This window comes from Myripristis murdjan, chromosome 22 (genome assembly GCF_902150065.1).
Source record: "Myripristis murdjan chromosome 22, fMyrMur1.1, whole genome shotgun sequence".
Taxonomy (NCBI): Eukaryota; Metazoa; Chordata; class Actinopteri; order Holocentriformes; family Holocentridae; genus Myripristis; species Myripristis murdjan.
In genome coordinates this window covers 31,092,456-31,153,403 of record NC_044001.1, presented here as the reverse complement: position 1 = coordinate 31,153,403, position 60,948 = coordinate 31,092,456, and the positions used below count along the sequence as shown (strand labels likewise).

The following is a 60,948-nucleotide window of genomic DNA, read 5'->3' as shown; positions in this document are numbered from 1 at the left end:
ATGGGGAGAACATGCAAACTCCACATAGAAAGGATCTTGAGTGGGAATCGAACCCAGGACCTTCTCACTGTCAGGCGACAGTGCTAACCACTGCACCACCGTGCCGCTTTCATTTCACATTAACGATCCTCATACCAAACTTTCTTTTGGCAAACAATTGTACATTGCAAATTAAAAAAAAAAAAAAAAAAAGTTTTCAGTAACGTTCATGGACTAATTGTTTTTTCCACTTTAAAATCTTGAAAACTTGAACCATTGAGCCAGAGGTAGCTGAAATCTTCGGAGCCCGTTTAGCTCACATAATAAACACTTTAACCATCAAACCTAGTCGTCTAGCCTAGGGGGCTGTGCATCCACAGCATAGACAGACAAAATGTTTGTTTGTTTGGTAGATTTTTTTTTTTTTTTTTTTTTTTTTTTTTAGCTCACTTTGACAGTAAAATAAATTAGTTGTAGTTTCACTATCTTACTGTTTTCAGTTACATCCCGGACCCGGAGCAATGCTGCTGCGTGCTGCTTGGTCAAGTCGTGTCATCCTTTGCTCAAAAAAGGCTGGCTGGCTGCAAGCATCTCCAACCCATTGCGTTGGGTCACCATTTTTAACCCAAAGTTGAGTCAAAGTCACCCAACCCATGATCCAGCTGCCTGAACCCAGCATTTGGGTTACTGTAACAACCCAGCAGTTTTTAGAGTGTACCACCAGACTACAGAGCAGCTTCTTCCCTCAGGCTGTGAGACTACTAAATGCACCATCTGAACTCCTCCAGGCTTAATAATTCTATTTTTTACACAATCAATCAATTAATCAATCAAGAGGGAACCACATTTTAATTTCACTATACAACCTGTTGTATAATTACAAATAAACTTCCTTGTATATGAAAGTGAATTGCATTCAGTTATATATATATTGTGTGTGTGTGTAAGAGTGTGTGGAGTGTGCATTATGTCAATAAATGTCCTCACAAGGATTATAGACAGGAATATGTGTGTCTGTGTGTGGGCATGTTAGTGTGCACATGTGATGTAATGCTACCTCCCATTAAAAACTGAAAAAAAAAAAAAAAAAAAAAAAAATTCACATTTAAAAAACTAGAACCAGAGATTTTGAACTTTTATCTTCTAAAAATAACTCAAACTGACTGATTAATCAGAATAGTTGCAGATCAATTTTCTGTCAATCAACTAATCAGTTAATCGAATAATAGTTGCAGCTCTAATTGTATGTGTTATCCCTATATATTATCATGTTTTAACGTGACACTTTTCACGTTATAACGTGATAACATGTATTGTTAAAACGTGAAACTTGAGTACATTAAGGAAGATTGTAAAATGCAAAAATGCATGGGGCTGGACAGAAGAGAGAATGAGCTTTCACCTTTTAACAATATATATTATCACATTATAATGTGATAAGTTATTGTTATAACGTGAAACTTTTCATGTTATAATGTAATAAATTGTATATTGTTATAACAAGAAAAGTTTCTTGTTTCTTGTTAGAACGTGATAAGGTTGTATCTTGTAATAATGTGAAAACATCATGTTAAAACGTGAGAATATTTTGGTATAATGTGAAAAACATTTTGTTATAACAATAAACTTTTCACGTAATAACGCGATACTGATAAATTTTTGTTTTTCTGGTGTGGCAGCAATATGCTTTCGTAGAAGACAGAAATCATATCAATAAATAATAAAAATAAAATGCTATAATTTACTGAACAGTGAATTTACATATACATATTAAATTTCTTCATTTCTTTAAGATTTCTTCATCAAATTCAAACAGAAAATCCCTTTCTTTCTTCTCTCTGAAAAGACATTGATTCAGACCCTTCTGGCAAAAGACAGCATGATACGAGAACTGGCAGGAGAATATGTAAGGCTTGTTTGAATGCAGGATACTCATTTTCACTCAGTCAGGATATTTATATTTGTTTTATTATTATTATTGTTAGTAGCATTATTTTCTCTCTCACAGAGTATTACCCCCTGTATTTTGTTATTATTACTTTTACACTGTATATAACTATATAATGAATGAACTACTATAACTATTCTTATTGTTGTTATTACTATTATTGTTTATTTTTCATGTACATGTGTTCATAGATACATTTTTTTAATTACTTTTATTGTTCTGATTCAAATTGTTCTATTGTTTATATGTATTTTTTTCTTGATAACATGTTTGAATCAAAACCTCATGCCAATAAAGCCAATTGAATTGAGACAGAGAGAGAGAGAGAGAGAGAGAGAGAGAGAGAGAGAGAGAGAGAGAGAGAACGTGACCCCGCCACTGCGCAGGCGCGCTTTAAAGGCTGTCAGTGTCATAGCAACCAGTGCACATCAACATGGTAAGTGTTCATGTCCGCCTTGTAATTGATTTTCGCCTTCTAATCAGCTAATTTATCCCGTCTGTACTTTAAACAGCTTTTGAAAAATGTATTGACTTCGTGCCACACAGCTAAGTTTGCGCTGAATGGCAGTTTAGCTCTGAGCTGCTGGGAGATAGCCACAGCAAATTAGCTAACCTTAACGTTAACCCAGTTAGCAGAAAACACCTACCATAGATAACGCCACCTGTAAGCTAAACTAACTTACAGTATGTAGCTGCTGTAAACATAGATAACAGTGAACTGTACTTTTCTCTGTCAGTTAGCGTTTCCGACGTGTGTGTCTGCGTGCGTGCGTGCGTGCGTGCGTGTGTGTGTGTGTGTGTGTGCGCGCGTGCGTGCGTGCGTCAGGGTTCTTTAGTGGTTACGGACACAATTTCAGGACCTTTCTGTTAAAGGTCACAACTTCAACTCCCAAAACAGAAGAGAGCATGTTCTTTAACATCCATGGCTCTTGTCTTTGAACAAGGCACTGATATTCCTCCTGCTCTTTCAATGTAAAGTCACTGTGGCTAAGACAGCACAAACAGTAATGATAATGTAGGTATTTTGCTAAGGCTCTTAAACCGGAGGAACCTCTTAGAATTGCAACAGTAATTAGAATAGTGGAAAACAGTATGTTCAAAGTGTCTTGATAGATCTCTTGATAGAAAGTGTGCGTGTGAGTGTGTGTGTACTGTTGCAGCTTGTCTGCTTATCTGCCATAACTGCTGTCTTCAGAGCAAAGGTCAGCTCTTCCTGTCTAACTAGCTCTTATGTTCCCAGGCTAAAGCTACAACAATCAAAGAAGCCCTGGCTAAGTGGGTAAGTGGCATGCAGGCACTGCTGGGAAAGTAAATAGGATGCAATACATTGCAGTGTAATACAGTAATTACATATGTGTTCACACTGGTTTATATTGGATTGGCCTTCCTCTGTAAAAAATAATATTTGGGACACTGCTACTCTGATTTTGACCAAATCTAGGGGAATGGTTCACAGGACCATATTTTCAAACCCCCAAACCAGGACCCTTAAGTGCTGCACATTTATGCATGCGCACATTTATGCGCTTCTCCATGTACCATGGGTGCTTTCGTAAGGATGGAGGACAGTTATTTCTGCACTTAACATACCTACCAAGAGCACCTTTCAGCACTATGGACAGTGCCTTATCAGCCATAACATGTCAGTGCTGTAATTTGCATAAAATAGTTTATGGCACGTGTCCACAGGATTCATAATTTCCACCCTTCCCATTCATTGTTGATGCATTGTGGTAGCGCATGTTGCTTTTCAAGAAACGGGGCGTCGTGTCGGCGTCTCCTCATTTGCATAAAGTCGAGGTCTAGGCTACTTTATGCAAATTGTCGTGCGGCATAACTCGCTGCCTCTGGATAACTCGCGAAATTTTTAAAAAGAAAGTTTCAAAAAGAGCTGCCATGTTGGTTCATTCTGAAATCCGGGTGAGTACAGCCCACTAGATAGATAGATAGATAGATAGATACTTTATTCATCCCGCAGGAAATTCACAGTTTTTCAGCAGTATCCACAGATTACAGATTAAATAAAATAAAAAAGATAGTGACGCGTTCGTCCAGTCACTTGCAGTTAGGAAGTGTTTGCACAGTTATAGGAGAGAGCAGCTGTCAATCAATAGGAGTGGCTCACCCATTTCGCATCCAAATCTGGGAAGCGGCGCGGCACTTAGGGCCCTATCTTGCGCCAGACTCCCTAAACCCGCTATTTGCGGATTTAGGATTTAGGAAGAGGCATTCCCCCGTAAAAGTTGCTATCTTGTGCACCTCCCGCTATCCGCAAAACACCTGCGCTACCCGCTATATTATGCATAGGCGTGTTTTGGGTGTTACGCCAGTTAAACCAATCAGTGTGCCAGGTGCCATTGCCGTTAAGGGCAGGATGCGCTATCCTAAATCCTAAATCCTAAACCCGCGATGGAGAGAGGGAGGTAGGGGCTTCCACTGAGGCTAAAGCAAGTTGGCTTTATATACATATTATATATTATATTATAGGCGAGTTAATTCGGGAGGTGGAGCCACATATGTCCAAGTGGATGTGTCACAAGGTTGTACTGATTGAGTAAAATCCCCGGGCCACCACAGACACACAAGAGGCAGAGGTGGAACTATGTGTAAACTAATTTATTGACAAGGTAGATTGGGCAAATAAAATATTAAAAATAAAAATATAGCACAGCTGGCTTATGATAAAACAATAAAACGTGCTGGCGTAAGTGTCCAATTAAAACAGTCTTTCCTCTAAAAAGTCTATATGAGTAATATACTCAGTCCATTCCGGTGGCGTCCCGGTATCAGTCCGACCGTGTGTGTAGTGAGGCTCCGTCGGGGCGCGCATTGAAGCCGCCTGGGCGCGCTCTCGTAACAGCCCAAACTTTAGGGAAAGCGGATAGCGGGTGGTCCTGACCACCCGCTTTCCCTAAAGTGTGTGCGCAAGATAGCAATTTTAGGGATAGCGCATGAAACACGCCCACGGACACACCTCCAGGCGCAAATGACGGAGTCGGCATAACGGATAGCGGGTAGCGGGTGGCGCAAGATACCGTTTAGGGATAGCGGAAGTTCCTAAATCCGCAATGTGCGGGTAGCAGATAGTGGCAGCGGGTAGCGGGTGGCACAAGATAGGGCCCTTAGTGTCAAACAGACGCCCCTGTGGACACGTACCATTAGGGCCAGAATATACTTGATGCTGACAACGCATGCACGTATGCATCATGCCTGCCATGCATATTTTGTGGTCGTTTGGCGTGTAGGCCGCTCACTTTGACGCGAGGTAACGTGACGCGTGCGAGAGATGCAGTATTGACATAACCGGTAGAGGCGCTCGTGTGAACATGTAAACGGAGAGTGTCAGCAAGCCTCTCTGCTGGTGTTATTGGCTTGGTGTGTGTGTTGGAGTGCTGAATAGAGCGACTAGGGTTAACAACTGGTCAAATGCACTGGCCAACATACTAAAATATTCCTTCCTATTCCTGCGTTTCTCCTTGTCAATCATGTGCATCAGCAGAACAAGGGAAACAAATTCCCCGTTTGCTCTACGGGTTTGATTGAGGGTAGGGATGTCCCGATCACGTTTTTTTGCCCCCGAGTCCGAGTCCGAGTCATTTGATTTTGAGTATCTGCCGATACCGAGTCCCGATCCAATACTTCTATAAAACCAGGAAATGATATGTTATTAATGATTGAACAAAAATGATAGGAGGATGTATCAGTAATTATTTCACCTGAGGGTTGACAGAGTACTTTTTGCTGTAACAATATGTTAAATTATTATTTGTTTTAACAATGTAAATTGCTTATCAAACAGACCTAACAATTCAGCTACCAATGAATGAGCAGTAGTATGCATGTGATAACATAGATCGAAAAATAAGCCAAAGTGATACCTCTTCTCTGAATAGACAAGCTAAGCCAGTGTGCTGCTGTTAGCCAGCGAAAAATACAGCGGAGTGGCACCTCTTCGCTTTGTTTCACAATCTATGTCAGTGCGCTGCTGTAGCTGGAAAGTTTATCTGCCTTTTGGAGTCGGTTTCCGTTTAATTTGGCTAATTCCGCGATTCCGTCCGTGATAGTAGCAGCATATCACCAGAGCCCGTCTACTGTATTAGAGTTTCTCTGATATCACACACCTCAGCTTCAAAACAAACTGCTGCGTGCTGCCGTGTTCCGCGCATGCGCTGGTCAGTGGTGTCTGTCACAGACAGACCCGGCCTGTAAACGTTGGTATTTTATTCTCATTCATTTTTTATCACTAATAGCCCATATATTGAAAATGTGATTAAAAATAATAACAATAAATATACATATGTATATATATTATTTATCCGATACCTGATCGGGACATAACGTCCGAGTCCCGATCGAGTCTTCAGTCATGTGATCGGCCCCGATTTCCGATCACATGATCGGATCGGGACAACCCTAATTGAGGGGCCGCACATACCACCTCCGATGGTAATATTGTTTTAGTTTCTGCCGCAATCTTAATAGAAGCAAAATTATGAGTTCTTCCTCCTCAAGCGTATCCATGTTTGTTTACAATACCAGCATGCGATATCTTGTCAATACCGGCTTTTTCGGGTCAGATTCTGGGTCCAATTGCTGCTGTCTGCCCCTAGTGGAGACCTCCAGTATCATGCATTTTGGACACGTTGTGCTGCAGCAAGTGTGTGCACTCACTACACACTACAGCACACTGTACACATACGTTTGGTCATGTAGAAGTATATTCCGGCCCTTAGACCTCAACTTTCTGCAAATGAGAAGACAGCTGCTTGCATAGACAATGAATGTTAAGCGTGGAAATGACGGATCCTGTGGAGACGTACCTTTACAGGTGATGGGCATGACATTTGCATTGTCTATACTTTTTCTGCATTTTTTTCAGGATTACAGCATTTTCTTGAAATGCTGCCAAAAATCTTCTCTTGATCTCCTCAAAAACAATATTTTATATTTTTATTTATGTTTGCTAAATTTTAAGGAGAAATGAGGCACCCCCTTCTTTTAAAAAACAACTTTTTTTTGCTAAATTTTGAAGAAAAGCAAGATTTAACAGTCAAAAAGCAAAAAAATCTTTCCAATTTAAATCTTTATTGCCCCCTTGCCAAGGCCACCAACAGGGGCGCCGCCAGGGATTTTGGGCCCCATGAAAAGAAATCTTATTGGGCCCTTGTATAGCCGGCCAATAGATAAACCTTTTTATTTCAGGCCTTTCGAGGGCCCCCTCCCCCATTGTGGCCCTGGCCACCAATACCATAATCCATTAAAAACAACAATAACAATCAAGAAGACCTAAGAAACAATAAACAGAGAAGAAAAGCAAGAGGGATCTCTACTACCTAAGACCAATACTAAACCAAGCAACCAAGCCCTATGGGGACATGAAGTTTACTTAAACTTGAAATAGAGCTTAATCAACTGGACTATCGGTAGTCAGACTGCCATTCTAGTCTAATGAACAGCATGAACTGATGAAGCCACTTGGATAAGGGGCAAAACGCCTTCTAGGCATATAACTAAGTACAGTTGACCTGATTCAGTTTAGATGCCTATGACCTGGATGAATGAGAATGCAGAGGCAAGGGGTTTTACAGACAAAAGCATGGCTGTAGAATGGGGTCACTGGTATCTCCCATTGTGGCCAACCTCTACATGGAAGAAGTACAGAACAGAGCTCTGAAGTCCTCCAGAGGAACATCACCAAGCCACTAGTTCAGATACATGAATGACACATGGGTTAAAATCGAAACCCCGGAAGTGCAAGCCATTACAGAACATATCAACTCAGTGGACAGTAACATCAAGTTCACATGGGAGATTGTCCGAAACAACAGCTTGGCCTTTTTGGACTGTGCTGTTCACTTCAACTCTCAACACCCACTGGAACACAAACTAGGAGTTAACAAGACTCTGCATTACTGAGCTTATAATATGCCAACCAGTGCTCAGGCCCAGGAGAAGGAACACAAACACCTGAGGGAAGCACTTAAAGCTTGTGGATACCCAAACTGGACATTTTTGAACAGCTACAAGATCCAGGAAAAACACCAATAGTCCGGGTGAAGGAGAAAAGAAGAACTTTTCAACAAACACCGCATCCTAGTGTTTTTCAAACCCAGCAATACATTAAAACAAACTGGTCCACCCCACAGGCCCCACATCAAAACACAAGAAGAGCAGTCTGGTGTATGCGGTCCAGTGCAGCAAGGATTGTACAGACCTGTACATCTGCAAAAGCAAACAACCACTTAACAAATGCATGGCTTAAAACAGGAAGCCCAACTGCTCAGGTCAGGAGTCAGCAGTTTACGTGGAAAATATCCCCTCACAGGTTAAATATCTGGGACTCCTCCTGCAACGTCTTCAAGAATCTGCAAATAGTCCAGTTGATCTCGATTCAACCCTACATGGAAAACCATGACCTGGATGACTGAGAACATACACAGATACCTCCTCCATTTGAGGTTCTCATTTTTCTTATGTCAGACCGGAGGCTATTAATTATAAACCACGGGCTCTGTCCTGCAGACTGGGCCACACTGGGCTTAAGATTGGCCCTGTGTCTTAGTGCTGGATGGATTGGTCTTTGATGATCTGGTCTTCTACAGGGAGAAATGAGTCTCAAGCACTGTTGACAGCTCAATCCCATCTTCCCACCTCAATCTTTTCTTCAAAAAATAGTTAAAAGCAAGATGTTGTTCATTCACCAGACTAAAAGCAAAACATCTTCAAAAAGCTAAAAACTAAAAAACAGCTAAATTAATGAAAAAAAAAACTTGAGGCTGGGACTGTTTGCCTTAGACTAAGCTCTGGTCTTTTCTTAGAGACAAAACTTAAAGAGAAATATAATCTTTACCTTATTTTTTCTTAGGGTGCTCTCACACATGTCATTCATTTGCTTTGTTCTGATTCAGGGGCTAAAATGATACAATTGTTGAATATGTTCATTTGTGTTCACAAGACAACATTCAGCGGTCCAAAGCTGTTGCCTCAAGGCTTTTTGTAACAACATCAACATACTTTATCACTGTTCTAACCTTTGGAGATCATCAGCTTTTTGGTTTGTGTGTGTGTGTTTGGTTGCAACACAGTCTGCTAAAAATTTATTCCTATACAGTTAAATTGTACTCTCTGTTATATTTCCAGGAAAATGTGCTTTGTTGCAGATTATATCAAATATGTTTTAAGTAGCATATCTTACAACTGCATCAGTTGTAAGATATGCTATCAACTGCATTCTCAGCTCTGTTTAGAGGGAAAAAGTGAATTGTTTCGTTTCTTGGAGTTGACTGCATTCTCACTGCAAACAAATCACTCCAGGGTTCGATTGGAGGCAAGCTGAGAGCACACTATCATGATCATCTGAGCCCAGATGAACCCATCTTTTGGGGAAAAAGCTCCTGGTTTCCAAACAACTTCTCCAAATGAGCCAGCTGTGAAAGCACCCTTAGAAGCAAAAATAAATGAGAAACAATATATTTACAATGCAAAATAAAACTAGGTTTTCTGTCTTTGGTACTGTTGAATAAACATGGGTTGTATAGGTGTGTGACCATGAAGTGTGAACCAGCATTTCCCCTACTTTTTATATGCTTCTCACTGACTGTCTGATTCATTCAACAAATCATCAGTTAAAAATGTAGAACTTCTTAGAATTTGAAAAAACAAGCTGTCATTTACCAAGAAGTATATGGGGAACAAGTACCAAAACCCTTTTCCTTTTCAGTTTGCAGAAAGTGCCCCAAGTTCATTTCACCAACACAAAATAAGACAAAATAAAATTTAAAGGAAGAGGTGACTCTTCTCTAGGTGACTCTAAGGTGATCTCTCATCTTAGCTCTACAGGTGCACATATTACCTTTGTTCTACATTTCATTGACATATTTTGTGAAAAAGTGAGAGCACGTGGAACTTGTCATTTGAGACTCAGCATATTCAAACAGTTGTAGTCATTGACTTGTGTTTGTACAGCAAAAAGATTTAAGGAAAAAATTTCTTCAGGTGTGCAACTCTCATTTGCATGCATTCACATCCTGATTTGTGGATGTGCAAATTTTGTCCTCGACTTGACATTTTTTGATATGATGTTAATGGGTATTGCACCATATTCACTGCAACAACTTGAGTAAAAATGTGAACGTATGGGTGTCTTAATTTTTGATTTGTAGAATAGGATTTGTACACCTGGAATGAAGAATTAGAAAAGATGTAACAGTTGTGTTTGTGGGAGAGAAAAAAAAAGTTTGCAACTTGAAGTATTTTTGGAGTGCTGAGTTGTTTTGCTCCAATAGCACCTTCATAGATTTAGGTTTTAGAAAGTACTTATTAAAGTAACGTGATTTAGTTTACAGAAAGTAATTGATAACTTGATTTGATTATTTGTTGAGTAACTTCACCAATAACTGTGTGTGCAGGAGGAGAAGACGGGGGAGAAGGCGTCCGAGGCCACAGCCATAAAGCTGTACAGTCAGATTCCTCCCATAGAAAAGATGGATGGCACTCTTGCCACACTCACCAACTGCGAGTGAGTCCTGCACAAATACCGTCACTCATTTTAATGACTTAGGATTTATTCATCAGCATAAACCAAAGACATAGACCCAATTCTATTTATCAGAACTGTTCATTTTGTATTATTATTATTATCATTATTATGATTTAACGTTATATCTTTGTACTTTCAGTAAAGAGAAGTGAAGACAAAGCTTTCTGTCAGAAACAGGAACCATGAAGGATACTGTTAACTAAAGGAACAGGATGTTCCCAAACTGCTGTTTGTTAACTCCATCCTTTCTAAAAATAACCGTGACCCTAACCCTGGCAGTGTTGGTGCCTTGCTTTACTCATTGAGCTACGCAATTACACATATACATACAGAGAAAGTAGCTGCAGCGGAGGTGCATTTAATTTAAATGTTGCATTTATCAGTTTTTAAATTAACACTTCCCTCTTTCTACATTCACAGAATTAGCAGCAACACAGAAAATAAATCCACACAATTATCAAAGTTGTATCCTATTCTGGACGGCGAGGCACAAAATGATACGCAATTCTGTGACATTTGGTCTTATTCATTTGATCTGTTGCTTTTTTCATCCAAAGTTGTCGTAGTTTTGCCAAGCTATATCTTATATTTTAAATGCAACCTAGCTTTTACCTCAAGTTGACAACCAAACACTCTATCCTAGTAAGCTTAGCTTACTAGACTGACAGGGCGCAGAAGCATGAGAAGCACACACCATGTGCGTAGCAACTGCGTGCACGTGGCGTCCGGTGTCCACAGAACCATAAATCAACCTTTAGACTAACTGGAGGTCAGTTGACAGACAGAGTAGTGAACTTCAACATAAAATAGCCATTGGCCAAAGTGGAATCTTTGTCAGGCAGCTTTTTCCCACCTGATGTAATAAACAATTTATATGCCCAAATAATATATCAATATATCTTAATAAAACTTTGTACATATCTTCTCAAATAGGGAACATTAGTAAATATGTAACTGCGACTGTTAGAAATGAAATTACAAAAATGTCATGCCATTCAGCTAATGAAAGGTCGAGTCAAACTCTCAAAAACACAAATAAGTACTGTTTAGAAGCTGGAAGAAATATAGTTATAGCAAATGTTTTATGTGCACTGATGTCGCAACCCTGTCATGAATGAAATGTTGATACAGACATGTTGTTGAGATTGACTTTTTTTTAGGGACCAGATCACTATGTTTTCCCAAAGGTCTGATGTGTGATTGAACCATCTCCTCTACAGGAGGCTGTCTCTGTCAACAAACTGCATTGAGAAAATAGCCAACCTCAATGGCTTGAGTGAGCACTTATTTCATATGCACACATACATACAAAAAAACAGTCATTATGGGTTGTAATGTCATGTTTTGTTGTGTTCTTACAGAAAAGCTGAGGATATTGTCACTAGGGAGAAACAATATTAAGAACCTCATAGGGCTGGTGAGTTCCACACTGTACTAACTATCTTGATGTTACTGTTTTAGACAGCCTTGACCTTTTCTCATTATCTGTAGAGAAAGAACCTTCTTAATCTTCTTTCTTTTTGTTTTCTCTCTTTTTCTTCAAGAAGTTTACTGTTTCAGTATCTTACCTTCTCAAAAGCCCTTCCAGGAACAGCTGTTGCAAATGAGCAGCTATAAATACTGATACTTGCATGGGGTAACTGTTTTCAGCTGATCTATGTATATCGTATTTGCACCTATCAAATAAAGCACAAATAAATAACAAATTAATAATGTTAATACAGCTCTTACAAATTCTCCTCCAGTTTCTTTTTAGCAACTCATCAAGTGTGCTGATTGTTGAGTTACAGAATATTTAGTTTCTTACTTTGTTTGTTTGTTTGTTTGTTTGTTTGTTTGTTTGTTTCTTTCTTTCTTTCTGTTGTTTTTTCCAGCTTAGAGAAAGTACAACAGTGGTTATACATACTAAACACCTATCTGTAATGTAAATTTTTTTTGCCTCAAATGCATGTATTTGTGTGTGTGTATGTGTGTGTTTGTGTGTGTGTGCGCGGGGCGTGTGTGTGTAGGAGGCAGTGGGAGACACATTAGAAGAGTTGTGGATCTCTTATAACCTGATAGAGAAACTGAGGGGAATCAACGACATGAAGAAACTCAAAGTGCTCTACATGTCCAACAACCTGGTTAAAGAATGGGGTGAGACTATGTGAATTGCAACTGAACTGTTTTTTTTTTTTTTAGTTTGGGACAGAGGTCAGTCTATTTAAACTCACTGAGCCCTAAAAGGAAAACAATGTCCAGGAACTTATTCAGATGAATCATTTAGTCCACTCAATACAGAACCCGGCATGTTGGTAAAAGCAGCCCAGAAACCCAAACAAAATAAACTCTCTTTTCGTTGTGGGAGCCAGGTTCATAAACACCGTCCATTTTTGTACATCTATACATAAATGAGCACAGGAACATCATTATGCATCTCCGTGTTCATATCATGGAATTTTGGTGAAGTTAGCTGATCTGACCTGCCTGGTAGACCAGATATTTGTTGATCAGATTTCTAGTTGCTCTGTAATTAAAGATGGTTAATGAAACACTAAGCCTATATTGTCAGATCACCCCCAGGCCTTTTGAAGATCTGCATGTTTGTTTGAAGTGTGCTGCATTATAGCCCTATTTGTTTTTATTGGCCAGTTAATTTTGAGCAGATATTTGAATATTCATTCATAAACAAATTTAAAAAAATGGTATTTGGCACACTCCCAGTGATATTGTTAGTGATATTGTTAGTGCTAGTATTTCTCAAATTTAAGACCACAAATACAGTATTTCTCATAAACCCTGTTGATTCCTGTCCCCTTTGCCCAGCCATGACATCTTAGTTGGAAGTGTTTCCTCGACCAGCCTTTCAGTGCTTCCACCATCTGTCAGGCTCTGAAAGGTTCAGTTCTGTTTGCTTTGGAAGAACAGTTAGGAGAAGTTATCCTTTACTGATCCCCGTGGGGAAATTCGTCCTCTGCATTGAACCCATCCTTATTGTTTGCAGCAGTGGGCAGCCACCGTGCACGCCCAGGGACCAACTCCAATTCTAAGCTGTTTCCTTGGTCAAGAGCACTAACGACGGCTTTACCCTAACATGTTTTTACAAATTAGGTTAGGTTAATACATCTTTTTGATGGTCAGCTCGGATGAACAGCACCCTCTTCCTGTTTCGTGCCATAAAGCAGTACAACTGATTTCCCTCCAGATCTTGCTTCCTCCTTTAACACTTGCACTGCAAACTGCAAGTTATACCAATGTTAGACAGAGGAGCTGTATGTGTGGACACAAAGTTCAGCATCAGTTGTTCCGCACTTTATCCTCCCAGATCCATAGCACTCGGAGTACAAAACCCTTTACTGCGGGAATTCACTGTTATTATCATCACTGCAGTGTACATTCCTTCCCTTGCAAACACCAAAGACGCTCTGAACGTTCTCTACCACTCCATCAGTGAACTGCAATCTACACATCAAGAGGGAGCTTTCATTGTGGCAGGAGATTTCAACCAGGCTAACATGAAAACTGTGCTCCCTCACTTCCATCAGTATGTGGATTTTGCAACAGAGGACCTGGCCTACAGCAATATTAAAAAGGCATTCAAGGCTGCACCCCGCCCCCACCTTGGCTCCTCAGACCATCTCTCTGTGATGCTAATCCCTGCATACAAGCCACTGCTGACCAGGAAAAAGAAGCATTACAAGACTGTTTTGAGAGCAAAGACTGGGACATGTTCAGGGCAGCCGCTACAGACAATCAACACACGAGGGTGGATGAGTGTGCTGAGTTTGGCTGTCTACATTCAGAAGTGCATGGAGGATATCAGTGTGGTTAAAAACATCTCCACACGGGCCAGTGAGAAACCCTGGATGACCAGTGAGGTACGTGCAAAGCTGAAAGCATGAAATGACGCTTTTAAATCAGGCGACTTGGCACCACTCAGAACATCTAGAGCCGACCTGAATCGTGCCATAAGGGTGGCAAAGTGCGCTCACGGTCAGAAAGTGCAGGACTTCTTCCAAGACCCCACGAACACTAGGCGAATGTGGCAGGGCATTCAAACCATAACAGACTACAAAGCCACCCCTCTTCCCTGCGAGGACAACATCAACTTTCTCAACCAACTTAATAACTACTTTGGCAGGTTTAAGGCACTTAACACCACTCTTGCGATGAAATCTACTCCTTGCCCTGATGAGAAGCCACTCAGTCTGGCCACAGCTGACGTCCTGAGAACCCTAAAGAGAGTGAACATTCGGAAAGCAGCGGGCCCTACAGAGAGGAAGTGAAACATCTGACGGATTGGTGCAGTACCAACAACCTGGCCCTGAACGTCGAAAAGACCAAGGAGATCATTGTTGACATCAGGAGGAACCAACCCAGCCACACACTACTCCTCATCAACAACTCAGCAGTAGAAATAGTTAACAGCACTAAGTTTCTGGGGGTGCTAATCACAAACACTTTGACCTGGTCACCGGAGCTCGTGTAAAGAGAGCTCAGCAGCGGATGCACTTTTTGTGCCGGATGAGAAGAGCACACCTCCCCCCTCCCATTCTCGCCACCTTCTACAGAGGCACCATCGAGAGCATACTGACCAGCTCATCGGGACTTCACTCCCTCCCATCCAGGACACCGCAAAGAAACGCTGTCTGACCAGAGCTCTTAACATCAGTTAAGAGCTCTGGTCAGACCCCTCTAACCCCTACCACGGACTGTTGTCGCTACTGGCCTCTAGAAAGAGGTTTTGCAGCCTTTGGAGCAGAACAACCAGATTCAACAGAAGCTTCTTCCCACTAGCCATAAGACTGCTGAACTCAAAATAAAAGGCCCGCTCCTCTGAAAATGCTTCACACAGGAGCATATTTATAATTAGGGGCTGAGCACTGTCCCTGAGCACGGGTTAGGGCCCGTCCAACGCTGCTTGCAGCTTTAATTATATTTATTTCATTATTTATGTGCAAAACAAAAAGTACATTGTGCAATATATTTCTGTATTTATACAGAAACACATTTGTGCAATATATTTTATTCATAATGTAGGTCTTACACATTTTATAGGATTGTCAACTGTTTATAATTTCTTTTTTTATATGTTCTATTCTGCACTACATTGCACTGTTCACTCTTCTTGCTCTGAGCATAATGCAACGAAATTTCGTTTTTTCAATGCGCACTATTACAGTGTAAATTGTAAAATGACAATAAAGTTTTGTCTAAGTGTTTAAGGGCCCTATCTTGCGCCAGACTCCCTAAACCCGCTATTTGTGGATTTAGGATTTAGGAAGAGGTGTTCCCCCGTAAAAGTTGCTATCTTGTGCACCTCCCGCTATCCGCAAAACACCTGCGCTACTCGCTATATTATGCATAGGCGTGTTTTGGGCGTTACGCCAGTTAAACCAATCAGTGTGCCAGGTGTCATTGCCTTTAAGGGCAGGATGCGCTATCCTAAATCCTAAATCCTAAATCCTAAATCCTAAACCCACGATGGAGAGAGGGAGGTAGATTTTCTCAGGGCTTCTACTGAGGCTAAAGCAAGTTGGCTTTATATACATATTATATATTATATTATAGGCGAGTTAATTCGGGAGGTGGAGCCACATGTGTCCAAGTGGACGTGTCACAAGGTTGTACTGATTGAGTAAAATCCCCGGGCCACACCACAGACACACAAGAGGCAGAGGTGGAACTATGTGTAAACTAATTTATTGACAAGGTAGATTGGGCAAATAAAATATTAAAAATAAAAATATAGCACAGCTGCTGGCTTATGATAAAACAATAAAACGTGCTGGCGTAAGTGTCCAATTAAAACAGTCTTTCCTCTAAACAGTCTATATGAGTAATATACTCAGTCCATTCCGGCGGCGTCCCGGTATCAGTCCGACCGTGTGCGTGGCGAAGCTCCGTCGGGGCGAGCATTGAAGCCGCCTGGGCGCACTCTCGTAACAGCCCTAAAGTGTGTGCGCAAGATAGCAACTTTAGGGATAGCGCATGAAACACTCCCACGGACACACCTCCAGGCGCAAATGACGGAGTCGGCATAACGGATAGCGGGTAGCAGGTGGCACAAGATACCGTTTAGGGATAGCGGAAGTTCTTAAATCCGCAATTTGCGGGTAGCGGGTAGTGGCAGCGGATAGCGGGTGGCACAAGATAGGGCCCCTAAGTGTCTAAAAAATGTGCAGTTGAGCTCATGTTTGAAAACAGCAAGCTCAGATCTAGAGCAGGAACAGTGAGCGAGTTGGCACTCTACCCTTGTTCATTGCGGTAAAATTGGAAAAATATTCACAGAATCAAACTTCTTGGATCTATAATTCATAAGTGAAACCCAAACAATGCCTCTTTTCTGCCGTAGTAAAGAAGACAATGAGTGGCAACCTAATTTTCACCAAAACGAGTTGTCCTGCCAGCTGGATTGTCAGCACTGGTATCTATGTACAGCTGGCTGTGAGTGTGCAGGGACTGTCTAAAATGTGCATCACCAGGGTGCCCAGGTAGCTCACCAGATACGAGTTCATGCCATGTGTTAAGGCTGAGTCCTGATCGCAGTGTCCTGGGTTTAGTTCCGACAGGCCATTTGCTGCATGTCTTTCCCTCTCTCCACCCTGCCTTTCCTGTCTCTCTCTACTGTGACTGTCAAATAAAGCAGAAATGCCAAAAATAAAATCTTATAAATAAATAAAAAGTGCATCACCAAAAAGAGATACTATAATAATATTCTATCATTTCAATCTTATACAATGCAGTGTCCCCAAAATCTCAGGCACCCCACCCCTTGCCTAAACCATACAGAGAGTTTCCTCTAGGTGTGAACACGTCTGACATAGAAATAGACATAGACATAATCTCCAGGGGCCTCATGTATAAAGACTTGCGTGGATTTCCTACTAGAAAATGGCGTACGCTCAAATCCAGAAAACGGCGTACGCCCAAAAAAATCCAGGGGCCTCATGTATAAAGCGTGCGTATGCACAAAAACGTGGCGTGGCTGGTTCAACGCACGATTCATACATTCTGAGGGAGCAGACTACAAACTGGCACTGTGCGCGATAGGTGGCTTCTTGGTGAGTAAATAATTTATTCGTTTAATTGTCCTAATATTAAGCCCCCTCATGCGCATTGAGCATGTGCGCCCCCAAATATGATCGTGTCTTCACAGCATCAGTACCAGTCTGTGGTTCAAGTTAGTGACTTGCTGTTTTTTTGCTTCAGAGCTTTCTGATTGTCTCTGTGTGTAAAGTACTCATGTCAGTAGATCCGTGCGTCGGGCGCCCCGGTGGGTCACCGGCTAAGAGCGCGTACCGTGCACCAATGCTCAGTCCCGATCGCAGCAACCAGGGTTCGAAGCCGGCCTCAGCTCCTTCGCTGCATGTCGTCCCTTGTTTATCTCTATTGTGACTATCAAATAAAGCAGAACTGCTAAAAAATAATATTAATAAACCCGTGCGTAAAGTGCGAATTGTCTTAATCATCCTCACCTTTTCCCAGGCGCACCTCTGCATTCATTTACAACAAGATCCGTGTAAGTGGTGTATAAAATTAACAAGCAATTAATGAATTCACATCTTACCCGGGAGGCCATTCGGCCCGGCAACATTTGATTTCAACCATTTAAAAGAGGCAAGGACACAGAATTCACGTATTAACCAATGCATTTAATTCAGCGTGTGTGCGCCTTTCCGACCCCACAGCACCGACAGCCCCACACACTCTCCCGCTCACTCCTCTTGCGTTTCGTGTTGGACAGCGTGCCAAACAGGACATCTTTGTGCGCCTACACTTCAGAGAGGAACGTCTCTAATTCACATTCCGTGAAATTTCTCTTTTTTTGGTCTTATTCATGTCAAGGGTTGTAGTTTTCTGATCATGCAGAGAGGGCAATCTCAGGTGCCGGGCTCATTTAAATATGATTTGCATATTTAAATGGGGGCGTGGAAAGGGAGGGGTCAGGTACGCCAACATGTGCGCTCAATTCCACGTTGATCGGGATGTTCAAAGGAAATGTGTTTGGATTCATGTGTACGCACAGATTTATACATCTGGATTTTTTTGGGCATACGCCATTTTCTAGTAGGAAATCCACGCAAGTCTTTATACATGAGGCCCCAGATGTATAAATCTGTTCACACTGTAACAGCTGTAGTTTAACCAGCAAAAAACAGTAAGTCACTAACTTGAACCACAGACTGGTACTGATGCTGTGAAGACAGGATCATATTTGGGGGCGCACATGCTCAATGCGTATGAGGGGGCTTAATATTAGGACAATTAAACGAATAAATTATTTACTCACCAAGAAGCCACCTATCGTGCACAGTGCCAGTTTGTAGCCCACACTGTGTGTGTGTGTGTGTGCGTGTGTGCGTGTGTGTGTGCAGCCCATGGCTCTGTCACCCCACAGAGACAAAGACACTCGATGACAGGAGCGTTCCCTCCGTTCATTCCACTAATGAACTAGCTCACCTCGCTGACAGATGACGCACAGCAGTGAACACTCTTGTCATCTAGTCTCTTTTGCAGAGAGAGACGAGGAAACAAACATGCATGAATGTGGCAATTAATTGCCGTCAGAAAAGTTACCATCTTCATTTAAATTTACCGTGCAATTAACCGATTTATCGCATATCCCGTCAGGCCTAATTGTGTCTTTCTGTATTGTTCAGCTGAGTTTGTGAAACTAGCTGACCTGCCATGCCTGGTGGACCTGGTGTTTGTTGGAAACCCTCTGGAGGAGAAGCATTCAGCTGAAGGGACGTGGATGGATGAAGCTTGTAAGAGACTACCGAAACTGAAGAAACTAGATGGTAAGACTCCATATTGGAGCAAGGAGGAACTGCTTGAGTTCCTAGAGAATTATAGGTTCCAGGGTGTCACCAGTAAATGAGAGATGGGTTAATTTGTCTATAATTTATCTCACCACAAATTATCCCAATTAATTATGTTGAAGAATTAATATTCTAACCATAGGGTTCACTCTCACTGCCATTAACTTCCCACATACAGTGCAGACAGTTATACTATTAAGTAGTACTTCTATTAAACACAATTAATCAACTAATATCTTCGTATATGGGTCCCTGTGAATACATTTTATCAGATGGGGGTCTGAAAACTTGAGGCGATTTGGTAGTGTGTGATTTAGGGTTTTGTGACTGCCTGTCTTCCGTGTTATATCTGTTATTCAGATACAGTGCATGTAATAAAAATATAAATATTCCGTTTCTGTTGCCTCTAGGAACCCCAGTCATCAAAGAGGAAGAGGACACGGGGGGAGACAGCTGAGAGGACCGCTATTACTATCCCAACTGTCCCTTTTTTATAAATTTTTTTTTAAATTTTCCTGGTGTTTTTTTATTCAAAATGATTTTTTTCAGTGGCATAAGACTGTCATAAGTTGTCAGCAACAAAATGATCAACCAATACATGGAGTGTGTCTGTATCAGAGTTTGAAAAGATCGGCTAAGATTGGTAGAAACACTGTCCTTCAGGCCTTGTGGATTTGAGACTGGAGAGCAATTTATGATGAGAGGAAACTATAGTCCTTGTGAGTATTAATACAGGAAAAGCACAGTCCTAATCCTATGCACAGTTTTATAGTTTGATTTGTTTTTGTTTTGTTTTGTTTTGTTTTACTGTCAAACTACGAAGGAAAATGTGGGCTAACAAACACCTGTTGTTTCTGTTGAAGTGAAAAAGGAAGATGAAGAATAACAAAGTATTCTCCCAGCCAGTTCTATATGTCATTTGGGCTGGTATTTGAATTCAAAAGTAGTGTGTTACTAATGACTTTGTAGTCAGGCTTGCTTATTGAGTTTTTGGGTGAGAATACTAACATGTCACGTTTGATGAAAAGTCAGTGTGGTTGTATTTTGTATTTTTGTCAGTTAATGGTACAGACCTTGGGAAATGGTAGTCTCTCTCATGGTCAGTGTGGATTTACATTGTCTTGTCCACTACAGAATGCACAGCTCCTGATCCCACTGTGAAGATGTGCCACCCTCTTGTTCCAGACTGGCCTTAATTACAGTTTTTTCCATGTTCTTCCAACTAGAACTGAAGCACAGTGCAGCATGCACTTGTAACCAGTTGTCACATTAACACTATTCTGCTCACCCTTCTTTAGCACAATAAGCACTGGCGTCAAATAGCTTATGCTGTCCTTTATAACATCACCAAGCAGACATGACCAACATGTGAAATATTGGCAGGTTTACAGTGCATTCACATCATATGGTAATAAACTGGGAGGACTTAAAGGTTCAGAGCAAAGATTTAGAATGCTCATGTTTGATAGCATTTGAAACCATTAAGATGCCAATTTAGTTTTCTGTAAACTGTGGTTACTCCTGATTTGATTTATACATTTGCTAAGTGATACATTTGAGTTCATGTTTTACAGCAAACCAAACCTTTCAGTGTCCACCAAAATTAGTGACACCTTGCAAGTAGTTGTGTCCCACGATGGTGCTTTTATAACTTTCAGGACATACATCCATACTTGAGTTTGTAGCTGTTGTCAGAATTCAGGAAGGTTATCTGCCAAACCCCGGGTTCCTAAGTTTTAGAAAGCTAAGGTGAATGGTGTTTTGAAATAGGTAACTCATATCTTCTGTCTTTGTCATGTGATTTGAATGCAGCATTAGAATTACAAGGTACTTTGAATCAGGAAAGACCAAACTATCCACACATCTATTTGTAATGGTGCTGTTAGAGATCTTACTGGCTATGTTGCACTGACGCCATGAACCATTTTAAACTTATTGATATTCAGATCAAACATCGATATACATTGTACTGAAGTATAGTACAAGTTATTATATGAAGGAGAGTGACTGTTTTGACTATTGTATGTTTGACTCCGTATGTCAATTCAATTTTGCAGTGGTTTCCAAAACAGCTTGTTCTCTTTCTTGAAGATTTGATACTAATATTAAGTGTGACATGTCATAATCATTCACCATTATTTGCATTCACCATTATTTAAGTAAAATGTCTGTTTTAAATTATTTTTAGTCATGTTTGTATATATGAATGTGAGGTGTTTATGGCTTTTAAATAAATGCCTTTGAAAAAAACATGTTTTCTATGTTGAACCATACATAGAATACTAAGCCATAATAGTTTTATCATTAAGTTAATATATAGTAGTACTGATTGCAGTTTTAGCATAACTAATGAATACTAGCAGGAATATTTTATCTTTTTAACCTGACTTAGGAGGGTCACTTAAGGTCACTTGATCTGCCTGTGCTGTCTGCTAAGGTTGCCTCTACTGACATCTCCTGGTAATATTTTTAAGCATTGATGGGAGAGAAACGTCAAACTATATTTATAATTGGTCAACTTAGCTGCCCATCACCCGTTTTCTCCAATGGCAGTGAAGTATGAGATTGTTTTCTTTTTCTGCTTCCCTGGAAACGGGCCTCTAACCGGAAGTTATCGTCCTTGCCGCGAAATACCAACTGTGAACAGTATAATTCAGTAATTTATCTACAAAGCGCGGATGGTCAATTATTAATGTTTGAAATTTTTTACGTTAACTCACACGGACTGTAGTAATTACGGAAGCTACCTAGCAGAATATGCAGCGGAGTAAAGCGGCTGCCGGTGTCGGAGTGAAGCAGGTAATAGTGGCTCTGTGCAGGCTGCTAGCGGCCACCGGCTTGGACTCTGTCCCCGCTCCAGAGGCCTTCAGACGTGCCAAATTCAGTGGTGGACCCGAGGTGGTACGTTTATCACTGATTTTGCACACTTGTCCACTACAACTGTTTCTCTTTGGGCTGGCGACGGAAAACAGTCACACATGGCAGCCATACAGCTAGCTGTCGCCCAGCTCTCTGTTGCTTTTTTGGCATGATATTGTACTTTTAGAAGGCGTAAAACTAAAAAAGTCTCCAGTGACAAAATTTTTACTTCCCCGTTCCTCGTTTTTTTTTTTTTTTTTTTGTGTGTTTGTTTTTGTTTTTGTTTAAAGCAAAATTGATTCGTAAAAGTATGTTAGATTAAATGAAACTTAAACAGATAGAGTAAATGGGGGTTACATGAAGACACTTAGTTTGGCGATAATATCAACAATATGACATCAAGTAGAAATATATGAATGACAATATAAAAAGATATTGATTTTTGAACACTCAATACAAATGTTAGCGTTTTCAGGGGTAGAGCTCTTATTAAACACAGATGTTTGTGTTGTCATCCAGCGTAGTGAGATCGATGTAGGCTAGTCATCTTTCTGTTTGTTGTTTTGCAGGAGGATCAGTTTTGGCAGCTGCTGGCCAACATCCTTCAGAGAACCACCATAGTTTCCTATGGAGCTGATTCACAGCTCATGTCAGGTTGGCAGTGCCTTCTGTCTCTGTCTGCATATACACACTGACGTTAGGTTTTCATATATATGTGTACATATGTTTATTACACAGAAGAAGTGTCTAGAACAAAACTAAAACCTTAAACAAAGCCAACTAAATGGAGTGATACATGGCATGCATTACTCCGTGACAGGAATTGTTCCTACTAAAAACACATACATCCACACACCTCTCACTGTCTCTGCAGGTGTCCCTTTCATTCCTATGTAACCCAATTCAAAGGACCATACCACAGATTTTGAATGTTTAGCCTATTTACTACAATCATATAATCAAAATCTAATCAAAATTTGATTTTTGGTTGAAGCACCCACCTTATAATGTTCTGCTTTTTTGTGTAACAAACTCGTCAACATTCATAACCCACAGAACTGATAATTCTCTTTGTAAAGCAAACAATTCCCTTGGGAATATTTTCCCTAGTGGAGGGACTGTTTCGCTCCACCCAATTTCAGATCATCAAAACACAACACTGCTGCTGCTTTTAGGAAAACTAATGTCGAGGACTTTACTATGGTGATGGAATAATGGTGTGAAGAACGTTTGAAGTCTCTGAAAGTTCATTTTCATATTGTACTAGAATGAATGGAAACCAATGGCTGGATAAAAGGAAGGAAGAATGCTAGTTCTAAAATATGACTGCTTGCTTTGGGAAAAGATTAGCAGAAACGTGACATATATACATTTTTTAGATATTGGGCTAAATATGCAAACTCACTGGTATGCCTTCTTTAGTTAGTTAAAACACTTTAATGCCCTGCTGTGAGAAGGACTATGTGTAGTTGCTGACTGGCTGTTTCTTTCTTTTTTTTTTTTTTTTTTTGGTTTTGCCTCATCTTTCCTCTAGCCTCAGGCAACAAGAAGCTGGTGGTTGCAGGCCTGTGGCAGACTGGCTTCCAGGCTGAGTGGATGTATGGTAGAGTGGGAGGACAAGAAGGAGGGGAGAGGAGGAGCTTCTCCAGCAGAGAGCTTCTCCTGGCGCTGGGCTGGCTGCTAGCTACAGGAACCCTGGAGAGACTGCTGACACAGCGAGCACAGCAGCTGGACAAGACACTACTGACATCTCCACTGGTCTGTACCCTGAGTCCTATTAACACCTTCTGTAGGATTATGGCTTGTGAGTGTACAGTTGTCCCTCGCTATAACGCGGTTCACCTTTCGTGGCCTCGCAGTTTCGCGGATTTTTTTAGTGCAATTTTGCATATTTTTTTTAAATTTTTTTTTTACAGCGCATTGTGTTCTGCGTCCTGATTGGCTAAGGGACTGTAGACCATTGTCAATCAGTCTCCTCTGTGCCGTGTCTCCTGTACAGTACAGAATGTGTTCATACTGGACTTATTTTTCTACGAAGGTTTGAACTTTGAGAGTTTAAACAAGAGAGAAAAGTGAGAAAATGTTAATGCCTGCCTGTGAAAAGTGTATAAAGTGTGTAGTGAGGGGTTTTACAGCCTTAAAACATCTATAATAATTGTAAAAAATAAAGCTGACTACTTCGCGGATTTCGCCTATTGCGGGTTATTTTTAGAACGTAACTCCCGCGATAAAAGAGGGACCACTGTATCTAAATTGAGGTGTCTCCCTGGTCTCTGCCTCTGTCACCAAGGTGAATCCTGAGATTTCTCATCATGCCCAGTTAGACGCCGCCTCCCTGAGGAGAATGCAGTGGCTGATTGGCTTTCTGCGATTCCAGGGACGGACCCTGCTATCCATGCAGGAGGAGAAAGCCTGCCTCCTTCACGCAGTGAGCAGAAAATCTGCAAATGTTTATTCCCTTTGGTCACAGCCATGATCCGTGTTTTTATTTGAGCAGTTAAATGCAAAATAACATACATACAAAGGTCAACTGGACCTGTTAACCCATCATTAAGACAATGACTGACTTAAAATGAACAAAGAGATCTTTTCTTCTCAGGTCCTCTCTTCCTCACCCTTGTCTTCCTTCTCTAACCAAAGCTCTACACTACTTAGAGTGGTAAGTGTGTGTGCATCACACTAAGCTTGGTGCTGACTCCTGGACATTCCTTTTATTCTCATTTTATGTAAGTTTCACTCAAAAACAACTTTTACATATAAACACTGACCAAAGTTAAGTACTTAGCAGAGGTGAAGAGTGTGCAGTTTTCATAATTTTTTAGAAGGCTAGTGTTACCCTGCTTGTTGGCCACAAAATCATTTTCATTTTCTGCTCATCACCACAGAGTGATTGAATCGCAGTAGTTGTGCCTTTGTGTTCATGTGGTTCTGATGACAATAAAGCCAACTGCAACCACATCTTGAAATAGCATTCAAAATGATGATAGTCAGTTATGGCCCTTTTCCATTAGTATCTACTCGGCTCGACTCGGCTCGACTCGGCTCGACTCTACTCGCCTCGACACAGTTTAGGTGGTTTTCCATTACAATTGAGTAGCACTTCGCCGTGGGTGGAGTCGTCATAGCAAGGCGGCGCACCGTCCAGCTCCCTCTGGATTCTTTGGGCCGCCACCAAGCACAGAAAAGTCTCCACATCTTTATTTGACCGCGGTACCGGTTTGCTTGCCATTTTCCGACTTTGACAACTTCACTGACGATCAATGAGCACGGCCGCTGTTGCCGTTTTTTTTTTTTTTTTTTTTTTTAAATGTCGGGTTTTGTTTTCGTGCAGGAGTCGCTCTCGTCACTCCCTGTCCAATCAGTTGCCTGCACGGCGTTTACGTCACATTTTCAGCTCGACTCAGCTCGACTCAGCTCGCTTGGAACCCCGGCTGATTAGGTGCTAAAATGGGACCTGCTAGCAGGTACTACCACCTAATGGAAAAGCTCTTAAACCGAGTAGAGTCGAGCCGAGTCAGGCTGAGTAGGTACTAGTGGAAAAGGGGCATTAGTGAGAAGAACTACTTTGTACTATGTTGATTAGGGCTGCCACAAACGACTATTCTGATAATTGACACGACACCGATTATTTTTGCGATTCCTCGATTAATCGGATCATACGTAAATTGCAGATTATTGCGCCAGCATGCAGCTTCTATTGTTTTACCATGATTTGCTTCCTTCCATCTTGAGGTGTTTAAGTTATGTGCTAACTAAAAATGAAGACAATTAAGATGGCAATTCAGTTGAACTTTTAATGAACTTTGCAATATTAACATTAAATAAAAAAATTGTATCAAATATAGTATCAAAAATAAATACTTGTAAACATATTTCACTCAGGCATCAAACAAAATTTCAAGTAGTAGAAGAAATACAAAAATACGAACAGCCCAGTACAACTAGAAAAACAAGGCACTGTGTTTAAGTAAAAAAAAAAACAAATAAGCCTACTTGTATAGGTTTGAGAGAGAGAGAGAGAGAGAGAGAGAGAGAGAGAGAGAGAGAGAGAGAGAGAGAGAGAGAGAGAGAGAGAGAGAGAGAGAGAGAGAGAGAGAGAGAGAGAGAGAGAGAGAGAGACTTACCTTCTCAAAAGTTGTGTCATATTTCTTCTCCATCAGTTTGGTGAAGTGGGATTGGCCTTGTAAGTAGTTATTACAGTAGTCTGGGTTGAACTGCTTGTTCATTTTTTTGAAACCTTCATCAGCAACCATGGAAAGGGGTCTCATGTCGGTCACCAACATGTTGAGGATGGCTTCAGTCAGGATATTTGCTTGCTGAGGTGTGCAGGTTGGCTTGGACATTGTTTTTATAACGTTACAGCAAACACATAACCTTTAAAGCGGTGTTTCTCAAACCTTTCCAGACCAAGGACCACTTATCCCCCCCCAAAAAACTCGCGGACCACCAAGCTTTAATAGCCCAGGAACAACAGCCCAGACGGCAAACTTATATATTATAAACTCGCATCATACATATTACACAACTTGCATCATACACTTCAACAGTAAATTAAAGCCTTAAAGCCCCCCATATCCATTAACAGTACATAGCAGCCAGTAAAATATCACTGGTAGGCCTACTCACCCATTATCCCCCCACTTAATGGGAAGAATGCATCTGCTGCCGCTGAGACAAGACAAAGGTGATGTCTGGCTCCAAAGTGGAGAGTTTTAGTCTTAAATCTGGCCCCACATCCAGCCAGTTGCGTTTTTTTGTTTTCAGCCCCACCAGTGTTGAAAAACCCACTTCGCAGTTGTATGTGGTTGGAAAAGGCATCAACACCTTCAGAGCAGAGGCAGCCAGTTCAGGATGCTCAGGTTGGACATGGACCCAAAAGTCTGTCAAACATTCCTCTCTGAATGTCATCTTCAGACCCCCATCTGATGTGATGTCCACAAGACTGTCAGCCTCTCTGGTTGGAAGCATGGAACAGGCCTGTTGGATATACAAGGATATAAGGATACAGGGATACAAGGAAGTTTATTTGTCATTATACAACAGGTTGTATAGTGAAATTCAAATGTGGTTCCCTCTTGATTGATTAATTGATTGTGTAGAAAATAGAATTATTAAGCCTGGAGGAGTTCAGATGGTGCACTCAGTAGTCTCACAGCCTGAGGGAAGAAGCTGCTCTGTAGTCTGGTGATACAGCAGCGGATACTTCTGTATCTTTTGCCTGACGGCAGCAGAGTGAACAGGCTGTGGCTGGGGTGGGTGTTGTGTTTTAGGATCCTCTTGGCTCTGCGCAGGCACCTCACCTCCCCGATATCACTGATGTTTGGTAGATGGGTACCAATGATGTTTTGGGCAGTTTTAATCACTCATTGCAGAGTCTTCCTGTCCTGGGCCGTGCACATTCCATGCCAGTTTGTGATGTTTCCAGTCAGGATGCTTTCAATCGCTCCTTTGTAGAAGCTGACAAGAACTTGGCGTAGGAATTTTGCTTTCTTAAGTTTCCTTAAGAAATACAGCCGTTTCTGAGCTTTTTTAACCAGGGCAGAGATATGTGAAGTCCATGTCAGGTTCTCTGTTATGTTGATTCCCAGGAACTTAAAACTGGTTACTTGCTCCACCTCAGCTCCATTGATGTAGACAGGGTTGTGTGTCTTTGCCTCCTTTTTTCGAAAATCAACTATCAGCTCTTTGGTTTTGCTGACGTTGAGCAGTAGGTTGTTTTCTGTGCATCATTCTGCAAGATGTTTGATTTCCTCTTGATATGAAAACTCATCATTGTTGGAGATCCGGCCGATGATGGTGGTGTCATCCGTGACCTTCACAATAGAGTTCTCTCCATGTCGGGGGTTGCAGTCGTGGGTGTACAGCGTGAACAGGAGGGGGCTGAGCACACAGCCCTGGGGCGCTCCGGTGTTGAGCACTAGAGTGGAGGAGGAGAGACTGCCAATCCGAACTGACTGGGGTCTGTTTGTGAGGAAGTCCAGTATCCACTTGCAGAGAGTGGTACTGATGCCCAGAGTGTTCAGTTTTCCTATCAGCTTCATGGGGGAGATTGTGTTGAAAGCTGAGCTGAAGTCAACAAACAGCATTCTGATGTAGGTGCTGCTTTTCTCCAGGTGAGTGAAGACTGAGTGGAGAGCAGTGGATATGGCATCCTCTGTGGATCTGTTGGTTCTGAATGCAAACTGCTGAGGGTCCAGACTGGCAGGGATGTTGTTCTTTATGTGCTGGAGAACCAGTTTCTCAAAGCACTTCATCAGGATGGGGGTGAGTGCCACAGGGCGGTAGTCATTTAGATCAGACACTGCAGACTTTTTAGGCACAGGGATGATGGTGGCTGTCTTGAAGCAGGTGGGAACACTCTCCTGTGACAGTGATATGTTGAAAATGTTAGTAATGACATCTACTAGCTGGTTGGCACATATTTTTAGTACACGGCCAGGGATGTTGTCAGGCCCAGCAGCTTTACTCATATTCACTTTCAGCAGGACTTTCCTCACATCCACTGTGGATACAGACAGTGGCCGGTCCTCTGGAGGCGGAGTAGACTTTACAGCTGACTCTCTGTTGAGGAGATCAAAGTGAGCATAAAATGTATTTAGCTCGTCTGGTAACGTGGCCTCACACATGATGGGAGCACTCCTGCTTTTGTAGCCTGTCACACTTTTGACCGCCTGCCACAAGTGTTTGCTGTTGTTGGTGTTGAGGTCTCTCTAGAGTTCTCATATTCTGCCCGAACCCGACCCGACCCGACCCGACATTTTCGGGTCGGGTCGGGCCTAAAATTTACGTGAATTGGGCGGGTCGGGTCGGGCTTTGGGTTCTGTGGGGGATTTTTTTTTTTTTTTTTTTTAAATAAAAAAAATAGAATTATGTGGTCTGTTATTGATTATGACGTTTCATTTTTATGTGACTGGTGGAGAGTGAGAGACTGGATTAGATTTGGAGGCTAAACTTTCAGTGACAGACAGACAACCAGCTGTGCGAGCGCAGCGCAAACAAGTGAGAGAGAGTTGCAGCAGTATCCCGCTGTGCTGGCAGACTCGGCAGCAGGGACGGTTTCTGCTATGGGCAGTGCAACTGCCCAGGGCGCAATCTACTTGGGGGCGCACGAGAAAAAAAAAAAAAATCTCCAGTTTTCTAGACTACCGTATTGACCCGCACATGCCGCGGCACCATCAGTCGGCATCAGGCGGGCCGACCGCGGCACCGTCCGATACCGCGCCCACCCGGTCAGGTCTGCCGGATCTGACAGGTGAGCTGCCTGATGCAGGCCGGTGCCGCGGCCGGCCCGCCTGATACCGACTGATGGTGCCCCGGTGCCGCGGCCGACCGGCTCTGCTAAATAATGGCGAATTTGGCGATTAGGGGCGTTTTTTTTTTCTTTTTTGGGCTTTATCAGGCTGTCGGGCCTAAAGTTCGGCTAATTAGTCGGGTCGGGTCGGGCCTCGGGCTGGCCCAGTCCGGCCCGGGTCGGGTCGGGTCTTAATTTTCAGGCCCGATGAGAACTCTAGGTCTCTCTCCAGTCTCTGCTGATGCCTTCGCTTTGCCTCCTTGATGCCAGCTTTCAGTTTTGCTCTGGCAGCATTGTAGGCTTCTTTGTCACCTGACTTAAAGGCAGCTTTTTTGGCTCTACATAGAGCTCTCACCTCTCCATTCATCCAGGCTTTCTCATTAGGGAATGATTTAACTGTCCTTATTTTTACCACATCATCAGCACATTTGCTGATGTATGATGTCACTGATGATGTGTATTCTTCAAGGTCAATATAGTTCTCCTGGGTAGCAGCATCCCTGAACATCTGCCAGTCTTTGCATTCAAAACAGTCCTGTAGAGCCGCCGCAGCTTCATCTGTCCACACTTTAACTGTTTTTACAGTTGGTTTGACCCTTTTTGTCAGCTGGATGTAGGTAGGCAGGAGAAGCAGGGAAATGTGGTCTGACTGGCCAAAATGAGGATGAGAGAGGGCTCTGTAGCTGCCAGGAACATTGGTGTAGACATGGTCTACGGGTGAGTACCTTCCCACGCAACAGCCAGCGCACTTCAGTATGATACAGAAGTTTTGTGTGCTCACTTCCGATCTCTTCACATAGCACTTTAAAAAGACGCGTGTTCACAGCTTTTCCTTTGATCATATTCACAACTTTCACAGACTGGTCCAGTACTGTTTTAAGACCTGGAGGCATTTTCTTGACAGCCAGCTGTTCTCAGTGAATGCAACAGTGTGTTGCTGTGGCCAGTGGTGCTACTGCTCGGACACGCGCAACTAGTCCCCTCTGTCTTCCAGTCATCGCGGTGGCACCATCTGTTATAAATAATAATAATACTAATAATACTACCACTGCTACTACTACTACTACTACTACTACTAATAATAAATTTTATTTGTAATTGCCTTTCACAACGAGTGAACAATCTCAAAGTGCTGCAGAGTAAATTAAGTACAAAGAAAACATTTAAATAGCCTACCCGTACAAATCCCAACGCATCTTGTCCAGTCCAGATTATTCTTGACGATGCAATCATTAACTGAGTCAAAAAGAGCTTCTCCTTCTCCTTTTGTATTGGTCGGCAGGGAACAACAAAAAAGGAAATCAAAATGCACTTCGCTAGCATAAATGTACCTGGCATAACACATCAGTTTGGCCTCATTACCAATGTCTGTAGACTCGTCCAGTTGTAGTGAAAAAAAAAAAAAACGGCTTTGGCGTATGCGCGTCAACAGCTGTTCTTCAACATTTTGAGCCATAGACACTATCCGCCGCTTGACGGTGTCATTGGAGAGTGGAACTTTGTTAACCTCATCACTTGATTTCTTTCCTAACATTGTTTCAGTCATGACCTTTGCGGCTGGTTTAACCAAGGTTTCACCAATAGAATGTGGTTTCCCTGTCTTGGCGATCATCAGGGAAACCTTGTATGAGGCTTCGGTAGCCTTCGCATTTTCCCTGGGTAAAAAATCTGCGACGGCTCCTTCGTCATGTGTTTCTGCAGCTCATCACATTTCCTCTCAAAAAATGCTATCGGTTTCCCCACATAGTCCTTGTGTTTGCTATGAAAGTGCCTTTTGAGGTTTGCTGCTTTCATAGACTCATTTGCTAATGATTCGTAACACAACACACAGTGAAGTTTAGGATCCTCTGCATCGCCAGTCCAAAAAAAGCCCAATTCCAAGTAGTCCTTGTTGTATTTCCGTTTCACTTTATGTTCTGGCCGAGCTTGACGGGGTTGGTTGTTGCTTGTCGATGGCGTGCTAACGTTAGCACTGGCGGCACTGGAGCTAGCTTCTACATTCCTGTCCTCAGTGTTGCTTCTTCATCTCGCCGGCTCACCTTCTCCTGGCCAGTGTCGGCTTCCTCCTCATTTGATTTTATTTTTATTTTTCCTGTCTTTAGCCACCGATACATTTATTCTCTCACAGCTAGTTCTCAGCACTGTCACTCTGACGTTACGACACTTTACTGATCATCATTAATGTAAACTGGAGAAAGCTGTACTACAACAATCAGCCGTCAGTCACTGATATTTTTTTCTACTGTTTCTAAAGTGTTTATTATATTCTATATACAGTTGATTTTTTTTTTTTTTTTAGAAAAGGGGGTTCAAGGAAACTTCTGAGTCCTTGCAAACTTTTTTTTTCTTTTTTTTTTTTTTTTTAATATTGCATATAAAGCACAATTTCATGGCGGACCACTAGGGAGTGCTCGCACCACCCAATGAGAAACACTGCTTTAAAGCAAATTAAATCATCATCATCGCTAGTCTTACAGATAATATTAACATTTACACTTACAGCTATCAATAATATAGGTAAGTAGCTTATTAATGTTGACGTTAACTTTATTAGCAGCTAACTAGCCAACTAGCTTACCGAGATGGCGGTCCCTCTTCGTCGTCCTCTTCGGCAGCCAACACGACATGCTTTCGTTTCAAATGCTGGTGCATGGCAGTCGTGCTGCCATGATATGCCAGCTCTGCCTTGCAGATTTTGCATTTCACAGTCTTCCAGTTAATATTTTGGGTAAAATGCCCCCAAACTGTGGAGCTCCGCTGCCGGCTCGCCATAGTCACCGCTGACTCTGATGAGCACTACTGCGCATGTGCGTCAAGGACAGAAGGCAAACATGACAGCGGTACAGCAAAGGTACAGCGGCAGTTTTGAGCAAAAAACAAAGCTTAAAAAAAAAAAAAAAAACGATTATGTCGATTACTAAATTAGTCGCCGACTATTTTGATTGTTGATGTTGCGATTAATTGTGGCAGCCCTAATGTTGATTGACCTAATAACCAGTTGGATGTCTCTAAAACACATTGACTACGTTTACATGCACACCATATTCCAGTTAGGGTCAATATTCCGGTTAAGGTAACTGCGCTGCGGCAACTGGAATATTCCGTTTACATGTTACTTGGCATATTCCCGTGTTTCGGCGTATTCGCGTCTGGTCTGCCGGAAATACAGAAGAAGAAGAAGAAGAAGCTCTCACTATTTCAGTGTTTTCTCCAATCAATATATTAAAATCTTTCATTAGCTGAAGGCAGACTGCAGTCTCCTCCTCACTCCAAAAATACTGACTCTTGCTGCTTTTCGTCATGCTGTTTGCCAGGTTGTTCTCCCCGCTTGCAGTAACCATAGCAACAAAAATGCCCAGGATTCATTGTGACTCACAATGAATCCTGGGCGTTTTTGTAGCATGCGCAGACGCGACTGAATATTCCGGTTCAGGGGATTTTCCGACTAAGGTGTTTATATGCCACAGTATTCCGGTTGGAACAGGCATTAGCTGAAGGCAGTCTGCCTTCAGCTAATGAAAGACTTAAATATCATGGAGGATATCGAGGGGAGAAAACATAGAACTAGTGACAGAAGAAAAAGAAGAAGACTTCTTCGTTTGTATTACCAGCAGACCAGACGCCTATACGCGTACTGCTGCCCCCCCGCAGCTGAGTGTCGCATTATGTAAGAGAGTGGAATACGCCTAAACACCGGAATATGCCAAGTAACATGTAAACGGAATATTCCAGTTGCCGCGGTGCAGGTACCTTAGCCGGAATATTGACCCGAACCAGAATATGGTGTGCATGTAAACGTACTCATTCAGAATTCTCTCCAACTGGAATATGACCTTAATTGGGTTCGGTGCGTGTTTACATGACACGTGCGCAACCGGAATATTGCGAATATTCCAGTTAAAACAGGAATATGGTGTGCATGTAAACATACTCATTGTGACTGTCATATGTGTGTGTTTACTTCAGGAGTGTGTGCGTATGTGGCAGTTATGTCAACTCTTAGAAGCCTATGTGAGCTGGAAACAGGTGGAGAACCTGTTCTGGGTCTGGATGGTGAGTTAGACAAGCCAGATGAGCCAGAATTGCAGGGAACATTCTTTTAAAGGCTACATTTGACATTTTGTATCTTTCTGTGTGTGTGTAGGACAGTGTGGTGGACTGCCATCTGACAGCTCTTGTTGTTATGACACCCAGGCATGCAACCAATAGGAGAACGGCAGTTTGTTGCCATGGTAATCGAGGGTTAAAGAGACTGAATGACATATTGTCAAAATTGCCCAAAGCACAGGTACATACATACACAATCACACACGCACACCACACACGCATGCACGCACACACCCACACACACACACACACACACACACACATATAAATCATTGTTTCCATATTCACACAGGTCTTTTCATAATGCTTTGAAGCCATAATGATCCCTGTGGGGAGACTGGGTCAGCAGATAGTGCAGTAAATAGTGTAATGATGATTGTGTATTACAGCTGCTGAGAATGAAAGGAAAATTATGTTCAAAGAGAAAATCCAGAAGATAAGAACGAAAAATATGACACGCACAGTAGAAAAATACATTTTTTATTTATCCAGTGGTCAGCAGAACTTCACCTTGCTTCTGCCTCCAGGATATAGCAAAAGTAAGAAAATATTGGATTGTAAAGAAAAAAGCATGCATTCACACACCTTTGAATTGGTCTATATTTGTCCTCGTTTGTTTCTGATTGTGCTTGTGTGCCCCTATGGTTCTGCTTAACTCCCTTCCATTTTCTCTCCCAGAGAGGACAAAGAAGAGCCAAGGAGGACGCTTCAGAGAGAGAAGGAAGCCTATTTTCCTTACTTTTGTCCCTGCCCTCCCTCCCTGCCACCTACCGAGCCAGGCTCCAGGACGACAGGCCCGACCAACATACCCATCACCCAGCAGAGGGGGTCCAAGGCCACAGCGGAACAGGGACTCTAGGTGAGCTCCAGGCTCCAGAGGCCAGGCGGCTGCTTCTTCAGGCAGAGGCCCAACTGCTAGAGGGGAGGGACAGACACAAACTGGCCAATAGGTTACAAGTACAGGAGATGGTTGGCAGGTTGCAGGAACTGGTGCTGATACCACCATAAAGTTTCTTTTTAATGAAGAAATCATGTGATAACTAGTTAAAAGGAAACACATTTGAATATGTAATGAATTGAATAACATGTACTGATCAGGTCTTGCACAACAGTAGAAAAGGAGCTTTTGACGTCTGGAAATGCATGTAAAAATGTGTGTCCACTACACAATGTCTTAAGTGTCACACACACTGTTTTTCCCATGTATAAATCTCCTTAGTGGTTTATATGGCCATTTGTTCCTTTAAGGTACATTTTCCATGCTCTGGGTGAAAAGTCCTGTGGCTGGAGGGTATGCATTAAAAGTGTAATACACAATGTTCACAATTCATATTCTAGCCATAAAGTTTTGAACTAACCTATGCAATCATAGCAACAAATTGAAACTTCAAGAGTATGTACTCAATAAATCAGTGAGGTCAGTGAGCAGTTTTCATCAGGTGTTAAGGCAAGTTCAGTCTTTGGAAGGTAGTGCAGCAGAGCTTTTCTGCCATATATGCTGTAGTGTGTATGTACTTTTTAAATGTAGTGCTAACCTTATTAGCTGTTTGCTACCACCCCACTTTGATGTTAAAATACTGATTGTTTCAAAACTTTGTGGTTATTTTCTATCACTTAACAATCTCTTTGGGCAAACTGAATCATAGGCAACTGGACTAATATTTGTCTTAGGAAGACCTTTGGCCTCTTATCCAAGGGGCTTCATCAGTTCATGCGCATTGGTCTTTCTAGTCCGCACTAGTCTGACAAAGACAGTGGGGTAAGGTCCAGGTATTTAACCTCTGTGGGAGTGTCCACCCTAATGCCTGTGGGTGTGTTCATGCAGGCACTGGTTTCACTTGACCATTGTTGTGGTCTGGTGAAACTACAGTCGTCAGAGTCAGGTGAAACCCTGGTGAACGACGATCGTTGAGAGTCGTCTGAGGTTAATTTGTTGAACCTCCTGGGTACTGATGAAAGGGCAACATTATAGATTGGAGATAGGTGGTGCCGCAGACCCCCTCCCCTGTTGAGGGATGGTTTTTCCACTTTCACATATATGGCCTCTTTTACTCCTCTCTCAAACCATCTGTCCTCCCTGTCCAAAATCTTAACATTGCTGTCTTCAAAGAAGTGTGCCTTTTCCTTTAGATGGGAATAGACAGCTGAGATTGGACCTGAGGAGTTCGCCCTTCTGTGTTGGGCCATGCGCTTGTTCACTTGTTGTTTTGTTTCCCCAATGTATAAGTCCTTGCATTCCTCACTGCATTGGACGGCATATATTAGGTTGCTCTTCTGATTGTGTGGTATCCTGTCTTTAGGGTGAACCAGTTTCTGCCTTAGAGTGTTTCCGGGTTTGAAACATACAGGGATTTGATGTTTGTTAAAAATCCTCCTGAGTTTCTCTGAAACCCCAGACACATATGGAATTACAATGTTCTTGCCTTTGTCTTTCACTTTCTCAGCATCATCAGTGTTGTTATTCTTTCTGGAGCGTGTTTTGCCAAAAGCCCAACTCGGATAGCCACAAGTTTTCAGGGCTCCCCTTAGGTGTTCGTGTTCTTCAGCTTGTGCCCGAGTGGAGGTTGGTACGTTATCTGCCCTGTGTTGCAGGGTTCTGATAACCCCCAGTTTGTGCTCCAGTGGATGGTGTGAGTCAAAAAGAAGGTACTGGTCTGTGTGGGTGGGTTTCCTGTGTACCCCAATGTGGAGGCTCCTTTCCTCATGGATTGTGATGTGCACTTTGATGTGCACTTTGATGAGGAAAGGGTTTGGGCTTTAACAAGAATGCGCTCAGACGGCTTCAATGCGCGCCCCGACGGAGCCTCGCCACGCACGCGGTCGGACTGATACCGGGACGCCGCCGGAATGGACTGAGTATATTACTCATATAGACTGTTTAGAAGAAAGACTGTTTTAATTGGACACTTACGCCAGCGCGTTTTATTGTTTTATCAATAGCCAGCAGCTGTGCTATATTATTATGTTTAATATTTTATTTGCCCAATCTACCATGTCAGTTTACACATAGTTCCACCTCTGCCTCTTGAGTGTGTGTGGTGTGACCCGGGGATTTTACTCAATCAGTACAACCTTGTGACACATCCACTTGGATACATGTGGCTCCACCTCCCAAATTAACTCGCCTATAATATAATATATAATATTTATATATATATATATATAAAGCCACCTTGCTTTAGCCTCAGTAGAAGCCCTGAGAAAATCTACCTCCCTCTCTCCATCACGGGTTTAGGATTTAGGATAGCGCATCCTGCCTTTAAAGGCAATGGCACCTGGCACGCTGATTGGTGTAATTGGCGTAATGCCCAAAACACGCCTATGCATAATATAGCGGGTAGCGCAGGTGTTTTACGGATAACGGGAGGTGCGCAGGATAGCAACTTTTACGGGGGAACGCCTCTTGCGCAATGCTAAATCCCTAAATAACAGGTTTAGGGACTTTGGCGCAAGATAGGGCCCCAAATCCCTGTATGTTTCAAACCCGGAAACACTTTAAGGCAGATGAACTGATGAAGCCCCTTGGATAAGAGGCGAAACGTCTTCCTAAGACAAATACAAGTCCAGTTGCCTACGATGAAATTTGCCCAAAGAGAACGATGACCTGGATAAATGAGAATATCCATAGACACATCACTTAACAATGTTATGACATTAACACCAACACTGAGATAACCAAGACATTTTTATGTAGATATGTCCTGTATTTAAAGGCCCCATGGCATGAAAAATGCAGATTTCGTTGTTTTTGTGTGATAGGGAAGGTCTCAGGGCCACATAAATACTGTCCCATGCATTAAACCTGAGATAAATGGTGAAGTGCACACAGCCCGTTCTTTGAAACTCTCCCTGTAAAACGAGTGGATTGCACTTCCACCTCTTTATGATGTCATAAAGAGGCGGAAGAAGCGAGCCAGCCTGCCTCCGCTCCCCAGGCAACAAGCTAACAAGTTAGCGACATGCTGAAGAAATGTTGCTGCATCACAGACGGATGCAAGGAGACTCATGTTTCACTGCACACTCTTCAAAAAGAAACCCACATTACAGACCAGTGGCTGATGGTCATTTTTTCCCGGGTCCCGCAGGATTTTAGTCCAAATTTGTTTGTCTGTTCAGCTCCAACTGTTTTATCAACCCGACACAATACAATGCCGGTTTCGCGAAGAAACTATTGGAAATGGACACTGCTGTCCCCACACTGTCAACGTCAACTCCGCAACCGGCACGTGATTTTTTTTCTCTGTCTCATCAAGACGGTAACATCCTGTAACAAATGGATTTGAGGTGGTTTGGTGTCTCCTGCCGTCTGTGGTTCGGGATCTGAGTCGGGCTCAAACATGTACGGTCAGCTAACTTTTTCATAATCTTTACATAGTGGCAATTTGGTCATAATTTCAGAAGCTGGTATTTTTTTATTTGCACCTAAAACCTGATTGTGCTTAGGTTTGATACATGCTAAAATGTTTATTAATTTAGAAGTTAGAAACATGTTAGTCATTTACAAAATTTGGCTGAGAGCAAGTGTTAATTGCAAGCCCTGTCATAACATTAAAAGATACTTATTGGTGTTTATGCAAACCAGGCTTTCTAGTGAAATCACAGAGTAGACACATAACCTTACCTGATATAAAATGGGCACCGCATACGCGAGCATTTTGATTGTGTCCTCAGTCCAGTCTGCACGAAGCTACATGACAGCTTGAAGCCACAGCCGCCTTCGGTTGCAAAATTGTGAATATTGTGTCACTGTCCAAATACTTACACCCAGTGTATAACCAGTCTGTAACTGTTGTGTGTAAGCAATGTAATTCCACTTCTGAAACTTTATTACTGTACTGGCTGTGTTTACATCTTAATTTATTGATGACAGCTTTTGATCATTTCTTGTCTGAGTTTTATGTGAAAGCTAAATATGAATCAGTTTAGAAAGTTCCACAATTTTTCACAGCACATGAAAATATACCCACATTTTCATGATGATTTCACAAAGTCCACTTGTTTTCTTTTTAACTGTAAAAGGGATATAAAAATGTTGATGATGTAAAGGAGTTTTCTCTTTAGCTGTAGGTCACATTAGGCCTCGTTGAGCTGTATTGATAAGATGTACTGTCAATGAGTACGTTTACATGAACACCATATTCCGGTATTATTCGGAATATTCGCAATATTCCGGTTGCGCACGTGTCATGTAAACACACTCTGAACCTGATTAAGGTCATATTCTGGTTGGGGAGAACTCTGAATAAGACCCCTGGCATATGCCTGTTTTAACCAGAAAATTGAGGCATGTAAACAGCTTAGTCGGAAAATGCTCTGAACCGGAATATTCAGTCACGTCTGAGCATGCTTGATTCGCAAGGAATTCTGGGACGTCTTTGTTGCTATGGTTACTGCAAGCGGGGAAAACCATAGACATAACATACTGTACATATGTTATGTCTATGGGGAAAACGACATGGCGCACACTACAGCATGGCGAAAAGCAGCAAGAGCCAAGAGTCTGCAGTCTGGCTTCAGCTGATCAAAGACTTAAATATCATGGAGGATATCGATGGGAGAAAAAACAGAAATAGCGACGAAGAGAGAAGAAGAAGAAGAAGACTTCTTCTTCTGTATTTCCGGCAGACCAGACGGCTATACGCGTACTGCTGCCCCCCGCGGCTGAGTGTCGCATTATGTAAGAGAGTGGAATACGCCGAAACACGGGGGCATGCCAAGTAACTAACATGTAAACGGAATATTCCAGTTGCCGCAGCGCAGTTACCTTAACCGGAATATTGTCCTGAACCGGAATATGGTGTGCATGTAAATGTAGTCACTGTGCCTCCAAGGCTGCAGATTTAGTGCACTTTTGCAGATTTAGTGAGACAAGACCAGACAGATTGACATCTTTCACGAACACAGATCTGCTGACCTCTAGCTTACTTTGGTCTCCTTTAAAATAAGGCATGCCAGTGAGCAACCATCAGAATTGGTGTGGTACTACACAGTGTTGGCACGTCTCACTTGTCTCCTGAGATCTCCTTCACTTTGAGAGTTGACCAAAATTTCACTCTTTTCCATCACAACTGGCTCACAACGATTCCAAGGAAACTACTGTAGATTTGTAGATTTATTTATTTTTTAAAAGAAATGGGACAGTACATGTTAATGCACATATAAATGTAAACACGTGAGATTGTAGCCGTGCGGCTAATTTCCATCTCTAGTCCCATTGGCAGGTTGGTGTTGTACATAACGCTCATACACAATAGAATAAAAAGAAACAAAACAAAACAAAACAAACAACATAGTTGATCATAAAACATACAGGCCAAGGCTCAGGGGACCATGCGCATTTCACCACTGCTTAAACACTAAATTATATGTCGAGGGGCTGATAAAAGTGCAGTGCTAAAGTGTAAAGTGCATTATTATATTGCAAATTGCCCAGTGAATATAAAGTGCTATTTTGATTGTCCAGTACTCAATTGCATATTACAATAATTTAATACCAACAATGGTAATTTGTGATACCTAGAGTACCTAGTTGTATAGAAATATAAAGTGCTTGTTGCATTGCACATTGCCCTACTGCCTAATAAGTGAGAATTGGACACAACTCGAACCACATTCCATCCAAAAAGCGGGCTGATTTAATGATGGATGAAACAGAAGCTCTATGGGTACAGATAAATCTACCACACTTAAAACCTATATTAATTGGCTGCTGCTATAGGCCACCCAGTGCAAATACGAAGTATCTGGATGACATCTGTGAAATGTTAGATAATGCAGCTGATTCTAATAATGAGATCTATTTTCTCGGAGATTTGAATATAGATGCATTAAATAAAAACTGCCCCATGCTGAACAGAATTCTGTCTGTTGCAAAAATATGTAACCTGACTCAGGCAGTGACATCAGCAACCAGAACATCTAGGAATAAATTTGGTGATAGAACAGCAACATGCATTGATCACATTTATGTTAACAGACCGGAGTACTGTTCAAAACCTATATCAGTTCCACTGGGTTGCAGTGACCATAACCTAGTTGCAATTGTGCGAAAAGCTAATGTACCTAAAGCTGGTTCCAGAATTAATTATAGAAGGTCTTATAAATGGTTTAATCAGGCATTATTTGAGGAAGAGGTCAAGAGTGTGAAATGGTTGGATGTGTGCAGAGAAGAAAATCCAGAAAAAGCACTGTGTGTATTCATGAAGTTATATATGGAGATAGCTGATAAACATGCTCCAATGAAAAAATGGACTGCTCGGTCAAATAGTGCACCCTGGCTGGATGATGAATTGAGGGGATTAATGGCCCAGCGTTATGAAGCCAAAAAAACTGCAGATAGAACAGGTTTAATGTCTGATAGACAATATTATTGTAAACTAAGAAATGCTGTGACGAAATTGAATAATAATAAAAAAAGGGAATATTATAGGCTTAAAATAAATGATGCTAAAAATGATGGAAAGAAGCTATGGAGAACGCTGAATAACATAATAGGGAGGACTTCAAACATGAGGGCCTCTTTTATTGAGAAAGACGGTACATTTATTACAAAGCCATATGATATTGCAAATTATTTTAATAATTATTTCATAAGTAAGGTGGATAAATTAAGGAATGCCATGTGTAGTATAAATGACAATGTAGCACACAACATTATTAAAGATGGTATCATTAAGGAAAAGCAGTGCAGGTTTGTATTTCAGCAGGTAGGGGAAGAAAACATTGAAAGATTGCTGATGCATCTGTCTGATGATAAACCTCCTGGTACAGACAATCTTGACTGTAAAATACTCAGAATTTCAGCTAAACATGTATCCAAGCCATTATGTCATATATTCAATAAATGTCTAGAGCAGGGTGTGTGCCCGGATATTTGGAAAGAAGCTAAGGTTATTCCACTGCCTAAGGATAAAAGATCCACCTTTGATGGTCCTAACAGTTGACCTATAAGCCTCCTTCCAGTACTAAGTAAAATCTTAGAAAAAATTGTATACATTCAAATTCAGGAATATATGTCAAGTAATGGTCTGATCACAAGTTACCAACATGCATATAGAGCTGGGCACTCCACAAGCACTGCATTAGCACAAATAACGGATGACTGGCTAAAGAACATGGATGGTGGAAGGCTTGTAGGGGCAGTATTGTTAGACTTCAGCGCTGCTTTTGATGTTATTGATCACTGTTTGTTGCTGAGAAAACTCAAAAGCTATGGTTTTAGCTCAGTTGCTCTTTCCTGGATGGAGAGTTACCTGTCTAGGAGAAAGCAGAGAGTTTTTTTCAATGGAAGCTTTTCTGATAGCAGGGAGCTACAGTGTGGGGTTCCTCAAGGAAGGTCCCCCTAGGCCCTCTTTTATTTACCATATTCACAAACGATCTACCATTAATATCAAATAAATCTAGTTTGGTCATGTATGCAGATGATTCCACTATGTACAGTGCCGCATCTACTCTTAAAGAGCTAAATGATACATTAAACATTGAACTTAAGGCAGTAGCTGACTGGGTCGCCAAGAACAAACTAGTGCTGAACATATCTAAAACAAAATGTATGGTATTAGGATCCAGACATATGCTGGACAGTGATCCTCAATTGAGCCTGTCACTTGCCGGAAAGCAAGTGGAACAGGTAAGAGAAGCTAAGCTGCTTGGCATCACATTAGACCCTAAACTAAATTGGACAAAACACATAGATAACATAGTGACAAAAATGGGAAGGAGCATTGCTATGACTAGAAAATGCTCAAAGTACATACAGCAAAATACTATGAAAGAAGTGACACAAGCTCTAGTCTTGTCACACCTTGAGTACTGCCCTGTCATTTGGTCATCTGCTTCAAAGAAAAACATACAAAAATTGCAAATAGCTCAAAACAAGGCGGCAAGATTAGTTCTCCAATGCTCTAAAAGAACACATGTTACTGAAATGCACAGAAATCTCTCATGGCTTCCTGTTGAGAAGCGAATACATTCTCGTATTCTCACTTTTTTCCGAAATGTGTTAATTGACAAGAAACCACAGCACTTCTATGACCAAGTTGAATACTCACGCGAGATACATAACCACATGACAAGACAAGCCAGTTCAGGTTATATTGAACCACCTAAACCAAGAACAGAGCTACTTAAATCTACTGTTATCTATCGAGCTATAACAGGATGGAACTCATTGTCTAATCACACAAAGAATATTAGCACAAAATTTAGCTTCAAGAAAAACTTGAAACAACACTTGATGCAAATAAGCCTGTACTAATCCCCAGAGGTGATTTTGGTGTATTTCAAACAGATTCTGTCTTATTTACTGTAGCATCTTTTTCTTTAATTATTTAGAAGACGGGTGATTGCTGAATCGTTAAATGATGGTTTATGTAATGTTTTTATTCTTGTGATGGACCCCAGGAAGACTAGCTTTTGTCTTGACAAAAGCTAATGGGGATCCTAATAAACAATAAACAATAAACATATTGCAGTAAATTAATATATACCAACAATGGTAATTTTATGATACTGAGAGTACCCAATTGTGTGAGAATATAAAGTGCATGTTGCATTGCACATTGCCCTAGTACCTAGAAAAATAAATAAAGATATAATAAATAGAGAAAAAAAATTAATAAGGAAGAGTAAAGTAATAATAATGTATGTATTCAGTAAAAATTGTGGATGGAACCCTTGACAATTTAGATAACATTAAACAATACACAAGTTTAGGCATGGTTGTGGCAACAGTGTTGTTCTTCCAGTAGCCAAGCTTTAAGCTGTTTGGTAAAAGAGGTCAGAGTCGGGAGTTCGCGTATCGTGCTTGGAATTGAATTCCAGGTGTGAGATGCACGAACAGAAAAAGTGGCTTGACTACGGGCACTTTTTCTAAAAGAACTACACAGTCACCTCTGGAACCAGCTCTGGTTGATCTGTTTGAGTTTTTATCACAAATTCTTGTAGTGGAGGTGGTGCTTGGTCATGGAAGATTTTATACATCAAGATAGCATCGGTGTGTTTAACAGTGTTTAAAAGTTTATTTGTCATTACACAATAGGTTGAATAATGAAATTAAAGTGTGATTCCCTCTTGACTGATTAATTGATTGATTGTGTAGAAAATAGAATTATTAAGCCTGGAGGAGTTCAGATGGTGCATTTAGTAGTCTCACCACTGCAGCGGCAAAGGAGAGGGAGACGGCGTGGCAGAACACTGCTGCTCGGGTCAGTGCGTAAGTTTAAATGTCGTCCGTTGCAATCACAATAATAGAGAGTTTAAGCAAAGGCGGATTGTGTGGCGGCTACGGCAACCGGAAATGGCTCTCTCGCGACGCTCTTGCCGTAGCTTTCAAATCCACAGTAGTCATTAAGCAAACTACAGCAACAGTGGCAGCTTTTTCCTCAGCGTTAACGCTGTGCAGTTTTATTAATTAAAAGTGTTACACTCATAGTGAGTGCTTTCAAGTTTTTTTGCTATTCAAATGTATTGTCATTATGCCAAGTGCAGGTAGAGAGCAAAACAGAAAGAAGTGTGCATTTTGGACAATAATTGAAAGATTTAAATAATAATAATATATTAATAATAATAATAATTAATTAATGACAATTAAACACACATCTGATTGGAGTGTGAAGGGATAGTTCGGTGCGTGACCTGCATGACGTGCAAGAATACATTTCAGAAATACGAGGAAAACTATTTAACTGACACGCCTATAATCACGCGTTGTAGCGACTACGTGAGAATGATCCTTTCGCTGTTGTAGATCAGGATCAGGCTACTACGGCAGACAACGTCGGCACAATGGCTGAAGTCTTGATCCGATCCATTTCCGGTTGCCGTAGCCGCCGCACAATCCGCCGTTGCTTAAACTCCCTAGTATTACTGGGGAAAACTGCTTGAATGGTAGCCTATTAATTTATTTCATTTAGGTGCAATCCCGCGGCGGAGGAGCGCACTTGGCAGCAGTTTAAGATGAAATATAAAAACATTGTTCAAACAGGTAAGACCCCAGCATAAACATCTATGCGCGGTCTTATCTCCCGACGAATATTTAATTCTCTGTGCAGTAACACTGCCTTTTCATCCACGGGATCGTTGTCGAAAGGACATGCCATGTTCGTGAAAAAAAGTCGCCACCTAACTGCTAATGGACTTCTAATAAAGGCCTACTCACTGTTTTTAAATTTTTTTTTTTTTTTAAATAAGAGACGGCAGAACTAATACGCCATGCCAAAACTCGCCTGCTGACTGAATGAATGAGGAAGTTAAGTACCGTGTGTGGCTGAAAGAGGAAATGAACCAACCAACCCAACCAGGTTAGTTTCATGGAGTCTGTTACTGCGGTAACTGACCGAGAGCTTAAGTTACCTCCCTCTGTGAAACAGGCTAGAGTTACCCCTCTTTCTCTGCTTTGAGTTACCTCCCTTTGAGAAACGGAAAACTCAGAGTTTCCCTCATTTCAGGGTTAACAGACTCCGAGTTTTCACTAAACCTGCTTTGTGAAACGGACCCCTGCTACAATGTTTTCAAAAACAGTTTAAACTTAACTGTTGAACATCAACTCTAAACTCTAAAAATAACAGCTCTCAATGAGCCAAACCTATAGGTCTAAATAGTTTAAGAGCCTTATTGCCCCATTTGTAGGAACTCTGTTCAGTGCAGTATCATCTTTTCTCTCTCCTGTGGGCGCCGTTCTTCCATTACCTTGTTGTTGTGTTGTCTTGTGTTGTGAATGTGCGAGCTGGTGACGTCTGGCCGGGCGTCGCATATAAATTAACATCACAACTCCATTTATTTATTTTAGTTATATTTTTCTCATTTTATACGGAAAAATGCAGGGATTGTGAAATCAAGCGAGACGCGTATATTTCGCAAAATATGCGAAATATGCGGGGATTATGCACCCTTTTGGAAAATAATTGACCCCCGCATAATCAGCGACATTTGGGTGATTTATGCAGGAATTCATGCCATCGCATAATCGCGTTTTTCTGGAGGGTCTATAATAACCTCTCCATAGAGACAGACTAATGGACATTTCAGTATGTGGATAACTTTTTTATCTTCCACCCTAGTTCAGGATGCAGGTATAACCACCACTAGGTGAACTAGTGATTGCCTTGGGTGACTTGGATGCTTTACAAAATGATGGAGTGATGGCAGGTTCGGCTCTTACTGAGCCACACAGCAAGTGAACACTGGAAGATCCATACCACTGTGCATAGTATGCGCTAGTAACCTTTCCACATTGATCACCTAAATGTTTTAGTTGTTGAAATTTTAGTGGTTCGAAGAAAACCGAGGAACTTGAAAGGGATGGACTGGACTGTTTGCATACTCGCACGAGCCAACACACATTTTAGCACTGTATCAATACACTTCCAACACATAGTATTATCTTTGCCTTCCTATATCACACAACACATGCATTAAGTCTGAATATGTAATCTTCAGTTCACCTCACTAGATACACACTGATTTTGGTTTACTGTTTACCACTAAGCTAGTTCCATGGTGATTTTACTGTATTATTATGTTTACCCGCAAAACAGGGAGGGGATGTTTTCCATGCAGTGCTCGAGCCTGCTGCTAGACCTCCCTCGAAGTGACAGTCAGCGTCTTGCTGATGATCACTAAAGCCTTATGTGGCGTCTTGCCACCAGGTGAAGACGGACTCTGGCAACAGCCAAGGACAGACGTCTGATATGTGTACATATATAATCATTCACTAAAAACACGCTTACATGCTTTTGGCTGATGTAAAATATACAGTAGGATGATTATGCACTTCTGTCAATATCTGATTAATTTAGTTAGTCAAGACAAATGCAAGCCACACTGCTACAAAACATTTGCAGCTTTATTACATAACTGAATAACATAATATCTTTTCAACCTCATTAATTTAGTGTCATTTTAACATTTTACCATGTATTCGACAAACACGTTTCTGAGTGACTGAGTTGCACTTTTGGGGATATCAGTCAGGATTGTTGGTGTTTTGATCTGTATTTATATGTTTTACTAGAGTCTACACATTGGAAACATGAAAAGTTGTCTCAGTGTAAGTTACAGGATATTTATTACCACTAGCTATTGACTGTCAGGACAGTAGCTAGTGGTAATTAATTTCATGTGATAATTAATTTTATGTTCTTATCATTTATCAGTTTAACAAGTAACACGCTTTGCCATAAAAACCCACTGTATTCCTTTGAAATGCTTATTGGCTGAAGTAGTAGCGAAGTAAGTGGTTTGATATTCTACTAAAAAGGGTTATAAAGACTGTACATGTTGTTATCACTAAGAATTAACCACTAGTAGTTTCTGCATGTAGGAGTTGAGCCACTTCTGTCTCTCCATGGCAGTGAGGAGTTTACTCTTCTCTCTGAAGGCGGCATCATCAGCCACCACCATGTTCCTCTTCACCATGCGTGTTCCATGAAACCATTCAGCTGGCCACACTGTCTCCAAGCTGGAACACACAAACACTTAGAAATCACTTGAGTCTTAGTTAGGACCATGAAAGATGGACTTTACAACAATGTGGCAGAAATGTCCAATGAGTGTAATATATCCCCAGTGAAGACCTTGTAACTCTGATGTTGGTGTTTTTTTTTTTTCCATTTTCACTTTACACTGTCTGTGGTCTATTAGTCTGAACAAATGTATGGTTCTTTATCATATGAAACCATTTAAAATATAATTGTACAATTTCACAAACACATTGCTCTCAGTGGAAAAAAAGTCGTTCACTCATCTGAAGCAGTGGTTCTCAAATGGGGGTCCACGTACCCCTAGGAGTATGTTGGAGTACTGCAAGGGGCACATAAGGTGTTTTTTTTTTTTTTTTTTTAAATGTTGATTTAAAGAAATAGAAATCATGCATAATTCCTAGAATAATTGGCTTATGCTATAATAAGGTTGATAAGAAAATGTAAATGTAAGTTTGATAAACCACATTTTATATTCAGTTTTCCCTCTGGGTTTCCTGAAAATGTCAAATGTGTTTGTTTGTGGTTAAAATTTGCTGCTGTGGTCATAAAGCAAGGACGTTTGTTCACCATGACTGGTAAGCCAAGAAAAAAATCAAGAAAATGCATTAATGGTTGAAATGTAGCAGCGATACAGCTGAAAACAAGGAAGCAGAAGTGAAAAACATGCAAAAACATAAGCAAAATATCCTCAATATCAGGTTGTTGTTTCACACACTGATTGCACTGGGTTGGACCTGCTTTATTTAGGCTTTTTTTCTAACTTTTTTTCTTTTTTTCTTTTTTTTTTGCATGGGTCAGGGGGTACTTAGCTGAAAAAAATATTTTGAAGTGGATACATTATTGAAATAAGTTTGAGAACTGCTCTAAAGGACCATACCAGTGATTCTGAATGCATATGTACAATTTATCAACATTTTACATATCAACAAACTTTTTTTGAAATCATGTTGGGAAATAATTTTTATTTAACACACCGGCTAACAAAGTCGTCACTATTCACGAAACCACAGAATTGATCATTTGGTATGTAAAGCAAGTGTTTTCCTGGAGGCTACTTCTGGCATTTTCACATAAAATAGCAGGTAAACACAGGTGGTACTAATGAGTCTTAATGTCATTAGCAACGCTTGTGTTTACCCTGCTGTTCATGTCAAAATGGCTTCTGTGAATGGTCTGTTATAGAGGTTAATAATGCCAATTTTGCAGTGGCTGTCCCTGGTGACAGTGGGAGTCTGCCCATTCAATACTCTACTCTGAGGCAATATAAAGAGGATGATCCCTGTCATTTTGGGTGACTTCATGTCCCTACCTCTAGTGCCATCACTAGGCCAAACATTTGACTTGCACACATGTCTCTAAATATAATGGACAGATTGCAAGTGGTTTGCTGAGCATAGTCAAGGAATTAACTCAGTTCATTTTAAAGGAACCACCACCTTTCCATTAGTGCCACCCTCAAACCTGGCCATGTCTATTTCAAAGATGATTTACCAAAGTAGGTGCTTGTCCCACCTATGGTATAAGATCATTTGTAAGCATTAAACCAGTCATAATAGGTTGACTTACCGTGTCTTAAGGCAACTATTTGACTAGCTAAATGTTCATCTTCTTGGTCATGTTTTGTCAAACAGAAGAAATTGCCAAATTTAGCTCTGCTCTTGGTAACATCACAGCTCTTAACAGCCGCTGACATCTTTGTTTATATCTCTGAAGTGAGGGCATCATCAGAGAATTTGTCAGCCAGCCAATCAGATATCTTGCACAGTTTCCTGAGGTCTGGAGCTGTTCTCATTCCCAGGAGCAGTTCCAGGCCTCAGGAATTGCTGTGTAATTTAAAAATGTGGGCATAGCGATTCACAAGGGCTGATATAGGCTGGTTACCTAGAGAGAGAACCTAGTCATTGTTGACAACTTCACGATCTTTCCTCTAGCACCATCCTCAGGCCAGTCCTCCCATTACTTGCGTCCCCCCTTCATTCACCAAGCCAGCAGGACACCAGTGGTGCAGGATGTGACATGTGATGTGTAAGCAGTTGTAGAAGCCTTTCCTTCACTGCGCAGTTACCTTGTCTCAGCCTCCTCTGGCACTGAAAGCCATGCCTCCCTCATCAGTCTTGCTTTATTATTGGCTGCTGGTCCAAGGCTGGGCTCTGACATCATTTGGATGCTCCAATCACGGAGAGAGATGGATGGGAAGAGAATGTTCCAGCCATCCTGTTTTGGCTCGACTGAGCTGCTAGGACCTCTTGAATAAGATAAGATAAAACTTGAATGACCTTTTGATTGTTGGAGCAGCAAACAACAACAGTACACAACACACAAACACATGTACATTGTGTTTGTATAAACAGGTCTGCAGAAAGCCGTACATTGAATAAAAAGTGTGGATATTTATTGATGTGTTGTTAAATAAAAAAAGTTTGCTGTCCAATTACTTACTCCCTCTATATAATTGTAAATAACTGAACTGATAATTGTGGCTGACTGAAGGCCAAAAGTTAGTTTGTCTAGTGAACTAATACTGAATAACTCAGGATAATTATGACCAAACCGAGGAGTAAGCCTACATTCCAATGTGCCCCCGCTTCCCTTTAAAAAGTCCTGTGGACTTTTAACATGAGAAACCTTGAACAATGTGACAGAACCTCTAGATGCAATTCACTTTCATTCAACTTTATCGATATCAAACTGATTTTCTGAGATGACAAAGTGTAGCAACGCAATCCAAGGAGGATTATGCATCTTTTTCATTTTTGCTTCGCCTCAATAAAAAAAAAAGACCTCAGAAATCCTTTATCTCTATTCTTTTGTTAGCATTTTCAAAATGATCAAATCAAAAAATCAACTGTGTATGGGAGAAATCAACAGGGTTTTCTTAATTCCTTCAAAAAAACTCATGGCATTTGAACACATGTTTGCATATGAAAAAAAAAAGTTGTGTATGACAAAAAAAAATTTGTTTCGTTTTTTTTTTTTTTTTTTTTTTAAATGTAATTATTATTTATAGAAGTGCCTTCAAATCAGGTTGTTTCTTCCTGGCACAAGGCTACTGTGTGGACGTTTCCTGCAGATGCTATCAATTCAAATAGGAAAATAAAAACGAGCCATTTAATTTCCTCAAAAAATGACTTGTTTTCTTTGTGGCATAATCTGCTTTGTTTGTGTTTGTTTATATGCCAAGTGTAATTTTTTTTTTAGCTTTGTTTTTTTTGCCAGATTATGGAAATAATTGTCAGCCCAGTAGAGCACTGGAGCAATGTCCAGGAAACTACACACCAATATTCTGTCAAAGTTCAGTTTTGCCTTAGGTCACTTACTCAGATATTGAACCAGACAGCCACTTTGGAATTTAGCTACATTGTCTGTCACAACCTTTGTGCAATGTTAGTGGTAGCTTGTGAGCTATTCAGTCAGTGAGTTAGTACCTGAATGGCAGTCGAGGTTGAGGGAAGCCAGACGTCATTAGAGTCACACCCAGAATGCACAGCAGCAGGAAAGGAGCACGATGAAAAACAGGCAGCCCTGACATCCTGAAAGCATACAGATGCAACCCTGGTTTATTTAAACTGAAATATGACAACAGTACTAGCATATCATGCTTTTTTTAATGATACAAGTCACAACATATACTACTTGCCTCTGGAAACAAAATTTTGCAGTTTTTAGCAATTTAGCAATTTTATAGATGGATGGATGGATGGATGGGTAGATAGATTTGTGTCTTTGAATCCCAATACAGTCTTTGAAAAGCTTTCTTCAACACTTGATGCTCAAAGATGAGTGAAAAAATGAGTCCAGGCTCTAACCTTTAGGTTACACTGAACTTATTTTTTTCTCTATCATCTAATCTCTAACATAAAGGTTTGAAACTTAAATCTGCATTCTTAATAGCAACGTTTATATACAGCAGATTTTTTTTTTTAATTTGTTGTGTTATTATCATTATTATTATTGTTGTTGTTGTTGTTGTTGTTGTTTTAGATTTGTAGCACAGCAGAAGCTTTCGTGGTGCTGTAAAGAACCCTTGTCGAAAAGTTGTCAATAGCAGCATGGTCTAATATTTCTACAACTGTGGAATCTCTGTTGGACTGTAAAGAACCATTTAAGAACTCACAAAATTAAAGAAACTTTACAACATATGATTGACAGAACAGCCATCCATACAAGCAGGAATGGCACCAACCACACATATGAAATGTAAAAAACATGGTAAAGGTATAAATTAATGAAAAAATAAAAACCAACACCCAACACAACTGATGATTGTCCTCTTTGCGTAGTAAAAGCTCAGCTGCAGCAAACTTTCTTATGTTGTCAGAGGAAACAAAGTGGCCATGGTCAGCATTCATCAAAATATCTCCAGTTCTTTGAATACACAAGTACTTCCTGTGACTGCATTCTTAATAAGTCAAGTTGTGCATTACTAAACTTGAATGCTTTTTCAACTAAATTTTCTGTACAGGCAGAGGAAATTTATTTTAAAGATGCAAGTCCACCTCAGTTTGACTGATTTCTTACCTGCTCATTAGGTGAATCTGTCTTTTTGTGAAGAGTTGGTACCAGCAAGGTCAGACTATAAAGGTCAAAGGTCAACCTTTCACCCAGGTGAGAGAAATGTAGGATTGAAAGCTCTTCTCACTCTTAGCCACTGTCTGTTGCCGGCTGTCGCAGTTTCTCTCATACATCTACTTCTATCTAGAATTATTTCAAAATAATACAAAGGAGAAGTTCAGATCAAAACCTTAAGATTTCTGTTCGTATTATCCCCTGTTTGGATTGCTCGCTGCTGCCTCCAGAGTCTCTGTTTGGGTTCTACGGTCCCCCAGCCTTTTGTCATACATACTTATATACCTTTGGCCGACCTTTGTAAGCTTTAAACCTCCTTCTGTTCTCTATCTCTCACACACACACACACATGCACACACATCACCAGATCAAACCAACACTGAGTCCTTGGTGCAAAGCTGTGTGAGGATGATGCTAGCGGAAGTCCTGTTACCTTGTTAGTGTCCCATTACAAAGACACTTCCTGCTGCTCTTGTGGAGAGGCGAGGATCTTATTACTGAGAATCATTACAGTACTGGTATGAGTGTGTGTATGTGTAGTCATACACATCTGTGGCAGATTCAACCAAAATACAGTGCATTGCTCCAATGTTGACTCACGTTTATCCAAAAATCTCAACATCAGAGATGCTCTTTGCTTAATAACAGTTAAAAAAAATAATGAATGAATGAATGAACAATTTAATGCTTGCAAATATTTTGTCAGAATAGGTCTTACACTTGCAATTAATGTAAAATTAAGGAAGGGCAGGCAGGCTAATTGATATCTTTCATCTTTCCATTTTATTCCCATCATCCTTTGCCATGGGATCCTGAGCCTTCTCTGGTCTAGAACCTACCGTCATGACTTTGATTTTGATGATATGATATTTGACCTAATGTGTGATGGAAAGGTTAGTTTTATGAATTGTTCAGCCTTAACAAGACCATTGTGTTTCCAAGATCACGGTAATGCCAGAAGAAGCCAAGGAACAGAAGCCAAGGAACAGAGTCGACATGATAACTCTGTAGTCAAGCTGTATTCATACAGCATATATAGTACGTAAGGAAGGACAGTGTAGGGTAAAACAATAACATAAATAAGTAGTGCAAAACTGTCATAAAAGATTACTGATATAAGTTTTTGAAGGTTAATACTATGTCTACGCTCTACTGATATTTAACATCTTCAAACCTAACCTTTTTCACTCCAAACAAATCCCCAAAATAACAATGATCCAGCGTTTCCAGGTATCCTGTTGGGGGTGCCGAAAAATCGGGGAATTTTTCATTTCACCATTATTGAAATTATATGACTAATGACTAATAATAACAAAATCTTATGAGACCGGGATTCCAGAGGCTACATCTTATCAAGTACAGGTCCAGGGCTGATGTGTATCATTTTGGGGGACCTTGACACCAAAACATTTTAGAGCCACTGATTTGGACCATCATGAGACACAGACTTTCAATTGAAAGCCAAATACATTTCTTTTATGTGGGTTAATAGATCCCTAAATGACCTTTCCACGTTTGTGTGTTTTTTGCAAATGAATACTAATTGAAATTTCATATCATTTTCATTTCATTTTTATTATACAGGAACAGAATAAAAAGTAACATTACAAATGTTACAGTTACAACTGGCCTGACTCAGTTAGAAACAGTCTAACAACAGGTTACTGTTTTCAACTTAAAATGATTCTCCATGTGGTTGCCTTTGGGACTGGGATTTACTTAATTCAAAATCAGTAGAGAACTGTGGTTGTACTTAGATCTTCTCAGTGGCCAACCATAGACCATACCAATGGTATGAGGCCATGCAATTGTTAGAAAAACGTTCCATGCCTTTAAAAAAAAAAATCTCCTTTCACCGTTTGAGATCACAGATCTTCTAGACAGCTTGTTAAAACTCATTGTAGTGAAAGTTTCAGTGATCAGCAGCATAGAGAGACACCTTGTTAGCATATTATCATGTAACAGCCAGAAAGCCCCCACCTCCGAATGTCATCTTTACAAGAACTAAGAGGAAACTGTCTGGTTTGGCCATTGATACAGGTGTAGTTGATATTCTGCAGTGGAAGTTCAGTGGTTTGCCTCAGCCTCAGGTTTGTGGAACATTTTCTATAGGAGGGCTGCCTATTGCAGTGGAATAATTTAAAAAGGTGAAATTGGAGACAGAGGAATTCTGCGGAGAGTTTGTTAGCATACAGGAAGCTCATTACCATCCTGGAACCTTGTTAGGGGCCTTGCTGGAGATAATGACCTGCCAACAGGAAGCATGTGTTTTTAACAATGGCAGTGCAACATTATGAATTTACTGAGGCTAACAAGGCAGCACAAGTCACATCATCCTACTGCTGCTCTCATCAGGAAGCCTATCTACTTGTTTTTGTCATCCCCCAAGATGATTTGCCAGTTCATTTGTTTGTTACAGGTGATACCTCAGATGCAATGTGAAGGAACTCTGCATCCTGCTGAAAAAACCAGCTTGACCAGCTAAGGCTGGTCAAGCTGGTGACCAGCTAAATTCCAGCTGGTCTATGGTAGCTGGTCTAAGGTGTGTTTTGGACACATTTTAGCTGGTCAAGCTGGAGAGGGCCAGCCTATGGTGGTTTTAGCTGGTCAAGCTGGAGAGGGCCAGCCTATGATGCTGGTTTTAGCTGGTCAAGCTGGAGAGGGCCATCTTATGCTGATGTTTTAGCTGTTTTATACTGGTTTAAGGTGGTACACTACCTTGTTTCCTGAATAGAATATATGATGGTGAATTTCAGCCAGTTGCAAACAGCAGGAGATATATAAAAAAGGTATGTATTAACAAAATCCATTAAAATATGAGAAAGTTGAGTGTCAGTTTCATATTTACTGCAAACAACAACGTACCATCATTTATGAAGTAATTTTCATCATAACATTTAGAACATTGGAACAGTTAACAGAATCAGACAGTTGGTTGAGCTGGTCATGAAAATGTACCTAAATGAAGGCTATTTAAAGTCTATTTGTAAACATAAACAAAATAAAACAACACATTAAGTGAACTGCTGGTTATGCTGGTGACCAGCATTCCATGCTGGTTATGCTGGTCCAGCATCCCATGCTGGTTATGCTGGTGACCAGCATCCCATGCTGGTTATGCTGGTGACCAGCATAACCAGCATGGGATGAGGGGTTAATGAGCATGGGCAGCCCTCATTAACCCCTAAGGAAGCCTGCACTGGCCCTGTATGGGCCCACTTAGGGCTGGCTAGAGGGCGCACAGCAGGCAGGCTTTACCTAGCCTTCAGGAAGCCCTCATTGCCCTCGCTAGGCCCACACTGATTTTGCAGTTAAATCCCCCTATTAATCTAAAACAATAAATCAGTTCCACACATAAATGTATTTCAGCTAGAAGTGTAGTTTCCTTTGGGAGTTCCATACATCTGAAATGGACGTGGTCATTGATGTATGCATTGTCAAAAATGTACAATAGTCAAAAGGATTCCAATCACTTCATTTATTAAATACAAACACATTACACTGAATGAAAAATGTTCTACTCTGCACATTACAGCCTTATTAATTTAAGACAGGGTTGTCAAACTGGTGCCATGGAGAGCCAAGAGGCTGCAGGTTTTCATTCCAACCGAAACCTCCACCAGGTGATTTCACTGATTGGTTCCTCCTTTCTGATACAAGGTGAGGTAATCAGTGAAATCACCTGGTGATCTATTGATATCTATTGTTCGTGACCCCCTAACTCTTCCTACTAAACATGGTCAACGGAACATGAGAGGAACTGCAGTCAAAATCCAAATATGAATGATTCAAATTCAGTTACTAGTGGCACATTTTTCAGCCCATACTTCAAACAAAGAAAAAGCAAAAACTCTGACCTCTGATGCTGAAAATATATTCTTGTGTGCTGCTAACATGTCCATATTTCAATTGAGGTGATGTATTGATTGGCAAAGCTCACTCTTCCCCCAAAGTCTCTTGGGTAGTCAGCCGACGATGGTAGCGCTCCATTCGTCCACCCGCTGTCTCTTGAATTCCGTAGCCACACCTTCATCTCATCCTCAACTTCAGACTCCTGAGGACTTGGCTGGAGGGAGCATTTTCTTACAGCCTCTGAAACATAAAGTAAGGGGGCCTATATAAAATACTGTGTGTAGTGAGCAGTATCTACATGCTATTTCTAATACCAGTGTTATCAAACAGTCATTTATTTTTGGCGGGCCGCCACAATATCAACACTGTCCTCCACATATTAATTTTCTATTTCCAGAGTTGCCACCATGTTCAATCACTTAGACAGCGTAGCAGTGAATAATATGTTAAATATGCCGACAGAGTGGATGTATTCCTTCTTTGTGTGTGTGTGTGTGTGTGTGTGTGTGTGCTTGAGTGAGACAGAGATATACCTTAATCTCTCTACTCTGTGTCACGAACCAGGAAGTCAAGATCAACTCCTCTTCTGTCTGTACTTCTTGGTTTTCTGTCTCTGTTCTGGAAGAGAGAGTAGGGTGGGAACAAAGATGGAGAGAAACAGAGGGATGGAGTGAGAGAGAAGGAGAGTAGAGAAAGAAGGCCAAGACGTGGGTAATTTTCCTTGTGAAAGACAAGAAAAGCACGTTACAGTATCTGTTTATTCTAGAATTCACACTGTTTGTTTGAAGATAACATTTGACATTATGAGCATATTTGGGTGTGTCATTTGTTGTCATTTGTTGTCAGGGCTCCAGACTGCGACCAAATGGTCACTTTTTGCAGCGACCCTTGAGACAGCGCAAGCATATTTGGCAACCACTTGCACGTGTGCAACTTGTAAATTTGCCGACATTTTTTTTATGTCTAAAAATGCCCAGGAACTAGCGGTTATGAAGGGAAGGAGTTTTAGGGAGGTGTCGTTCGGACCTGATCACATCTGGATCAGCTGTCAGTCAGTTCAATAGCTGTTTGTGTCTGAGCACATCAGTGCTGTAATATTAGGCTCACAGCCATATGAGTTTCTCTCTCTGTACTGTTACCTGATCAACAAACATCTGCACTGAATAAAAACCTGCATGCAGTATTTAAACTGTGCACTGTGTCAGGCAGCGGCACACAAATTAGTTTTACTGAAAAGAAACGTTAATATTTTTTATTATTAGTATTGTCTGTTTTCACTGATGTCTTGATTTTAAAGTCACGGTTTAATAACCCAGAATTTTATAAAAATGTCTTTTGTTCATCACACTTTATTGAGGCTAAATGCTTCAGGAAAAATTTTCTTTTATCACTTTTATCAGCGCTCAATGGTCAGCCTGAGAAGTGTTTTTTTTTTCCCCTAGCAAACAGACTCATCTACTCTCTCTGACTTAAGTCCATAAAAATAATCCAAATCCATAACAGTTCACATGGGAAGTAGCTACTGATGAAAAGAAAACTATTTCTGATTAATGCAGTCATTTAAAAACTGACTGGTAGTTCTGGAATAAAAACAGCTGCTTGGTAATATTATCTCTGCTAATACTGACCACCATGCTGCCCATTACAAGTCACTTAACGCATCAGACACCGGCCTCCAAGTACCACTTCATTTTTAGCCAGAAAAAAAAGCTGTGTACGTTAAGCCCTGACTGCTAATAGTCTATTTTAACGTACAGTAGCCTTTAAAACTTGGTACACAATACATTTCTCTCGCTGTGTTTCTCCACTGTGCTTGCCTCCTCACTCTTACACGTACTGAACTCCGTTTTACACTGTGGATCCTCCACGACTAGAATGAGTAAACCGTGAAGTGCCGTGAGGATGCGCAAACCGGCGCAGACAAAGTGGACTTAAGTAAGTAGAGGGTGTAAGGCCATGTTTAACAAATGCCCCCTCTGTCTCCTGTCAGCAAAAACATAGTACATACGGAGAGACTGTGACGTTAGCTGAAAAAGGCACAGACCCACACCGAGGAGTGTAGGTGGTGTGACCCACGCAGCTGGACCCTCATCCTTCCTCACGCACACACTCAGACAGGTGAACTCTCTCCCCCCTCAACATGGATTATTAAAATTATAGTAAAAGAAAAACGTCGGCAAATTCGACGCACAACGACGCGCGTGCTTTGCGAGAGAAGTTGTGAAAATATTGGCGCTGTCTCAAAAACGGCAAAATGCCACGATCTGGTCTCAGTTTGGAGCCCCGACTGTCGTCAGAAAATTAAATACTCTCGCCGGCCACTGTGGTGAGGAATATGAGAAACAGGATGATAGGGACCAGTAGCCCAACCTTATATTTATTTTTCGCTGAGTGAAGTTTAAGCTAAGCCAACCGTCAAGGTTTGCTAGCTGACAAAGATAGCTAACATTCGTCAACGTTCGAAAAAATGGCTAATGGTCTGAATTAACTAAAACCATACTCAAATACAATCCCAGGAGAACACACACTATGACAATATTTGCTGTAACATTAAACTTTAAATTGAAACATTACAATTAAAACTCACCTCGGGAAAATACCACCTTCAGCCAGAAGAAGTAACGGTCGCGCTCTGTTCCGGTGGGGATGTGAAGAGGCTCAAGTGCGTAGTGATATATGGCACCTCTTCAGCAGAAAATAGTTCCAAGCACGGACGTAATTTGGGAGGGCAGGGAGGACATATCCCCTCCACTTTTTCAAAAGGCAATTTTGCATTGAATTATATATATATATATATATATATATATATATATATATATATATATATATATATATATATATAATTATTTATTTTACTTTATTTTCTTTTTTTCTTTTTTTTTCTTTTTTCAGTTTCTCCCCTCCTGTGATATTCCCTGGTCAATTTGATCCGCTCACCGCTCACGCTGGGTGGTGGTGGCTATATGCCTGAGTTTAACTATTGTCAAAATAATTCAGAATTTCTCCTTATTTTTTTTTTAACTAAAAAAATGAGGTATAATTTTATGTAAATGAGGTCTATTGACCAAAAAAATGGTAAACTGTTAATTCTGAACCCTGCTAAACCTTTTAAAACATCAATTATCTATTAAAAATTATAGGCTTTTCTTGTTAAAAACAAAAAGTAATATTTGTTCATGAGTTTTTAAGTGATCATGTGTAGACACAATCCAATTCAAATAATGGATTTTTTATGCATTCTGTGCAGAGGCTATAAATGCAGTCTCTCTCTGAATTTCAAATTACATTAAAAAAAAAAAAAAAAAAAAAAAAAGCCGCCAAAGTGTGGGAAATGACTTTGGGCTGCCTGCACAAAACCAGCATGGGCCCAAAGGTACAAAAGTTGCTCTGGACCCAAATGGGCTGGCCCACACTGGGCCAACATGGGCTTTCTGTGGGCAATCCACTATTATGGGCTGCTTACGGAGAGCCCGTGGTGAGCTCAGAGCTTTGGGCCTTGCCTGGGCAAGCCAGCACTGGGCCTGTGTAGGTTTGGTCTGGGCTGGCCCTAGCCCACAGTGCCCACAAAAAGCCTGCGTGGGCCCCACTGGGGCATGCTGGGGGATTCTTTGCTGGGGGATGCTGGTCCAACAACATCCCATGCTGGTCCAACAACATCCCATGCTGGTCCACCAGCATCCACCAGCATTCCCATGCTGGTCCACCAGCTACACCAGCATCAGACCAGCACTAACCAGCATTAACCAGCATAGACCAGCAAAGAATCCATGCTGGTCTATGCTGTTTTTTTTCTTGCTGGCCATCCAGCTGGTCCAGCTCGACCACCAGCTTTGGTGACCAGCTAACCAAGCTGGCCACCTGTACTGATGGACCAGCAACACCAGCCTGACCAGCTTGTCCAGCCTGGTAAACCAGCTAAACTTGCCTAAAACCAGCTAAGACCAGCCTGGACCTGCTACCAGCTTTAGCTGGTTTAAGCTGTTTTTTTCAGCAGGGGATCTTGTCACTGAGCTGTAAAATAAATGAACATACAGTCAAAGTATTGGCACCCTGGAATTTTTCCAGAAAATACACCATTTCTCCCAGAAATTGTTGCAATTACAAATGTTTTTTGGTATACATGTTTATTTCCTTTATGTGCATTGGAACAACACAAAAAAGCAGAAGAAAAAAAGCCAAATTTGGCATAATTTTACATAAAACTCAAAAAATGGGCCGTGCTAGCTAACGTTAGCTAACGTTAACAACACACTTTTTAGCCGGCATTTTAGGGACGCTAACGTTAGCTAACGCTAACAACAGGCTTTTTAGCCGGCATTTTAGGGACGCTAACGTTAGCTTTAGCGGACGTTAGCTAACGCTAACAACATACTTTTTTAACAACATAGGTGCGTTCCAATCCACAGTGTACTGTGACAGAGCTCCCTACTCCCTACTCACTGCACAGGGAACGTCGGCGAAGGGAACTTCACTTCACGAAATTACTCCAATCGGAACACCCTGCAATGTCACAGCTGTTTCCAGCCGAGTTTCCAAAACACACCCCGGTGAAATGTCTTGTGAAATGTTATTTCATTCATTCACATTACCGCTGTCATTTGCAAGATGTACGGTTGTCATTCCTAAATAACCGTCACGTCTCGTGCACCCCGTTGTGGTCAGCGTAATCAACTTAGCTTAACAAGCAAAAACTTATAAATAAATAAATAAAACTTATAAATAAATGTGATTTCATTGCAAGATGTGCGGTGTCATTCCTGAAGAGACTCGTATCACATCATTTACAAATTGTGTGTTGTATTATATGTTGATCAGATTTTTTTAAAATCTTACTAATAACAGTGGTGAGAGAAATAACCGCCGCGTCTCGAGCACCCGGTTGTTGTTGCCATAAACAATGTTAAGTTACGGTAGGCTAATTGACGCGGCGGGGGAGAAATGGAGCCTCATTGCCTTTTTATTGCCTTTAGTCTGGCATATCTCTTTACATTGCGCCAGCAATATGAAAGAGCCCGTCGTAGATGGCGACTTAGAATGAGAAGACGTCTGGCACTGATTGCCTTAACCCTTGAGCAAGTATGTTTGAACCTATCGTTTTGTCTGTTGCTAGCTAGTGCCCCCAGGTGGTTGTTTTTCGTTTTACATAGTTTCTTAACTCAGGTCCTCAGAACTAATATTTTAATATCTTACAATTCATTGTATCACCAATACAATAACAATGTAACCATAAGAGGTGTAACTTGTCAGGTGGGCCCTGGGGACTGGAGTTAAAAATCCCTTAGCAGTGGTGAACATTAATAAGTAAACTATACTACTCCAGTACTGTACTAATGTACAATTTTGAGGTGTTTGTGCTTTAATTTAGTATTTTTTAACCTCTTCATACTTCCAGTCCACTATATTCCACTAAATTTCAGAGACATAATAGTAGTAGTAGTAATAATAATAATGATAATGCAAAAGTTTATTTGTATATGTTACAAATCTAGAGGGAAAAAACTACGGAATAAGGGTGGTAACAA

At 41.1% G+C, this 60,948-nt stretch overlaps 3 protein-coding genes and 1 long non-coding RNA gene across 6 annotated transcripts; 2 read left to right on the top strand and 2 right to left on the bottom strand.

Moving 5' to 3' along the window:
• The first annotated feature begins 2,311 nt into the window (after window positions 1–2,311).
• Window positions 2,312–21,487, top strand: dnal1 (dynein, axonemal, light chain 1). The gene is made up of 8 exons (XM_030081802.1): window positions 2,312–2,363; window positions 3,168–3,206; window positions 10,336–10,445; window positions 11,687–11,742; window positions 11,828–11,883; window positions 12,476–12,602; window positions 19,109–19,249; window positions 19,681–21,487. Exons 1-8 carry the CDS (start codon window positions 2,361–2,363, stop codon window positions 19,725–19,727), a joined length of 579 nt encoding a protein of 192 aa, XP_029937662.1. The 5' UTR covers window positions 2,312–2,360; the 3' UTR covers window positions 19,728–21,487.
• A 379-nt stretch (window positions 21,488–21,866) lies between these two features.
• On the top strand, window positions 21,867–35,153 carry tedc1 (tubulin epsilon and delta complex 1). Of its 3 annotated transcripts, none has more exons than XR_003930356.1 (8): window positions 21,867–22,171; window positions 22,699–22,783; window positions 23,664–23,887; window positions 24,420–24,557; window positions 24,729–24,788; window positions 33,387–33,473; window positions 33,615–33,708; window positions 34,206–34,339. XR_003930356.1 is itself a non-coding variant. In XM_030081798.1 (8 exons), exons 1-8 carry the CDS (start codon window positions 22,028–22,030, stop codon window positions 34,533–34,535), a joined length of 1,206 nt encoding a protein of 401 aa, XP_029937658.1. In that variant the 5' UTR covers window positions 21,867–22,027; the 3' UTR covers window positions 34,536–35,153. The 3 variants fall into 3 exon arrangements, 2 of the variants coding, with proteins under 2 accessions (XP_029937658.1, XP_029937657.1); XM_030081798.1 differs by having other exon boundaries at window positions 23,670–23,887; window positions 33,565–33,708; window positions 34,206–35,153; XM_030081797.1 differs by having other exon boundaries at window positions 33,565–33,708; window positions 34,206–35,153.
• Window positions 35,154–46,757: 11,604 nt separating this feature from the next.
• Window positions 46,758–51,327, bottom strand: pth2 (parathyroid hormone 2). The gene is given in 4 exon segments (XM_030081803.1): window positions 46,758–47,002; window positions 49,066–49,253; window positions 50,434–50,538; window positions 51,256–51,327. Coding segments are annotated over 3 exon segments (480 nt in total). The 5' UTR covers window position 50,538; window positions 51,256–51,327; the 3' UTR covers window positions 46,758–46,814.
• A 3,761-nt stretch (window positions 51,328–55,088) lies between these two features.
• On the bottom strand, window positions 55,089–58,118 carry LOC115380669 (uncharacterized). Its single transcript, XR_003930357.1, has 3 exons — window positions 58,014–58,118; window positions 55,960–56,044; window positions 55,089–55,666 (listed from the first exon to the last, which is right to left on the bottom strand). It is a non-coding gene; the product is annotated as an uncharacterized LOC115380669 (long non-coding RNA).
• Window positions 58,119–60,948: the final 2,830 nt, after the last annotated feature.

What these genes read in the sequence shown, in the direction of transcription:
- tedc1 (XM_030081797.1), top strand. Translation starts at nt 22,028, where the DNA reads ATGCAGCGGAGTAAAGCGGCTGCCGGTGTCGGAGTGAAGCAGGTAATA. An exon ending in AAGCCTGCCTCCTTCACGCA is followed by an intron (nt 24,558 to 24,728) that starts GTGAGCAGAAAA and finishes TTTTCTTCTCAG; the next exon opens with GTCCTCTCTTCCTCACCCTT. An exon ending in GCTCTACACTACTTAGAGTG is followed by an intron (nt 24,789 to 33,386) that starts GTAAGTGTGTGT and finishes TGTTTACTTCAG; the next exon opens with GAGTGTGTGCGTATGTGGCA.
- dnal1 (XM_030081802.1), top strand. An exon ending in GCCACACTCACCAACTGCGA is followed by an intron (nt 10,446 to 11,686) that starts GTGAGTCCTGCA and finishes TCTCCTCTACAG; the next exon opens with GAGGCTGTCTCTGTCAACAA. An exon ending in CAACCTGGTTAAAGAATGGG is followed by an intron (nt 12,603 to 19,108) that starts GTGAGACTATGT and finishes TGTATTGTTCAG; the next exon opens with CTGAGTTTGTGAAACTAGCT.